This window comes from Marmota flaviventris, chromosome 9 (assembly GCF_047511675.1).
Source record: "Marmota flaviventris isolate mMarFla1 chromosome 9, mMarFla1.hap1, whole genome shotgun sequence".
In the NCBI taxonomy this organism is placed as follows: domain Eukaryota; kingdom Metazoa; phylum Chordata; class Mammalia; order Rodentia; family Sciuridae; genus Marmota; species Marmota flaviventris.
In genome coordinates, this window is record NC_092506.1 from 12,340,475 (window position 1) to 12,412,563 (window position 72,089).

At 38.6% G+C, this 72,089-nt stretch overlaps 2 protein-coding genes across 5 annotated transcripts in view; both read left to right on the forward strand.

Annotated features, from left to right (window-relative positions):
* The window catches only part of LOC114100082 (membrane-spanning 4-domains subfamily A member 4A-like), a 5,142-nt gene extending 1,423 nt beyond the window's left edge, over positions 1 to 3,719 (forward strand). For 2 of the 3 annotated variants that reach the window (XM_071616131.1, XM_027944708.2), the window contains 6 exons: positions 752 to 943; positions 1,480 to 1,617; positions 1,798 to 1,854; positions 2,172 to 2,297; positions 3,103 to 3,204; positions 3,509 to 3,719. In XM_071616131.1, the coding sequence (XP_071472232.1) occupies positions 824 to 943; positions 1,480 to 1,617; positions 1,798 to 1,854; positions 2,172 to 2,297; positions 3,103 to 3,204; positions 3,509 to 3,598 (633 nt within the window). In that variant the 5' untranslated portion in view covers positions 752 to 823 and the 3' untranslated portion in view covers positions 3,599 to 3,719. The remainder of the gene's footprint in view (positions 1 to 751; positions 944 to 1,479; positions 1,618 to 1,797; positions 1,855 to 2,171; positions 2,298 to 3,102; positions 3,205 to 3,508) is intronic. The other variant, XM_027944711.2, reaches the window with a different exon arrangement.
* A 26,894-nt stretch (positions 3,720 to 30,613) lies between these two features.
* On the forward strand, positions 30,614 to 47,054 carry LOC114099833 (membrane-spanning 4-domains subfamily A member 4A-like). Of its 2 annotated transcripts, none has more exons than XM_027944344.2 (7): positions 30,614 to 30,846; positions 32,741 to 32,897; positions 34,968 to 35,096; positions 38,972 to 39,028; positions 42,133 to 42,291; positions 44,787 to 44,888; positions 46,768 to 47,054. In XM_027944344.2, the coding sequence occupies exons 2-7, from the start codon at positions 32,757 to 32,759 to the stop codon at positions 46,828 to 46,830; spliced, it is 651 nt and encodes a 216-aa protein (XP_027800145.1). In that variant the 5' UTR covers positions 30,614 to 30,846; positions 32,741 to 32,756; the 3' UTR covers positions 46,831 to 47,054. The 2 variants fall into 2 exon arrangements, with proteins under 2 accessions (XP_027800145.1, XP_071473141.1); XM_071617040.1 differs by lacking the exon at positions 30,614 to 30,846 and adding an exon at positions 31,723 to 31,749.
* Positions 47,055 to 72,089: the final 25,035 nt, after the last annotated feature.

Below are 72,089 nucleotides of genomic sequence, written 5' to 3' on the forward strand. Positions count from 1 at the left end.
TAGTTAATTTCACTGGAAAACAGATACTGATATTTTTGTTCTTGGGAACACTCTTTAGAATAAAAGAAGCTCTCTTCCTTCTGTAAATAAAACAACAAATTTTGTATTAAATGAACATAGAAAAATGTTTACTTTAGCGGTCTTGCTTTAAAATAATTTCCTAATAAATTTGATTATATCCATATACCACACATCTGGAAATTTGTTATAATGGATCCTGGAAGTTAAATGAGGAACAGTTCATTTTCTACCAGGAATGGTTCAAGTTTCTAATAACGTCACCTCAGGAAAGAAATGCATGTGAGAAAGAATCTGTATCCATCAACATGAGGCTCTCCAAGGTGACAGTGGCCTATGTTTAAACTCAGGATGATCTAAGTTTTGAAATAAGAGTGAAGCTTTGCAACCAACCAGGAGGGAAAGCATTCCAAATACATTAGTATTTCCTGAAAATTTCTGTAGGTGGATCATGATGGCTGAACAGGTGTGATGCCACGCCTTGTATGTAGCAATTCTGGTTGAGGATCTAGGGCTGTGATTGAGCATCCTGTGTGTACTGGTAATTCAGAACCATCAAGAGAACCAGGCCTTTTATGTTACTATGAGCAACATGGTATCTAGAGCATGCATATTACTATGTGGCTCAATAAGGACAACATTTGGAATAATGCCTAAATTTACTGCAACATTTTTAGGGATGATAATGTTTGTGTGGAATGAAAGAGACTCACTCTTTCATCTCATTCTCCAGGCTAACACATTATCAGTCACTAGGGGATTCCCAGGTTGTGAAGAGCAACATCATCAACATCAAGACATAACTATGGACCTTCCAGGTAGGAACCCAGTCATCTGCCTGGATCACCCTGGGCCGGTGACTCTCCCTCAGGATGCACAGAGCAAGCTGCAGAATTTCATGAAAGGGGAGCCAGTTATTCTTGGGGTAAGTGTTTTTAAGGCCATTTAAGTATGAGGTGGCATCACATTCTCCAAAGTTTTCCCTGGGTCAAAGTTACTAGATGCCCCAAGAGTATGGCTAGCCCAAGGATATACCCCCATGAAGGAGATTCTATGGGCTTTTAAAAAATGACTTCCATGAGTCATTTACGTTACTTATCAAAGTTTCCTTCATATGGCTGTGCTATATATAAATTGCTGTTCTTTTTGTTTGTTTGGGTACCAGGGATTGAACCTAAGGGCATTTTGCCACTAATCCACATCCCTAACCCTTTTTATTTTGAGACAGGGTCTTGCTTAATTGCTTAAAGCCTGGCAAAGTTGCTGAGGTTGGCTTTGAACTTGTGATCTTCCTGCCTCTGCTTCCAAAGCTGCTGGAATTATAGGCATGAGCCAACATGAGCAGCCAGGCATTATTCTTTACAGAATCCCTTTTATTACAGAATCTCCTCACGTGAGGACACAAGTTTTCTAAGACCAATGCTTGTTCCACCTATCTCAAAATTGCTTCTCCTTCTCTAGGTGAGCCAAATCATGCTTGGTCTGATGAATATTTGCCTATGGATTATTTTAAAGGTCTCCCTTTCATCTGATCATCATCTTCCTCTAAACCTATGGGGCATTGAATTATTCAACCTTTTCTTTTTGGGACAAGTTTTTGTAAGTAAATTGGAATCACTTCACTTCTCTATTACTTTATACATATACGTGATCCTTCATGGTAATTTTATTATTATATTATTGATGGGACTAGAGTTGGGAAGAGTGTTTGAGAAACATTTGGTCATAGGAAAAAAGAGGTATTCCTCTAATAACTCATTTACCTTTATAATTATACAGTATATCATGTCTGGAACTCTGTCTGTTGTGTCTGGAAAGAAAATGACAAAACGAATGGTGAGTCTCCTTGTAATTTAAGAACCTTAAGATGCAAAGGGTAGGTCAACCTTGATTTCCATAGGATCAAATGCTGGCAGTTTCCCTAGGCCCTTATTTGAAGTCCCCAAATCATTCCTCTCCAGGCCCCACAGTTAACATTGTCTGCATTCCACTCCTGAGGGCAAATGTGCCAATACCTCATAGAAAATGTGCATAATACACTATGAACTTCCATTTTAGCTAATGTTAATGGAGTGAATACACATGTACAAAAGAACACATACATGTCCACAAAAGTGTTCCGATAGGGATTCAGTTTTCTGGTTCTCTTTCAGATTTGTGGCAGCCTAGGTGTGAACATCGTGAGCAGTGTCTTAGCAGGAGCCTCACTAGTAATACTTGCTTTAAGTTTGGAGGAATCCAGGTGGATATCAGAGACAGGAATTCTATGTCTCATTTATGTGAGTATTTCCAGAGCCATGGATAAGACTTCCTGACATGTGTCTGCATGTATAAAGTTCCTTGCAGATTTTATCCTCATCTCAAGCAGATGATAGGGGCACAGGTTAAAAGTGATGAATTTGTTGAAGAAAGATGGTCAGAGCCTTGACCTAAAATGAATACATTTCTCTGTGCTGTAAAATATTGGTGATGAGTTTTCAACACACCGCTTGAAGCTAAATGAAGCCTCTAAGATGAAAACACAAATGGCACGAATGAATGTATTTAGCGATTTTTATTCTAGCCTTGCTTAAGGTAAAAACAAGAGAATCTAATAGCTCTATTTGATTCAGAACAGTCATAGGGAAAATCCAGAATCCTCTCTAGGGACAACATTTTCACTCTAACATGTACTGAGACACTCAGTATATGATGAAGATGAGTGGCCAAAAGATAGGTATGGATTGCAAAATATTCTCATTTCAGATACTTGAAGAAAGTGCGCTTTTTGAGCTGTCTTCTCTGATGCTGGTTTTATATATATATATATATATATATATATATATATATATATATATATATATGAAACTAAGAGATGATTTAAGTTGCATGACTATGATAAGAAATTGTACATTTGAGAGTCTGTATATCATAGTGGTTAATTGTGTTGCATCTTACTAAGAGATGATCTGTATGGGAAACCAGGATGGGGTAGATGTTATAATGTTATATCTGTCACTTAGGGGTGACAGCAACAGTGTCTGTGGTGAGAACTGCCTCCTCTCAGTTCTCTAATTTCTTCTCCTATGTGGCTCTACTTGGCAGGGGATTCTGATCCTGAAGCTCACCATCACGGTGCTTGAGCTATTTGCCGCTCTGTCCCTGTCTGCTTCTGGATGCCAGACTGTCTGCTGCAGTGTGACCTCTGTAAGTGTTTCTGGTCTGGGGACCTTGGCATGCTCTCTGCTGTTTCCCTATGTTTAATTTAAGAGACAAAGAACATAAAACACTCAAACCCCTATTTCATGTACAAACCTGTGAGGACATCCTAGTATTCACTTTTGTCCCTGGAAGTAGCACATAAAATTAGACAGGACAAGAGCCTTCATGAGTGGGCACAATCAGAGAGAGGAAACTACACCCAAGGCAGAGCTGCAGGGCAGGAGGAGACCCAGGGCCAAGGGCAACAGAACTGCCCTGGCTCACCTGCTGTGTTCTGATGTCTCCACAGGTGGTGGTCGACTTGTCCTCCCAGGAGCTAGAACTTTCTTTTCCTGATCTATATCATGAATATGACGAGGTGACTTTCCTACCCAGTTAAGTTGCTTAATGAAACAGCTTAATCCGGGTCCTTTTCCATATTGTCATCCTGACATCAGTGTCCAGATAATGAAAAGGGCTTTGCATTCTCTCAGGAAAATAAATGTCATTGGTTTGTTGAAGTTGCCTTTGCTGTGGTCTCCCACTCCATCACTGATATGATGACCTCTGAACAAGGTAAATGAAGCATATTATGTATCTGCTTAGAACTGACAAAACCTCATAGCCTTTTCAACATGAAATAGAGACATTTCATGAAATGTGGAGCTATTTGGAGCCATTTTAGTATTCTGACTTGGCCTTGGGGGTGAATATTTCAGTAAAACAGTTCATACCATGTCTCAGAGAGCAGACACTACTTTTATTGTAAACATTCATGGTTTACCACATGATGTTTTGATGTTCACATAGGTAGCAAAGTGATTGCTACAATCAAGCAAGCTAATATATCCATCATCAGAAAGTTGCCCTTTTTCATTGTGAGATCGCCTCAATGCACTATTTTTCAATGTATGATAACTAATTTCCATATTCTTAATTATGTCTTCTTTCCAGAAATTTCTATCCAAGTCCTGTGCACATTTTATACATGAGTTTATTTTTCTTTTTCTTTGTACATTGACTTTTGTGAGTTCCTTATTTTTTTCTAATAAACTCTTAACAGATATATGGCATCCAATATTTTCTCACCATTTTTATTTCATTTTGTGGACTATTATTTTTGATGTGCATATGTGTTTTAGTATGATGTTGTCCCACTGGTTTATTTTTGCTCTTATTGTCTGAAGTTTAGATTTGACATTCAAAAACTGCATGGCACAGCCCAAGTGTATTCTCATGCTATTTCCTTCTATTTCCTTCTTAGGAGTTTTATGTTCCCAGGTCTTCGGTGTAGGTCACTAATTTCATTTTATGTTGGATTTTATGTATGGTATAAGATAAAAACCTAACTTCCCAATGACCCATGCAAAGTTGCTTTCACTTGTGCAAAGCAGTCAATGGGATGCAACCCATTAGCAGAATAGATGAAATCCCTCGTAGTCCTCTCCACAGGCTCAGCAAAAACATTGGAGTTCAACATCCTTTTATTAAAAAAAAAAAAAAACTCATATCAAATTGTGTATACAAAGCAATGTTCTCAATATAATAAAAGAATTGTATGAAATATCCACAGTTAACAATGAAATCCTTGGGAAACATGAAGCTTTTCCTCCACAATCTGGTACAAGGCAAGGCCAGTCCTCATCACTTCCACTCAACATAGTCTAGAACAACAAAGAAGAGCAACCAGAGAAGAAAAAACGACAAGCACCTAAATTGCAAAGAAGTAAAATTATCCCTGTGTGCACATCACATTATTCTGCACATGGAAAGCCTAAAAGATCCACAAAATCCTTTAAGATGTCATAAATGCATTCAGGAAAGCTGTAAGACTAAAATCAAAACACAACAAGTTCACTTTCTCCATATTAGTAAAACCTATCTGAAAAAGAAATGAAGGAAAAAAACACCATTATTATAGCATCTAAAAGAATAAAATAGATCAGAATAAATTAATCCAGGAGGTGAAAGATCTTCACATCAAACTCTAAACAATGCTGAAAAGAATTATACAAGAAATAATTGAATGAAATGGGATGTCATATTCATGAATTTGAATAATTAACATTATTAATATATATATATATATATATATATTTCTCACAGTGATGCACCATGCAACTCCTATCAAAATTTCAATGGTATTTTTCAGAGAAATAGAAAAACAGTGTCTTTTTTTTAAGGGGAGGGGGAAAACACACAGAAAAAGTTCTTTTCCTAGAAAGCAAAACCTATTACAAAGGGACCCTAAGACTCAGATTCTGTTCTCAGAAAATTACTGACCATCTCTCAGCTTAAGAAATCATGTTAAGTGGTAAGGACATAAAGTTATGGGAAATAAATATTTAAAAAGAATGTCTATGTAGGCCATTGAGGATTTGAAACCCAGAGTTAGCCTAGAATATTCCTCTGGGTAGGAGAGTAAATATGCCATTGATCTACTTGGATGAGAATAAACATTCATTGCATGAAATGCTGCAATAAGTCCTCTCCAGGCAGTGGGATCTGCTGAGCTGATGCAGAGCAGAATAAAGCAAATTTTCCATTACATCAAGGCACTGAAGTTTTAGAGTTTCACTACTGTAACACCCAACATTGACATTACTAATACAGATAACAGAGGATAATTATGAGTTCAGAAGGCTTAACATATGCAAAATGGCAGTAGGGCCATCACTTACTCCCTTAATTTCACACAAACATCAAGCAAAAATTAATACATATTATAAATTGATGTGTGTGTACATAGTTAAGACCGAAGTGAATTACTCACATCCATTCCATTTCTACAACTGTTCTTCTTCCCTGGGTGAGATGTAGAAACATTACAAGTAAACGGCACCCTGTGAATAATTTTTTAAAAAGTATTTCTAAATAAACAGAATTTAAGAGGAAACGAGAAGTCATTGAATAATTTTTTAAATGAATAACTGTGGAATTAAAATGTAATCACAAGTGTAATAAAATTTAAATAAGTTTTTAATATCAAAAAAGTGATTTAATTCTCCAGTGAGAATTAAATGAGCCTGATGGGGCTGGGGATGTGGCTCAAGCGGTAGTGCACTCGCCTGGCATGCGTGCGGCCCGGGTTCGATCCTCAGCACCACATACAAACAAAGATGTGTGTCCGCCAAATACTAAAAAATAAATATTAAAATTCTCTCTCTCTCTACCTCTCTCTCACTCTCTCTTAAAAAAAAAAAAAATGAGCCTGATGTCCATTGCCATTTCTCCTCCTTGGAGAACTCCAAACTCAAAATCCCAAATGCTAGCAACTCCCGTTGTTAATCATCTCTGCGTTTCTCAGGAAGCAATTTAGGTTTCCATAACATGTTTGTAACCAAGATTTTTATTAAAACGTCATCCCTGGAGATTCTGAGGTACCCCATGTTTTCCTACCACAAATATAAGGGACAGTCTCCTGCAGAGACTCTCCCTGGAGTGCAGCTCTGCCTTCTCTGGTGCTGAGGACCATGGCTCCCTAATTCTGCTCAGATTTACCTTCACAGTCTTGTGTTTTTCACGTTGCTTTTTGTCTTTTATTTCCTCCTTAGAACTGACTCTTAATGCTTTACCTATAATTTATTTTATGTCACTATGATTATATTAACAAACCATGTATTACAAACTTGGCCCATTGTGCAAGATTGTTTTGCCATGTGAAAATTAACCTAGGCATGGAGTCGACACCAGAAAGAAAGAAAAATACTATGTTCAAGAAAATAGGTGCTGAGAAACAATTGACAAGACTCAAAATGCTTTCATAGTAAAGCTACCCGCAAGTCAAGGATATACTGACATTTCCTCAAATTGGTAAAGTCCGACTACTCTTTTTTGAAATAGACATGTCAATGATAGAACAGGTCAGCCTCCTAGGATACAGTTGTACAACAGGATAGGATAAGAATATCTGTTTATTTTTAACCTACAAAGACTTCTTTCTAAAATTATTATGCCTGGTAGGAAGGAGGGAAAAAAGAGAGGAAAAAAAAAAAAGCATCTAACATCTCCATCACTTGCAAACTTGTGGTGTCCCATTTCTCCACAGGTGGTGGTTGACTTAACCTCCAAAGAGCTGGAACTTTCCATATGTGCTCTGTATCATGACTAGGATGAAGTGGCTTTCCCACCCCTTAAACTGTTTGAAAAATGGCTTAGTGTTATATTCCTGGTCTTTTTCCATTATCATCCAGTATATCAGGAAAATAAATATCATGGATTTGTTGATGTGAACATCAACAAATGCTGTGATTCTCCATTCCTCTTCCCTAATATGATCACCTTTGAACATAGGAAATGAAACATATTATTTGTGTTCACAAAATTGGCAGCATTCCTAGCCTTCTAAACATAAAAAGAAACATCTCAGGAAGTTTGTAGGTATTTGGGGATTCTGGTCCAGCCTTGAAGAGTTTGTGTCAAGAACAATGCATGACTTTCTTGGAGGCTGTTCACCATTTTCATTGTTAATATTTAAGAGAGACGGTGTGATGTTTTGATGTGAGCATGTATAATGAAATGATTAGTACAATCAAGTAGATTAACATCTCCATTATTACACGCCATTGCCCTTCATCCATTGTAAGACCCTCTGAAATCAATAATTCCAGCTAATTTCCAGTATGTAGAAGACTGTCACTCTTAACTGTAGTCATCATGCTGTACCTCAGCTCCTAGATGTTAGATGGTAAATGACAGACTTTGTAGCTTTTTATCTACGTCTCAGTGGCACCTCTCCCTACCCATCACACCCTTCTGTTCTCTATTTCTGTGTATTTGATTTTTTTAAAGATTCTAGATGTAAGTGAGATTGTGCAGTATTCTGTGTTTGCCTTATTTCACTTAATATAATGTCCTCTAGATTCATCTTCACTGTCATAAATGGTAGAATCTTCTTTTCCATGTCAAATAATATTCCAGAATACACTATATAATAAATATTAATATGATATATATTTATATGTTACATGCAATTATACACACACACACACACACACACACACACACACACACACATATATATATACTAATATTTTATTATTCTTTCATCCAGTATGTACATATATTTTTTCCCATGTCTTGAGTTTTTGGAACCAAGCAACAATGAACATAAGAGTAAACATATTTCTACAGGTTCTGATTTCATTTCCTTTTGGTTTATATCCAGAAGAAGGATCACTGAGTCTTATGATATCTGCATTTTTAATCTTTTCAAAAACTTTCACCCTGTTCTCCTTGATGGCTACACAATTTTAATCCCTATCAATGATGTGCAATTACTGGTTTCATTTTTTCTATATTCTTACTAACACTCATTATTTTGTCTTTTGATAATAGACATAGATAATAGTTGTGAGATGGTATCTCATTATAGGTGTAATTTGCATTTCCTAGTGATTAGCAAGGTTGAGTACTTTTTTGTATGCTTGTTGACAATTTCAGTGTCTTCCTTTGAGAAATTTCCATCTGTGTTTGAGCCATTTTTTAAGCATGTTTTATTTTTCTGTCAGTGTGTGGTTTCAGGTTCTCATATGTTTGGAAACTGATCCTGTATCAGATATATGATTTCCACATATTTTCTCACAATCTTCATTTCATTTAGTTGGTTGTTACCTTTTCTTTCCAAACTATTTTAGTTTTATCTAGTCTCATATGTTTATTTTTCCCTTCGTTGTCTAAATTTTATATTTATATCCAAAAAAGAAAAGAAAGAAACAGAAAAACAAGTCAAGATTAAAAAGAATATTCCTACATATGCTCTAAAGAGTTTTGTTTTTTCAGGTCTTATGTTTATGACATTAATCCATTTTGTTGACTTTTATATATGGTGTGAAACAAAAGTCCATTTTCTTAATAACTAAAAGTGAATTATCCATTCACATCCCGGTTGGTCTAATGTGTGCAAATCAATCAATGGGTAAACTGCATTCGCGGAATTAAAGAGAGAGAAAATCACATGATCATCAATCATGATGCAAAAGCATCAGGAAAAGTTTAATGTCCTGTCAAGATAAAAGCATATCACATTACGTACAGAAGACAATTTTTGCAGTATAAGAAATGACATCGTTAGCTAAACTATGGAACCAACCTAGATGCCCTTCAATAGATAAATGGATAAAAAACATGTGGCATATATACAAAATGGACTATTACTCAGCAATAAAAGAGAATAAAATCATGGCATTTGTAGGTAAATGGATGGAGTTAGAGAAGATAATACTAAGTGAAGTTAGCCAATCCCAACAAACCAAATGCTGAATGTTTTCTTTTATATAAGGAGGCTGATTGATAGTGGGATAGGGAGAGGGAACATGGGAGGTATAGACGAACTCTAGATAGGGCAGAGGGGTTGGAAGGGAAGGGAGGGGGCATGGGGTTATTAATGATGGTGGAATGTGATGATCATTATTATCCAAAGTATATGTGTGAAGACAAATAGTCTGGAAATACCAAAAAGAGCAATGCAGAGAAGACTATCAGCATGAGCAAATGACATAATCCTAGCTCTGGAAAACCCAATAAGAATCGCAAAATCCTTTCAAATCTACTAAGTGAACTCAATAAAGTTGCAGGGTATAAAAATCAAAGTCCTTGTCCCCCTTCCTTCATGGATCCTGACACAGGACAAAACAGACACAGCGTGAGACTTGGGAATACTTGTCACCATAACTAAACTTCCTCATACACTATCTACTTGTAACCCCAGTAACACATACATGTTGCCCCAGTGACAAAATGCTATTCCAAATTTCAAGAGGCTCCAGCTGGTAAATCAAGTTTGTCCTGGTTTCCATCATGTTCAGCAACTAAAAAGGCCCTGGAAATCCACTATGTGATCCTGACTGAACTTTTGCTGGGATTTTGTGCTATTTTAGTCAGAAATGCCATTTTCAGTGCAAGTATATGTCCTGGACACTGGATTAAGATCTTTCAAAACACACACAACAAAAAGAAGGAAAAATTTCACATGTGGCCTGAGAAGTAACCCCACATCTTCCCCCTTTTACAATTGCTGTTTTCCCAGCATGTTAAGTCTATTCCAGATGGCTCTAAGACTCAGATTCTGTTCCAGGAAGATTTACCAACCATTTCTCAGCTTCAGAAATAATGCTGAGTGCTAAGGAGATGAAGTTAAGAAAAAGAAGCATAAAACAGGAACATCTGGGTAGGCAAAACAGGTTTTGAAACTCAGAGTTAGCCTAAAATACTCTTCTAGGTAGAGGAGAGTAAATATGGTATTGATCTAGTAGGACAAGACTAAAAACATACGGCATAAAATGTTGCAGTGAGTTCTTCCTAGACAGCAGGCTCTGCTGAGCATAGGCAAACCATCTAAGGACAAAATATTCATGATACTAGGGCATTGAAGTTTCATTATTCTAACACCCAACATTAATATCATAAGCATGAATAATGGAATAAGAATTTACTAAAGGTCAGATGGCTTAGCCTGTAAAACATGGTGGTGCAGGTCAGTAGAAAACTTCTTAATTTCAGGCAGTAGGCCACCAAGCGAAAATTAAAACACTTTATAATTGGACCCATGTGCATGGGTAATGCCATCATGAATTACCCCACACCCAATTGTCACAACATCCTTCTTCACTGAGTGGTACTAGAGAAATATGACATGGAACCAGCACCCTCAGGATATATAACTCAGAAGAAATTGTCAACAGATGCAGAAATTCAGAAAAATGTGAAGGCATTTAATAACTTTGAAAAACTATGACTAAGTAAATCCACAATTAGAACGTAGTAAGATAACTGGAATAATATTTACATAAGTTTTTGAAAGTAATAATTTGGCACTAGGTTAAAAACAAATATGTGAATATGTCAAAAGGAATCAGTGTCATCCTAAAAATTATGAATAATTATACATGTGGGTTATAGAAAAGTTATAATAGTTGACTATTGAGTGTCTATGTAAGTTCTTTTATGAACGAGGCCCTGTTCTAAACCTTATGAACTGTCATCTCAATCTTCACAATTGCACGATTTTATCTGTTTCTTCCTTTTCTATTTTATTTACTTACTCCTTTAGGTTTATTACTTTCTGTTCAATTACATGGGCTTAAATTGCTATTTTTTTCCCAGATTCTTAATGTTGGAGTGTAAATGATTGATTTTAATAATTTATTCCTTAAATATAACACTGTCCTGCACCTGAGTAGTTCTTATATTTCTTGTTTTCATTTTCATTTGTTCAAGATATTTTGTAATTTCCCTCTGATCATTTCTCTTACAGGATGGGGGAAAATAAAGCATTGAAATCCCCCATTAATTGTGGTGGTAACCCTGGGTAAATACCATAGAGGAACTCAGGAGAGAGGACTCTGTATTTCCACTTCCTTTCTAAGTCGAGGTGTTATTTACCAAAGGCTGGAGGCTGTGTCAGTTTCCCTTATAACTTTGGAGGATATGATTTCAGAGACATGGAGAAATAGCAGATCAACACTTGTGCACTGGAATTTCCTGCCTTGGGCTCAGAAGCATTGTGCACTGTTTTTCTATAATTATTTTTCAGGTTGTAGAAATAGAAGAGAGAAGGCTAAAGGCATGGATGACTCTTGTGAGTGAAATAAATGAAGTTGAACGGAGGAGTAAAGATTGTGGACGCCCCATGTTTATGGGAATAGTCCAATTTGTTCTCTGTAAACAAAGGCATTGAAGAGCTAATAAAGCTTTCATTGATAAGTCAAAATATTCCTTAAGAGCTTGAGTTGTGGCTCAGTGGTAGAGCACCTACCTGGCAGATGTGAGGACCTGGGTTCAATCCTCAGTACCACATATAAATAAATAAAGCAAAAAATCCATTAACAACTAAAAAAATTTTTTTTAATATTCCCTTAAATGAAAAGTGTGTGTTTCAGTAGAAAGTTCTGTAAGGACTGGTGGACAATTTAAGGATTTTTTTCTTGGAATGAGAAGAGTGTGCAAGACCCGGGCAATCAAAACTGTAGCTGTTTGTTTCAGCAACAGACATGCATGATTATCAATGTCATCATCATGTGCCTTAAGCCATCACAGGTCCCCATCAAAGGAAACACAGAACTGAAAGAGGCCATTTAAAGTAATGCATCCTTATCTCTTCATGCAGAGGGACTTGGTCTGGTTGAGTAGATGCATTAAGAATGCAATTCCTGCTGTGCATAGTGTTTGGTTAAAGTGCTGGTCTTATGCTGTTTGGGGATAAAATCTTAGGAAAATTCTGATATGGACTCTTATGCAGTGAGGATTCCCAGTCCTAAGCAGCTACCTCCCTAAGTCTGAATGGTGCATTGGGGCAGAGGTACGTACTTCTCCTGCTTGTTTAAATACACGTGGTTATTTCCATGTACTGTAAGAAGACATGTTTCATTCATGCCAAAAACTGAGCCACATGTAAAATTTTCTGAAGTTATTTCCCAGGAAGAAACCATAGAATTAGATTAGTCTTATGCAAGCTCTTAATTATGGAAATTTTTGTTTGGGAAGGTCATCACCACCTATGAGGATATCTTTTTTTTTTTAAATTTTTTAACCTGACTTACTATTTGCCAACCCAATGTTACAATGTTATGGTCCAATACAACACTTATAATTTGTAGTTTGAAAAGATCTAAGTCATGGTAGCACTTACAGAAAGGCAGTAAATACTTTTCCTAAAATCATATTCTTTCCAAAAAACAAAATAGTTTTCTAACAGTCCCAAGGTCAAGCTATCCAGGTCTCTTGGTGATGCTTCACTCAAGTTTCCTAAAATATAGTTAGCTTATATTTTTCTCTGAATAAAAGCTCTAAATCCAAAAGGTTATTGTGCCCTTGATCTGGAATTATGTATTTTACATCTTTATTATTATTAAAAGTATGAATATCACCTTCAAAAAATTCCCTGTATCTGGAAAGAGTGCTTACAAATCAGAAATCAATAAAACATCATTTTAAAATACAGATTTCCATTATCATGAAGAATGAGTCACAATGTGTCCAGGCAGCCATGCTATTTTTGCTTTGGATGTGAATTGCTAAGGAGAAACTGGGTTATAAAAGATTCAAAAAACTATGAACTATGTTTTTTTTTGTGTGTGTGTGTGTGTTATTTGTGTGCTGCTCGCCACAGCTTTCAAAAGGAAGCAAACTCTGAATACAAGAGGATTCATTTTTAGCTGATTTTATTGTTATGAAGATAAGAAAAAATATATACTTAAAAAATAACTGTGGACTGGGGATATAGCTCAGTTGCTAGAGTGCTTACCTTGCATGCAAAAGTCCTGGGTTCAATCCCCAGCACCACACACACACACACACACACACAAGCTGCAATGTATGCTCTTTGGGGAAAGGAAATAGCAAAATTTTGAGGATGGGAAATCAGAGGGGAGAAATTTCCAGTGATAACAGTCCTAAGATTGAAGTCAGAATAACATGGGGCCATTCTATATGAAAAATTATTAGCCTTGCTCATAATCTTAGAATCTGAGTCAAATCTGGGTGATTCTCTTACTTTGGGGTCTATATGAAATCTCAGAATGTAAACACTAGCACAAATAGGTTGTATCTTTTCTTTCCTAACATATTGCTTACATCCAAAACAATTATAATGATAACTTCTTCATTGGGACTTTCCCTCAGAATAAAAGGCATTCATTTCTGTAAATGAGGCATCATATTTTATAGTACTAAATGGATGTAGAAACTATTCATTTTAACAGGACTACTTCAATATATTTTCCTAAGGAGTTAGATTTTATACACACACACACACACACACACACACACACACATCTAGCATTTGTTAAAATGAACTCTAAAAGTGAAATGAAGTTGAAGTGCCAGGGATTGTTTCAAATTTCTTATAACTTCATTTCAAAAGAGAGAGGTTTGTGAGATGGAGTCTGTTACCTCCTGGTGAGGATGGAAAATATGATACTAGTCTGTCTGAACGTGGGATGGCCTAGGTTCTTCAAGAAGACTTGCTATTGATGCAAAAGGAAATCATCCCTGGGTTTGATCTTCAGCACCACATAAGGACAGGATGACAAGGTCTCAGGGGCGTCACCCAAGGACATGTGGCTTCTTTGGAATTCTGAGTGACTCCTATGCATGCTGGTAAGTCAGAGCGAGGAAGAGTGTATCAGCTTGGAAGTTACTATGTGGACTATAAGGAAAACTTTGTCATTTCTTTAAATTCCTGAGAAGGGTGAACCCATGGAAAAACAAAAGTAACCATGCCAAGCCAGGCACACTGGCCCATGCCTGCAATCCCAGTGGCTTCGGAGAATCGTAAGTTCAAAGCCAGCCTCAGCAATTAGCGAAGCACTAAGCAACTCAGTGAAACCCTGTCTTTAAATAAAATACAAAAAAGGGCTGGGGTTGCAGCTCAGTGGTTATACCCCCCTGGATTCAATAAATAAGCAAATAAATAAATAACCCTGCACTTACACACAGCTTAGAACTGTGTGTAAATGGAAGAGCTCCTATGCAGCTCAGCTAGGACTAGGGCTTAGTGTTTGCTGGTATCCAGCTTCATTTTGGGAATATTCTACATCACATCAAGGCACTGTGTACGCGAGACTCTTCATTTAGGCTAGAGCCATTGGATTCCTTTCAAGGTAATTAGATTCCTTTCAGGGCACATTGACTTTCTTTTTATAAAACTTTTTTTTTTTTATAGTTTGACAATAGAATGTATTTTTGGCATATTATACCTAAATGGTGTATAACTTCCCATCTTACATTGACTTTCTGACACATAATTTAACAGGGGTTTTACTGTTGTTAACTGATCATAACACAATCTTAATTGCTTGGAAAGTGTCCGATTTCCCATATTCAGTCATTGAAAGTATATAGCGCAGTCTTTTTAATTTGCTTTATGCCTGAATTTACTTTGACATTTTCAGGGATGGTAGTGTTTGTGCAGAGTCAAAGTGACTCATCTGAATTCTCCAGGCCACCACATCCTCAGTCATTAGAGGAGCCCCAGGTGGTGAAGAGCAAGATCACCAAGAAATAAAATCATGGACCTTCAAGGCAAGAACTCAGTCATCCACCTGGACCACCTTGGGCCAGTGACCGTCCCTCAGGATGCTCAGAGAAAGCCTGCAGAATTTCAAAAAAGGAGAGCCAGTTCTTCTTGGGGCCAGTGTTTTAAAGGCCACATAAGTTTGAGACCTAAATTTTCTCTGGATTACTAAAAAAATTCCCTATGGGCATAGTGTCACCCCCAAAATACCACCATGATGGAGACAATACGGAATTTAAGTAAAGAGCCTGTGTGTCATTTTATGCAAACTATCCAAGTATCCTGGCTATGGCATGCTAGAGGTAAATTTAGGCATCAAGCTGTACAGAATCCTCGTTATTGAGGGAGTCCTGAGCTGCTTCAAACCTCTTACTGTGGGCAAATTATTGGCATTTTCTCCTTCTCTAGGTGACTCAAGTCATGTTTGGCCTGATGAGCATGGGCCTATGGATTGTGCTTAAGTTCTTGATTCGTGATTATTAGCCTCCAGTACTAATAGAACAACCCGTAATACCCTAGTTTTCTTTGTGGGGCCAATCTTGGTAAGTAAATTGGAGTCCCTTTAGGTTTTCTATTGTTAGAGCATGCATACAATAGTGAACAGTTATTGTCTCACAATATTTACGAACCCAGAGCTTTGGGAACAGTGCTGAGAAGCATTGGGTCTTAGGAAAAATAACTACAGCTGATACATTCCTAGACTAACTCCTTAACCTCTGTTGTACAGAATGTCATGTTTGGAACACTGTTTATTGTGCAGAGTCAAAGTGACTCATCTGAATTCTCCAGGCCACCACATCCTCAGTCATTAGAGGAGCCCCAGGCGGTGAAGAGCAAGATCACCAAGAAATAAAATCATGGACCTTCAAGGCAAGAACTCAGTCATCCACCTGGACCACCTTGGGCCAGTGACCGTCCCTCAGGATGTTCAGAGAAAGCTGCTGAATTTCAAAAAAGGAGAGCCAGTTCTTCTTGGGGCCAGTGTTTTAAAGGCCACATAGTTTAAGACCTAAAGAAAATGACAAAAAAATATGCTGAGTTTCCTTGTACTTTCAGAAAATTAAGAAAAAGTAAACAAGATCAACCTTGATTTCCAAAATGATCAAGCCCTTTTAGTTTCCCTTTGCCATGGTTTTGTGTTTTGCCATGATTCCTTTTCCCAGTCTCACTGTTAATTTTGCCTGCATCTGGCTCACATGGGTAAATTTACAAAGAGTTCATAGAAAATTGTTGCATATTTTGTTACGAATTTTCATCCTGGTTATATTTTAATAGGATCCACATCCATATACAGATGTGCTGATAACTTACCAGGTCAGGAGTGTTGGAAGAGGGGCTCAGTTTTTTGGTTCCCTTTCAGATTTGTGGCAGCCCAGGACTGAACACAGGGAGCATGGTATTGGCAGGAGCTTCACAGATAATATCTGTCATGAGTTTGGTTGAAAACACGTGACAATCAAACACAGACATTTAAAATCTCATATATGTAAGTATTTCCAGAGCCACAGATAAGATTTCCTGGAATGCATCAAAATTTTTGGCATAGTTCATAATTTCAGGAAGAAAATAGAGCACAGGTTAAAGTGCTGAACCACTTGAAGAATCACAATGGCAACAATGAATTTAATGCATTTTTAGTCTTCTGGAAGGTTACAAAGGAATCCAAGGGGTCTATATCAGTGATGGAGGAAATCAAGAATCATATCTGGAGGCAGTGTTTTACCCCAAGTGGGTCTGATACATCAGAGACATGATAAAGAATAATGACTATGAAATACACATGAATTCTAAGGTATTCACCATTTCAGACACTCCAAGAAAGCAGACTCTTCAAATGAACAGATTTCTGTGATGTTGGTTACATTTAAAAAAAAAAAAACAAAAAACTGGATGACAAGAACTCATTTCATTTTCCTGAAGATTATGAGAAGTGAACTGCATATTCCAGGATCTATAAATTATAGTGTGCAATTGTATTGCATCTTACTAAGAGAGGATCTGTGTGGGAAGCCAGAATGGTATTAGTTAGGCGTGACATAAGCAGTGGATGGCCAGACCTGCTGCTTCTCAGGTCTCCAATTCCCCCGCCTGAGTGGCTTCACTCTGCAGGGCATTCTGACCGTGAAGCTCATCTTCACAGTGCTTGAGCTCTTCACTGCTCTGTCTGTTCGCATTTGAGTGTAATGTCGTCTGCTGTGAGGAGACCTCAGTTAGTATTTCCGGTCCAGAAGGCAGGGATTTTTCTCTGCAATTGTTGCATGCTGGGAGCCATTAGCCAAGTAGGTATGACAATTTCCTTGCCAGCGTACCCCATGTTGCTGACATTTTGCAGTGACATTGAATGTAGGTGACCTTGCTCAAGGACCAGGGCGGATTAGGGTGTTCCCGGTTTAAGATAATCGGGTTTAGGGCGTTCCCAGTTTAGGTTCCAGGTTTAAGGTTTAAGGTTATTCCTGCTGGGAATAGGGCGTATCCTGCTGCCTGAGTTCCCCTTGAGTTCTCACGGGATTCAGACAGTATATTTTTGGGAGATAGAAGCCCAGTGGAGGTGGATTTGGGCAGAGAACGTGGATTTCCCCAGAACGTGATTGTAGACGGCTGGGGTGAGTTCGGGAATAAAGAGTTGCTGTTTGAATCTACAAGCTGTGTGGTGGCTCGTGATTGTGTACCCAGCCAGACTGCGGCAGTTGCAGAGAAAAATTGACCTTTATATGTTTGATTTATGAGACACATAACACACACTCAACCCTTTGTTCATGTTACACACCTGTGTAAGGAGCCTGTAGCATTTCCATTTTGCCCCTGGGAGAAACATGGATAAGATTAGACTGGATGCCAGATGAGAGGGTCATGGATGGGGGTGAAGTTTACGTCAGAGGGAGAGAGAGAAAACTGGATCCCAGGCAGAGCTGCAGGGCAGGAGGAGACCCAGGGCCATGGACACCGTGGCTCACCTGCTGTGTGTCTTACTTCTCCTTAGGCGGTGGTCGATTTATCTCCAAAGATCTGGAAAACTTTTTGTACATGCTCCATATTGTGACTATGATGATGTGGTTTTCCCACCCACTTAAATTGCTTGATTTTACTGCTTAGTGTATTATTCCTGCTCTTTATCCATTTTATCATCCAGTATATCAGTCTAACAGATCAAGAGGGTCTTAGTGCTCTCAGGAAAATAAATATCATTGGTTTGTTGATGGTGACTTTACTGAGGTCTCCTATCCCCCCATGAATGCCTTTAGATGTGGAAAATGAAGCATATTATCCATCTGCATAGAGCTGGCAACGTCCCATTGCCTTCTTAACATCAAAAAGAGACATATCAGAAACTGCAGATATTTTAGAACTCTGGTCTGCCCTTGAAAAACATAGGAGTAAAGATATTTCTCCTAAGTGCTAATTTCATTTCCTTTTGGTTTATGTCCAGAGGAGGCATTGCTGAGTGATGTGATACCACCATTTGTAATTTTTTGATGAATTTTTATACTGTTCTTTTTGATGGCTGAGCCAATTTAATCCACCTCAATAATGTAAAAGAGTTCATTTTTTCTCCACATCCTCCCCAACAATTCTCTCTTGTGTTTTGATCACAGACATCCTAATAGGTGACCGTAATGTTACAGAGCTGGACCCTCCAAGAAGCTGAGGCAGCACGAAGATCCCAATTATTGTGATCAAGTCAGAAAGATTTCAGACATGTCGCTCAGATTAACAGGAATGACTTTATTGAAGGGAATGGGGACACTCTCAATGAAGAAGGTGATTCCTCTCAGGAGAAGGACAACATGCCTCTCTTGTACTCCAGTTTATTGGGGATCCCAGAGAATTTCCGGAAAGTCCTGTTCAAGTCCACCTCTTGACTTTTGACTGACAGTAGGATGATATTAGACTTTCAAGTCCCCACTGCCTAGACAACTCTAGGTCACCTTGACCTACCTACGCTGATCGGTTCTAATTGGATTCTTAACCACATGTTTTTCCAGATTTTATGGTTAGGAGGAATTATCCTTATCTCCCTGAGTTTCTGGATTTGGTCTGTGAAAAGGGTCACACACATCTCCCCCTTCAGGATTACTTGGGATTACCTGGGATTATAGATGTGTGCCACCACACCTGGCATTCACTAACATAATGAATCTTTATTTCATTATGTTATTACTTTGCTGTTCATTTTCCCCTTTGCTGCCTGAACTTTAGATTTGACATCCATGAGAGGGTCCTTCTGCTAAGGCAGACGATGGTGTTGTAGACAGCAGTGTCCATGAGATACACCCTCTGTGATTGCTGCTCTAGTTTTTCTAACCCTTCTAAAAAGAATGAGATGGACCTATTGAGGTTGAGGCCCCTCATAGGTGAGGCACCCACAGTCGTTTTGCTATATTTCTCTTTATGTGGAGTAGCAGATATCCAAGAGCAGTTCTTCATTTCCCCAACCATTCCTACTTGTGGTCTGGCTTTTGGCTTGAGGTTTTTGTCTCCCGTTATTTTGTTAAATTATTGCTGAACTTTGAGTGGGATTTGAGTTGTGCTTGGAGCAAGGTGCAGTCTCTCTAGGTTGGGTTGGGAGGGAGCCCAGCAGCCAAGCATCTATCCCCACATTCAGAGTGTCACAGTAAATTCCCAATTCCTTACAGAAAGGGAGAAATAAACCAGGATAGCAGCAATGAACAAGATACAGCATTGAAGTAATTGCAGGATGCCAACGAAGGTGGTTGAAACTAAGGGAGAATGGATGTTCATACCTACGCTGGGCTGGACTTCTTTACATTTCTTCATGGGCTGTGGACCCCTTAGAAAGCATGGGCCAGGGCTTTTGAATTCTTTCCTCCTTTGGTGTTGCTTGCCAGACTGTCAGCTGGAGTGGCCAAGGACCCAGGCCGGTTGAAATGGCTCAGTGACACAGTTTTAGAGAGAATTCCCCCCATGTTTAATCCCAGGAGTATTACGATTTTAGATTTTGTGTTTAGGTTGTTAATCCATTTTGTATTGATTTCTTGTGTATGATTTAAAATAAAAGCCCAATTTTACAAAGACTTAGTAGGATTTATCAATTCAGTTCAAGGTTGATGGAACATACACATATCAGTCAGTGGGATACACCACATTTGCAGAATGAAAGTTTAAAAAAAAACCCACAAGACCACCTTATATATGCAGCAAAGCATTTAGCAAAGTTTAACATCCTTTCAGGATAAATACTCTTCCCAAATGAGGCAGAGGGAACAATTTTGTCAAATAATAAAGGCCATTACCTAACAAAAGCCCTTAGCTACCATCATAATGAGGAGTAGGAGATTTTCCTCTTTGATCTGGTACAAGGTCAGAGCCATTCTTACCACTCCTTGTGAATATGGTCTGAAAGTACTGACAAGCACTATCAGAGAAGAAAAAAAAAAGAAAGGGGGGAAAAAAGGTATCCACCCTGGAAAGAAAGAAGAAAAATTATCCCCATCAGTAGATGACATGATCCTGCCTGTGGAAAACCCAAAAGAACAAGCAAAATCTTTTCAAAACTAATAACCAATTTTTTTTTTTACTAAAGTTGAGGGCCAAAATCAAAATACAAAAATCAGTTGTATTTCTTTTTTTTTATAGCTTTATTTATATATGACAGCAAAACGCATTACAATTCTTATTACACATATAGAGCACAATTTTTCATATCTCTGGTTGTACACATAGTATATTCATACCATTCATGTCTTCACACCTGTACTTTGGATAATAATGATCATCATATTCCACCATCATTAATCACCCCACACTCCCACCCTTCCCCTCCAACCCCTCTGCCCTATCTAGAGTTCATCTACTCCTCCCATGTTCCCACATTTCTTTATATCAGTCGTGCTATGTTTTGGGTATGTGGTGTCCCCCCAAAGTGCATGTGTGAAACAATTAAAAATGGTCAGAGATGAAATGATTAGATTATGAGAGTAATGAACCAATAAGTGAATTAATCCTGATATGGAATAACTGGGTGATAACTTTAGGCAGGTAGGGTGTGGCTGGAGGAGATAGGTCACTGGGGACGTGCCTTTAAGATATGGATTTTGTCCCTGGTGAGCAGAGCTGTCTCTGTTTCCTAGCTATCGTATCCTGAGCTGCTTTCTTCTGCCATATCCTTCTATCATAATGTTCTGTATCACCTGGGGCCCAGAGCTATGGAGTTGGCCAACCATGGATTGAACCTCTGAAACCATGACCCAAAATAAACTTTCTTTTAAGATATACATGACAGTGGGGTATATTTTTTACATATTATACATACATGGAGTATATCGTATTCTAATTACAATCCCAGTCTTGTGGCTGTATATGTTGCTTGTGTTTTTGATTGCTGCTATTCTAACTAGAGTGAGATGAAATCTCAATGTAGTTTAAATTTGCATTTTTCTAGTTGCTAGAGATGTTGAACATTTTTAAAATATATTTCTTGACCATTCTGCTTCTGTGAAGTGCTCATTCAGTTCCTTTGCCCAGTTATTGATTGGGTCTATCTATCTATCTATCTATTTATTATTTATTTTTGGTGCTAAGTTTTTGAGTTCTTATATATCCTGGAGACTAATAATACTCTATTTGAGGTTCAGGTGGTAAAGATTTTTTTCCCATTCTGTAGGCTCTCCCTTCATGCTGCTGATTGTTTCCTTTGCTATGAAGAAGCTTTTTAGTTTGTTACCATCCCATTTATTGATTCTTGATTTTACTTGTTGAGCTTTAAGAGTTTTGTTGAGGAAATCATATGTGCCTCTGCTGGAATAAAAGCTATAATTTAAAACAGAATGATGTGTGGAATGATTGTTGAGTTATGGTAACAAATATGGTAACTGTATCAAGGTATCTGGAGTAGAAAATAAATACAGAAAATGCTAAAAGAAAAAGTTACTCAAGTCGTTGAATGAGACAGTTCTTCAGTTTTCACCGTCTCTGAGCTTGGATAACCACTGCCATTTCTCCCCCTTAGAGAACTCCAAACTCAAGATCCTAAATGCTAATAACTTCCATTGTTAATCTTCTCTGTGTTTCTCAATAAGTGCATTTGGTTTCCATAAAATGTTTGTAACCAAGCTCGTTATTAAAATGTCATCATTGGAAAATCTGTGCTGTGCTATGTTCTCCTGCCACAAATATAACTAGGAGATGCTCTCTGGTGCTGATGACCTTCCTTTCTTCCTACTTCTGCTCATATTTACCTTTACAGTTGTGTGTTTTCCTGGTGCCTTTTGTCTTTTGTTTTCTCCTTAGTACTTATTCTTAATTATTTAAGTTCAAATTCATTTCATTTCAATATGTTTATATTTGTTAAATTAAACATGTATTACAAACCTGGCCCATTGTGCAAGATTGTTTTGCTATGTGAAAATTAACTTAGGCACTGTGTCAATACCAGAAAGAAGAAAAATATTATGTTCAGGAAAATAGATTCAGAGAAACAATTGACACTGTTCACAATTATGTCATAGAAAAGCTACCAGCTAGACTGAAATTTCCCCAACATTGATAAAGACAGGTTATTCCCTTTAATAGTTTAGAAATAGACATGACAAGACAGCACAGGTTACCCTTCTAGGATACAGTTGTAGATAGACAAATTATTATGCCTGGCAGGAAGGAGAATAAAAGCATCGAAGTTCTCCATCACTTGTAGTGGTGAGCATGGTAAGTCCTAGGGAAGTAGAGAGTTGTTTACCAAAGGCTGTGGAGTGTGTCAGATTCCCTTATAACTTTGCAGGACATTTCAGAGATGTGAGCAAATAGTAGGTCACTTGTAGGCTTGGAATTTCTTGCATCAGGCCCAGAAATAGAATTATTTTTTCAAATAGAAAGGGGACTGCCAGTGTGAGAGGTATTGAAGACTATCCCTGTGACCAAACTATACAAAGAAGAATTGAGGAGCAAAGAGTGCATGAGCTCCATATTTGTGGGGAAAATCCAATTTAGTCTGTTAGTACATAGAAATCATGCTTGCTATGAACAAATAAAACTTTCATTTATAAGTCAAAATAGTTAACAAATGAAAAGCATGTGTTTCGTTAGCATGGTCTGTAGGGACAGGACAAGGAGGTATTAAGATTTACAGTGAGAAAGGCTATGCAAGGGTTTGTCACACAAAACTGTGTGCATCTGAGCAATAGACACAATTATCTCTGTCAGCATCACATGCTTCACCTTCACTTCCATATTTATTTCCATATTTATTGTATCATCATTCTCAAAAGCCAAGATATGCAATAAACCTAAACATCCATCTATGGATGAATGGTGTTATGATTTGGATATGAGGTGTCTTCCAAAAGCTCATGTATGAGAATATTAGAATACTCAGAAGAAAAATGATTAGATTATGAGAGCTATGACCTCATCAGTATATTAATCTATTTGATTGATTAATAATTCCAAAGGATTACTTACTAGGTGGTAACTGTATGGTGGGGTGTGGCTGGAGGAAGTACTTCAAGGAGGGTATGACCTTGGGCTATATCTTGTCCCTGAATCAATATGGATCTCTCTCTCTCTTTCACTGCGTCTAGGAACTAAGTGGCTTTTCCTCTAACACACCCTTCTGCCATGATGTTCTGTCTTATGTTGGGCTCAGAGTGATGGAGTCTGCCTAATGTGAATTGAGACTCAGAGACAATGAGCCCAAAATAAACTTTTCTTCCTCTAAGTTGTTCTTATCAGGTATTTTGGTCACAGTATAAAATGCTGACTAACACAAATGGGGAATGAACATATGGTATACACATGCAGCAGAATACTAATTAACTTTTGAAGAGAAGAAAATTTTATCCACTGCAACAATGTAGGTGAACTTGAAGAACATTATACTAAGTGAAATGAGGTAAAAATGGAAAGACACGTATTATACCATCTCACCATGAAGAGGATCTGAAAAGAGTTGAACTCACGTATAAGTGGAAAAATGGAATGGTGATTAGTTTGGCTAAGTGTCTATCCTTTCCAAAAATCAAATTTTTAAAAATTGATCTTTTGTAATTTTTAAAATTTTGAATTGCATTGATTTTGGCTTTGATTTAATTATTTCTGCCTTCTGATGTGGTTTGTTCTTTTTCTAGGGTTTTGGTGTGTCATGTGAGATTATTTATGTTGTATATTTATATTTTTTAATGTTTGGATTTAGTGCTATAACCTTTCCTCTTAGAACTGCCTTCATAATATCTCAGATATTTTGATATTGTTGTTTCACTATTCTCATTTGTTTCTAAGAATTATTAAATTTATTCCCTGATTTCTTCTGCTATCCTTTCAACAATGAGAAGTGTATTACTTATTCTTCACGTGTTATAGTGGTTACTGTTTTTATCCATGAAATACAAATAACTGCTCTTTGGTCAAGATTCTAACTAAAAGCAGCTTATTTCACACTTAAGAGATTATAATGAAAAATCTAATTGCAGAACTTATGTGGAAATAAAAATATGTTGTTGCGAAACCTAGAACAAAGAAACAAAAGAAGTTGTAAGCTTTGAGCATCTTCCTTGAGCCTGATATTCCTCAGGAATAAAAATAGCAATGAACATGCACACTTGCAAGTCTTAAGAGTAAAATAAGCTCTAAACGGTAACTCACTTGAATTTTATTTTCTTACACTTTAAATTTGCTATACATCTACACATTTTTAAAAATATGTTCTAATTAGTTATACATGACAGCATTTTGACACATTGTACACAATTGGAGCACAACTTCTCCTTCCTCTAGCTGAATATGGTGCAGAGTCACATTGATAGTATAATCATACATGTATATAGGATAATAATGTCCATAGCATTCCTCCATCTTTACCATCCCCATACCTCCTCCCCTCCCCTTAGTCCCTTCTGCACAATCCAAAGTTTCTTAATTCTTCCCTACCCCCCCCCCCCGCATTATGGATCAGCATCCACTTATTAGAGAAAATATTCGGCCTTTGGTTTTGGGAGGTTGGGCTTATTTCGCTTAACATCATGTTCTCCAGTTCCATGCATTTACCTGCAAATGTCATAATTCTGTTCTTCTTTAAGGCTGAGTAATATTCTGCTGTGTATATGTACCACATTTTCTTTATCTATTCTTCTGTTGAAGGGCATCTAGGTTGGTTCCATAGTTTAGCTATTGTGACTTGAGCTGTTATAAACATTGATGTGGCTTCATCATTGTAGTAGGCTGATTTTAAATCCTTTGGGTATAGACCAAGGAGTGGGATAACTGGGTGAAATGGTGGTTCCAACCCAAGTTTTCTAAGGAATCTCCATACTGCTCTCCAGAATGTTTGCACCAATTTGCAGTGTCACCAGTGATGATGTATTAATGTACCTTTCCCCCCACATCCTGGCCAACACTTATTGTTGCTTGTATTCTTCATGAAACTAGAAAAAGCAATCATGAAATTCATTTGGAAAAATGAGAGACCTGGAATAGCTGAAGCAACCCTTAGCAAGAAGAGTGAAGTAGAAGGCATCACAATACCAGAACTTAAATTATATTACAGAGGAACAGTAACAAAAATGGCATGGTATTGGCACCCAAATAGACATATAAACCAATGGTAGACACACAGATGAACCCACATAAATACAGTTATCTCATACTAGACAAAAGCACCAAAAACATACATTGGGGAAAAGATAGACTCTTCAACAAATGGTGCTGGGAAAACTGGAAATCCATATGCAACAAAACGAAATTAAACCATTATCTCTCACCCTGCACAAAAATAAACTCAAAATGGATCAAAGACTTAGGCACTAGAACAGAGATCCTGCACCTAATAGAAGAAAAAGTAGGTTCAATCTCCACAATGTTGGCTTAGAAACTGACTTCCTTAACCAGGCTTCTAAAGCACATGAAGTAAAATCAAGAATCAATAAATGGATGGATTTAAAGCTAAAAAGCTTCTTCTCAGCAAAGGAATTACAATCAGTAACACAAAGAGAGAGCCTAGAGAATGGGTGAAAAATCTTTGCCACCCACACCTCAGGTAGAGCACTCAAGGATGTATAAAGAACTCAAAAAAATTTAACACCAAAAGACCCAATAACCCAATCAATAAGTGGGCTAAGAAACTGAACAGACACTTCACAAAAGAAGAAACACAATTAATAAACAAACATATGAAAAAACATTTATCAACTCTAGTGATTAGAGAAATGTACATCAAAACAACTCTAAGGTTTCTTCTCAGTCCAGTCAGAATATCAATTATTGAGAATACAAGCAAGCTATATATTTAGTGATGTTTAATTCTTAATTCATTAATATATCATGTTAGTGATGCAACTTATCCAAATTCAATCAATAATTATACTAACTGAAGTAGTAGTTCATTCTCTGAATGGAGATTTACATAATAATTGAGAAAATATAAAAGGAAGTTGTAGGTACTCACTGTAGATTTTGAATGTTTATTAAATGGGGTATTTTTTTATTATACCCCATATAATAAACTAAATAAATTTGTCTCTATATATTTTAAACTCATGAGCATTACAGAATATAGGTTCCGGATACAATGAAGTAAAATACATGTCAACAGGAGAAACTTTTGAGAAATTTGGAATTACATGCAAATTAATTTTTAAAAATTCATCTTATTTGGATTGAATATGATTGGAGACCTTTTGCCTTCTTGTTCCTACACATTTCTATCTATATATTTTGGTATTTTATGTTATTATTTCTTTAAATTAACTTTCTAGCCATTTTTGTCTTTCTCTTCTCCTTCACAAATTAATTAATGTAAATCAAACATTTGCTCTTTGAGGGTATCCCATAAATACTGTTAAGAAGTAATTTTTAGGGAAACCCAAATAAAATAGGGGTATTCAAAGCAAGGACACATGTAAATTTTAACCTTTAATGGAAAAAAGTATAGCAAACAATAAATGCAACTTCTATCTCTACAAAGGTAATAACTCACAGAAAAGTCCTATCTATTTCAATTTCTTTTATGTAGCACATCATGTCCAATACTCATAAAAATTATGCTGTATATTAAAGCAAAACAATATTAAAAAGATTAAGAAAGGAACAGAAGAGGACTTGAATACAGTAGAAATTTTAGAATAATCAAGTCAGGAATTTAAAATAATTTTGATTAATATTGTATTATAATGGGAAAAGTATAAAATATGTAGAATAAATGAATAATGTAAACCAAGATATGGACTCTTTAAGAAAGTATGAAAAACAAATGCTAGAAATCAAAAACTCTGTAATAGAAATGAAGAATGTGTTTCAGTTACATATCAGTAACTTGAATAGAATCAGTGAGCTTGAGGATATGTCAAATAATAGGCCAAAAGAAAAAAAAATGTATATATCAGGGTATTAAAAAATTGTGGGACAAATACAAAAATTGTAACAGAAAATGGGAATACCAGACAAAGAAGCAAGAAAAGAACAGATGAAACATTGGAAGACAAATAATGACTGATATTTCTCCAAAATCAGTGACAGATATCAAGCCACAGACCCTGAAAGCTCAGAGCATAACATGCACAATAATTTACAGTACTCCTATGCCTCAGATATTTTGTATTCAAACTGCAGAGAATCAAAGATAAAGAAAATATCTTCAAAGTATCCAGAAGAAGTGTGTTAGTCAGTTTTGTATCACTGAGACCAAAATAACTGACAAGAACAACTCAGAGGAGGAAAAGTTTGTTTGGGGCTCACGGTTTCAGAGATTCCATCCACGGTTGGCTCAGTCCATTGCTGTGTCCTGTAATGAGGCAAAAATCATGTCAGAAGGGCATAGTGGAGGAAAGCTGCTGAGGTCTTGGTAGCCAGGAAGCAGAGACAAATGAAGAGATAGAGAGAGATAGGGGAATGGGGGAGAAGATAAACCTCAGTATGTGTCCCTAGACATTACTTCCTCTGATTAGGTCCCATCTCCCTGTGGTCCATTTGGTTTTCTGTCTACTGGATGAGGTCAGAGCCTGTATGAGCCAATCATTGTGTAAAAGCCCCACCTCTACTCACATGAGACTTTTGGAGACATTCCAGATCAAAACCGTCACAGGTATCTACCTCAGAGCTTGGTTGTGAAATCCAAAGTGTCTACATCTAAAGAATATAGGCTGGGACAGAGTAAGCATAAATCACTGTCAAATGTATACATTATTGAATTCACTAAGTTGAAGGACTTTAAGAACTCTTTAAGAATCCCTACTAATCACAGAACAAAGTTCAAAGACTTTGCTATGGACCGAATGCTTGTATCCTCCCCAAATTCACCTGTTGAACTCCCAACCTCCACTGCAATGATATTAGGAGGTGGGGACTTCAGTATGTGAATATGACATTAGGATGGTGTTCTTTTTTAATATTTATTTTTCAGTTTTTGATGGACACAACATCTTTATTTTATTTTATTTTTTTTGTGATGCTGAGGATCGAACCCAGCGCCCCGCGCATGCCAGGCGAGCGCACTACCGCTTGAGCCACATCCCCAGCCCGGGATGGTGTTCTTGTAGAGGAAATTAGTGCCTTCAAAAGGAGAAACACAATAGCTTTCCTTATATCTCTGATCTCTGTGATGTGGGGATACAATGAGAAGATGGGCTCCTCCAACTAGGAAGACAGACTTCACCAGAACTACCATACATTCGAGATACATAGATACCCGTGTTTATCACAGTATGATTCACAATAGCCAGGCTGTGGTCCAAAAGGAGATGAATGGATAAAGAAAATATAACTAACACACACACACACACACACACACAGGAGGTTTATTCGGTCATAAAGAAGAATGAAAGTATGCTATTTGCAGAAAAGTGGATGGAACTGAAAACCATAGTTTTCAAGTCACACGTGAAAAAGTACTATATGTTTTCCCTCATATGTGGGGACTAGAGAGAAGAAACAGGGAAGGTGGAATTCCATGAATGCAGATGGGGGTGACTGTTATGGCAGAGGGAGAAGACTGTGAGTAGGGAGGAGAAGATGGGGAAGGTACTGGGCGTGAAATTGATCAAATTGTGTGTTTATGTACATGCAAATATGCCATAATGGAACCTACCATTCTTTATAATTAATTTGCACCAATAAAAAAGAAGAAAGACCTGGCCAGGCTATCTCATGCACTTCTCGCCTCCAGAACTGCAAGGAATAAAGTTCTTTCCCATAAGCCACCTAGACCCTGAGACTCTGTTACAGCAGCACAGACTCACTGAGACAGTCCCAAAGGTGCCTAGATGATCTCACTCTTCTCGTTCTCTCCCCCTGTTCTGGTCTGATTTTGAAGCTCTTTCTATTTCTTGGCTGCACGGTGATCTCCCTTGTCCTGTGGCTTTTCTTCATTTTACCGGCTTGTCTGGAAACCCTCTGTCCCTTCATTCTCCTTCCAGTTGGTGTCTCCTGCTCCGGCCTCCAGTTAGAGATCCCCACCTCCAAAGGATCCTCTGCATCCCCAAGGTTGAGTAATTGGATCTCCTAGGAGGTCTCAGGGTGCTTTACCTTGCAGAGAAATGAGTCTTGTGATACATTCGCTTGTCTCTATTTCCCAGTACTCCATAAACTCTGAGAGAAGAGATTATTACTATCATTTCTCACCATTGTATCTGCAGCACATGGCAATTTTTCTCTAATAAAAATCTTAAATTAATAAAAAATGAACACCATTTCACTTTCCTCCTCCATGTACAATGAGCATTGTTTTCATTTTGAAGATGAGAATCTTAGGTTCAGGAGAATAACAAGGTCATGCAATATCAGATGGTTCTTAGGAAGGTGTTGTGTTAATTATTGCTGTGTGACCAATTTGTGGCTGTTTTGGGAACATTAATGACGAATCTCCAGCAGCATAATTTCATTTTAATTATAAATTTAACTTATGTATAAAATAGTAACACATAGTTATCTAGGAAGACAAAGGTAACCTAGAAATGTGTGAAATTGCAAAAAATGGGCTTTCCAAAAGGGTTCTAAACTGCATTTAAATTAGTTTTGTGTATATTTTGGTCAGTTCTCCATTTCTTTAACAAAATACCTGAAATAATCAACTTAAAAGATGGAAAGGGCCAGGCACAGTGGCGCACACCTGTAACCCCAGTGGCTCAGGAGGCTGAGACAGGAGGATCACGAGTTCAAAGGCAGCCTCAACAATAGCTAAGCAAACCTTGTGTCTAAAGAAAATACAAAATAGGGCTGGGGATGTGGCTCAGTGGTTGAGTTCCCCTGAGTGTAAACCCTGGTACCTCTCCAACCCCCCACACACAAAAAATAAAGACAGAAAGGTATATTTTTGGCTCATAGTTTCAGAAGTTTCAGTCCATGATCAGTTGATGAGGCAGCCAATTCAGCAGATTTCACACAATAGATGCACACACCCTTGTACAGACCCCAAATCATTGTGCATTTCCGACATAAAAAAGGAACTATGCATAGGGACTTAGATTAGATCCCCAACACTGTAGAAGGAAAAAAAAAGGAACTAGTTGTGTTTCTGAGAAATTCACAGCACAGCCTTTAGGATTTAGAAAAGCTACTAGAAGAAGAAGAATGAAGATTTAAATTGAGTGAAGTGTGGAGCGTGGGGAACTGATTCTATCTGCACCAAGAACCTGAGGTGCTCTCCCAGAGCCTGGGCCCCATCAGACACAGCAGACTCCGCAGGCTGGAAGAAGGTAGATGTCCTTCCTTGACTTTGGGGATGACGGATTTCAGTTATTGGTTCTAGAATTCCCGGGTGTAGGAGGATTAAAAAAAAAAAATAAGGTCACCTGTCATGGCATAAGCTGGTATTCTGGATTGGGGTGGGTTGGGTGCTCCCTGAAATGCACATTTAGAGCATTTGAGAAGCAGTCCTTGCTGTAGAGGATGGGGGCGAGGAAAGGTCTAAGGTTTCCTCAAGGCTAAAGTTGAGTGCTGTGTGAGGTTGATTATTTTGTTCTTCAAATGCGTGGCCATTGGAAAACCGTAAGTATTATGTTAAACGTTTGGCTAAATATCTTATGTGTTCTCAATGTCTCTTCTTCTATGTCCTTTATTCTCTCTGAATTGTTGTTTTTATAATTCGACAGTTAAGGTCTGCTGCACGCAGAATCTGGGAGAGGCAAGGGTTAAGTGAGAGTTCCCAGTCAATGCACTTCGCCCGGTCCTGTGACAGACTGTGGTCTAACCTGGTCCTCCAACAATCTGTGGCCATATTCATGGGACACCCACCCACCACCTGAAGCTTCTGGGGAGGAGATGTGCTAAAGGAAGACACCTTGAAGATGATCAGCATTGTGGAGATCCGAAATAGACTCAGGGGAAAGTGGGCCCAGGACACCCTCCTCTGATGAGGGATAAGACACCCAGAGAAACATTTTACCCAGAAACAAGTGGTCTTTGTGGTCATATAACCAAATGACCTTAATTCGTGGGATTTCTCCCTTCTTCGTGGACTCTAGTGTATTACAAAACAGATTGCTGTCTCAGCAAATGTGTTTTGGGTTTGATTTCTCCTTTATTCCTGTTTTCTGTGTTTCCTAGAATGATATTTCTCTAGGGTAGTTCCAGCTGTCAACTGATACATTCAGTTACAGGTTTATAAACAATAGTTTATGTTTTAGACCTCTGTGGGCACATGTCCAGTTTCTTTGAAACTCTAAAATTCCCCACAAATTCATCCTTATACGATTTTTATTAGTAATCATTCCCCCTGATTTATAGGGATGTTAGTTGTTTCTCGGTTTTATTTTTTAAATGAAATTTTAATTCTGTCTCCAAATTATTTTTTGAAATCTTCTACAAGAAAAGAGAACAAACATTGTTTTGTTTTGTTTTATGGTTACATTCAATTCCTGTTCTTAACTCTTTTAAATTCATTCATATTATGCATTCCTTGTTTACTACTCTTTTTGTTTTAATTTTTATAGTATTACTTTTTATTATTTATGATGTATCCTTTTGTACTTTCCTTTTATTGCTTTCTATAAATTTGAGAGTATGCTACTAAAACTAATGGTTTAAATTATTAAATTAAATTATTTTATTTTTTATAAATTTTATGTCTTTAAATTTTATAGTTTTATATTTCTCATTATCTGAGCTTCCTCCTACTGATTTCCATCAACTTATTTCTAGATAGTAATGGAGTTCTCTTGATCTGTCAATGATAAATTTAGGTCGATAATTCTTTCCATCTAAATCTGGATCAGTTACCTGAATATAGTATGTTTAGACATCACAACATCTTTTGCATGTTGTGCTACCAGTAAGAGAGAATACACCTTCAAACTTTATTCTTTCATGGGGTCTGAGTGAAGCAGAAGTGATGTCAGAATCTACTGTGCCTTGAAGAACCTCAGTAAGCTTCCACTCAACATGTGAAGATATTGTGCATCTGAATACAGGGGTTTCTCTCTCTTTCTCTCTCTCCACCTCCCCTCCTTAATCGGTTGCTTCTTCCACTTTCCTGGCTCAAACAGCTATCATCTATAATGGGTCCACAGTCCAGAGTTTGCAGATAGGAAGAAATCTGCCTCAGAGTGCCGTGTCCCCCTCTGGTCACAGAAATGTCATTTCTTATTCTAGCACTGTTTCTGTTGCCATGGCAACCGTGCAAGGAACAGAACAGACCACCCTGGAGGCTGGCCCTGCTGTGCATCTGGGACAGTCAAGTGCTCTACGCTCCCAGCTGTGGAAAGAGATGCAAGAGAAGTTCTTGAGGGGAGAACCCAAAGTCCTTGGGGTAAGTCAGTGGTGGATCTGAGAGAAACTCACACCTGATCAACCAAATACCAAATACTCTGTTTCACTGCCTGGTAATACATCAACCAGACCTAGAATCATGAGTGCTTGATTTGGGTCTTCAGGCCTTACCATTTGAAAAATGTTAAAATGTTCCATCACATCATGATTTCAATACATTTGAAGTATGGTGACGTTAGATCCACTCCAGGTTGTGGGTCATCCAGAAGAGTTATACTTCACCCCGGTGGAGAGCAGCCAAAGAGGCTCTGGATGGTAGCTGAGGTCCCTGTCATAGGTCTGTCTGGTAACAGATGGACCTTATTGTCCCTATATCTGTCTCTCTGCTTTCTTTTCTTATCCTGCTCCTCAGAAAATGAAAATAATCTATCCTCCAAGCCCTTGGATCTGGACTCTTAGGTGGATATACCTGAAAGAAATGGAGAGTTAAAGAACAGATTAGGGCAGATGAAAGGACATTGAGAATAGAGGTTATTTCCACTCCAAACTTCAAGCCACTGGGAAAAAAAAAAGCCATTGTGGACAGTTTGGATTTTTTTTGTATTCCACCATTTTATTTTTTGTCTTGGAAAAATACAGGGTTTTTTTGGTGAAATATGTTATATGTTGACATACACGAGGGCTCATTTTTAACATATTAATATGTATTTTAAATGGACTTTTTAAGAGTGGTTTTAAGTTCACAGCAAAATTTTCTAATATGTACCTACAGATATATCCTGCTCCAACACATGCATAACTTCCCCTTAATTAACCTCCCTCATGAGTGGTGCATTTGTTACAATTGATGAACCTAGATGAACACAACATTGTTAGCAAAGTTTCCTAATGGACGTGAGGTTTCATTCAAGGTTTTGTACATTTTGTGGCTTTGGGCAAACGTACAGTAACATGTATCCACCACTAGCATAGAGACAAACTATTCACACTTCCTTAAAATTCCTCTGTGCTCTACATATTCTTCTTTTCCTTCCCGCAACCCTTAGCAACCACTGATCTTTTACTGGAGCCATGATTTGCTTTTCCAGAGTCACACAGTTGGACTTAAAAAGCATGTTATCCTTTATGAGTTTTGGTACATTCTGTGTTCAAACATGATTCCTTCTACCTGGGTCATCACACGTGTGGGCATGGGCTTGCTCCCAGTATTCCTTTAGTATCTTTGAATGCCCCATGGTATCTGTAGTGATGCCGCCCCTTCATTTCTGGTATCAGTACTTTGTGTCTTGGGTCTTGTTTCCTCCTCAGTTTGCCTGGCTAAATGCTTATTAATTTCATGTATCTTTTAAAAACAGATTTTGGGTTTGTTGATTTTATCTATTGATTTCCCATTTCCATTCCGCTGACCTCTGATCTAATTTTTTAATTATTTTTTCTTCTGTTTACTTTGGAATTAATTGGCTCTCTTTTTTCTTGTTTCCTAAAGTGAAAGCTTAGGTGACAGATTTTAAATCTCCTAATTTGTACACTCAGTGCTATGAATTTCCCTCAAAGCACTGGTTTTGCTCCATCCCAAAAATTTTGATAATTTTTTTAAAAAAATGTTTGGATCCATTGTAATGCATGAGGGTGATTGTGCTCCCACTCCCCTGGTTTTAGAACCCTGTATTCATACATATGTTCTCAGGTCCCAGACCCCCACTAAGTGTTGTAATCAGTTTTCATTTTTTCTTCCCCTGTACATACTCTCCTTTCTTCAGGTTACTTCTCCTTGCTGGAATAATTGCTTCCAAATTCCTGGGTGACCCCTGTCTGAGTGTGTGGCAAAGGAGAGCAACCACTGTGGTAGAAGTGGCATCATGGATATCAGAAAAGCAGCTCAATGCCCCTTCTAACCTTGAAATCACTGGGACAATGGTCAATATTCTGAGGGATAATTTGTGGAAAGTTAGCAGAGTTCTTTATGTGAAGAAAGGTGACAAGAGGTCATCTGGGTATTTGAAAAGGCAGAGAATGAGGGTGACTTAGTGGTTGGAAAGGGGATGTCATGGGCACCCTTTTTATGGTGAATGATCAGTTTTTGCTTTTTTTTTTTTTTAATAATTTCTAGGTTGTGCAGATTCTGATTGCCCTGATAAACTTCAGCTTGGGAATAATAATGATGAGTGTAATAGTGCCATTTTATGAACCGCACCCCATTTCATTTAACACAGCATACCCAGTTTGGGGGTCAGTGATGGTGAGTACTTTCTGATATAATTAGAGATAATGTCAATGTTAATATTGTTAATATCCCAAGTTCTGGAATCCTCTCTTGACTCTATCCTGTATCTCTTTAATTTTTTTTTTTTTTGGTGGGGGAATGCTGGGGATTTAATACAGAGGTGCTTTACCACTGAGCTACATCCCCTACCCTTTTGACTGATTGATTGAAACAGGGTCTCACTAAGTTACTTAGGGCCTCACTAAATTGCTGAGGCTGGACTTGAACTTGTGGTCCTCCTATCTCAGCTTCCTGAGACACTAAAATTATAGGTGTGCACCATCCAAACCAGCTATTTCTTAATTTTTTTAAAGTTCTGGGGATTGAACCTAGAGCTTTGTGCATGCTAGGCAAGTGCTGTATTAGAAAACTACATTCCCTGACTTGCATTTTTTAAGTTTGAGAAAGATATCTAAATTTTTTTTAGCTCAGTTTTCTCATATTTAAAATGATAATAATAATATGCAACTCAGGAAGTTGACAGATTAAATGTTCTATAAACATGAATTAAAATATATGATAGCAGAAAGAAGCAAAATACCAAACTAGAATAAGGACCGTAGTGGCTAATCATTTCCAGGGTTAGTAAGGACTTCATCAAGGATTGTTGGCAGAATGTATCAAACTTTAAATTACTTGTTCTCAAATGAAAGAATAATGGACTTGCCATTATTTGCTTGAACTAATCAAGATTCACCTCTAAGGCTGGGAAGGGTTCACATTTCCTTGAAATTCATGAGAAACTGAGCAAAATGAGGGGCTCCTCCTTTTGCAAGGAAGAAGAGACTCTTGCCTGATATATAGGCCATGTAGTGTGTCTCACCCATCAACTATCAAATCTTAGGAAATTGTTCCCTTAGAAAATAGAACAGCTGTTACATGAACTTTTATTTTTCTATGTTTAGTAATACCTACAAGTAAAACGGAATGAAACTAGAACTTTAAAATGTTTAAAAATCTTTTCCCCCAGATAAAACACAACAGAGTGATTCCTAAGAATTGAAGGTGAAAATTAAGTATAAAATATCAAGTTTCATCTACTGAGGAGGAAAAAAAATGAAATTTATAAACTGGATCAATGTTAGAATAAGGGAGACCATTTGAATGTTGTGGGGTTTCCACTGACCTGTAAATCTGAGCCTGAGAGAGTTCAAAGTTTTATTATATACCTGGTTTCTGTCCTCCCTCTTCAGTTTCCTGCAGTGTTGCAAAATTGGAAGAATTTTAAGAGCTGATCTACTTCTGGGTTGTTGCACAACACTAAAGGTCAAATACTACTATTGCCAAGCCAAACTTTTATTAAAATCTTACCATGATCTCGGCACTCTACTTAATATTTTATATGTGTAATTCCACTTCAAACCATCACTACAAACTTTGGAGGGAGCATTGTCAGTAAGCTCTTGTATGGATAAAGAAACTGGAACCTGGAGAGGTTACGTAACTTGCCCAACATTATGCCACTATTTGGTATAGGAATTGGGCTTCAGTAGCGTCAATGTAATCCCATAATTGCACACATATAACGTCGAGTGTTCTGACTCCTTTTTCCTTTCCTTACCAAGCCCATTTTGGTAACGAATCTATGTAGTTTAGGCTGCCTATGCGTGGGGCAGGTTCAGGAGCTGCGTTGGTTCACTGAGGTATCACTAGAGTATTGTAGGTGTGCCCACCAGATGAGCTTTTGCTTAACTGGTCGATTATCTCTTGCTGCCACCTTCCATTACTTTTTCGATTTTATTTTCAGGCTCCACCTGTACAACACCTCCTTTTCCCTTACACTGTACAAGTACCAACACCAAGAAACAATTATAAATATTTATTATTTTGACCTCTTTAGTTACCCATCCACCTACATGTCCTGGAGTAGAATTCCATAAGCATAAAAATATCTCCTCATCGGTTTATCCAAGTGCTCTTTTGCATTCTTTTGGAATACTGTAGTTTTACTCATATGCATTTTCACATTTTCTGTTAAGATTTTCCCCATGAGATACCTTTGAACACAGAGTGCACATGTATATACAGTTCATCCCTCAATAGCCGTAGTGGGAGGGATCCAGGACTCCTATAGCTGTCAAAAGGAGAATCTGGGACTGCTCAAGTATCTTAAGTCATCCCTCAGCCCTGCTTATCTGTGGATATAGGCCTGTGGATCTGGAGGGCCAACTGTGTATATTTTGGCTATGGTAAATGATATACTTTTATACAATTCTATCTTCAAAAACACCAACACACATATTGATTATGTGTGTGTGTGTGAGTGTGTGTGTGTGTATGATGCTTTCCCTGTGCCATACTAAATGTTCTTATCCTTTATAGTACCTCTTAATTGTGAATCTTGGATATTTGCCGTTCCACGGATATTCATAAATAATACTACTTTAGCTGTTTGTTCCAAATATTTTTCTTATTTTTAATTATTTTAGTTAATGTATCCAGAGTGATATTGCATAATAGTCCATATTCTCATCTTGATTTTGACTTTAATGTGATGGTACTAGTCTTTCCCTATTAAACATGAAAAAACTTTTAGGCTTCCAAAAATGTTCTATCATGTTATGGAAGATAAAATTATTTATATTTTACAATTATTTATACTTATTATATACATTTTACAAATAATTATTTGTAAAATGTAAATAATTATATTTGTTAACAACAATGTTATTTATATATAACAGTATTTATAATTTGATCTTTATTAACAGCAATGGTGAATCTTATTGTCTTATCAATATGGCAAATACAAAGAGCAATTACAAAGTTAATTTTCTTCTTAAATTCATTAATGCCATAAATTATGATAATATTTCAATGTTAAAAATGCATTTGAAAAAAATCACACATATTCATGTTTTATTTCATGTAATGAAACAGCTGATTCTTTGTGCTACTTTTTGGCCCAAGGGTGATTAAGTTTACATGAATTATTCTGTCTTGGTATTAGAAGTTTGTTGAGGAGGTTAATCAAACTATTTCACTAAGCCCATCAGTTTTGGTATTAATATGAAATTTTGAGACATCTAAAATTGAACTTGAAAAGTATATACAGACACAAACCACTGAATAGTTGAAGTAAAAGACTTTGAGTTGACCTTGGACATTTCAGCTAAATGGAAGATAATTTCCCAACTGATGGAACCAAATGAACTAATATATTCTAGTCATCATTTAATAAGAAATTTGAATTTTTCTTTGCTAAATTAATTTACTCTTATTAATTTATTTCTTTGCTATTCATTTACAACTTTTAAAAGATATTTCAAATTAGAATAATTTTCTATTTCTTTGTGTTTTTAATATCTTGTTCAATTTTGGTACCATATTAGGGTTACTTCATATCTGGAATTTGGAATCTATTTTTCAATGCCTTCAAGCAATTTTTATGTGGGGGGTTGCAGAGTACTAGAGATTGAACCCAGGGGCACTTAACCACTGAGCCACATTCCCAGCCCTGTCTTATTTTTTGTTTAGAGACAGGGTCTTGCTAAGTTGCTTAGGGCCTCGCTTCATTGCTGAGGCTGACCTTGAACTTGCAAGAGCCACTGGGATTACAGGGATGTGCCACCATGCCCAGCTTCGAGCGATTTTGATATCATTGCACTTAGATATTTTTTGAAAAGTTTGGTAAATCCCTGTAAGAATACACCTGGTAGAATTCCTCTGTTGTTTATGGGGAAAAAACAGTTATTTGTAAACTTGTTTCTTCTATAATGATTGATCTGCTTAACATGTCTAATTTATGGATAATGTTTAGTAATTTATGATTTTATATATTTGTTTAAATTTTTCTCCCCCCTTCTTCTTCATCACCTCCTTCTTTTTCCTCTTCCTCTTCTTCTTCCTAGTTTATTATTTCAGGATCTTTTTCAATTGCAGCTGCAACCAGAACTACCAAAGGTCTGGTGAGTAATAGTTCCTCTTTTTTTTCCTGTTCAAAGAGGATGAAATGATGATCCTCTTTGTCACATGTCAATGGCAGAAAACAGATTTTTAGGTGTAACTTTATTTTATTTTTAAACATGATTTTTAATTAAAATGTATACATTCAAGATACTCTTGTTGTGTGTGTGCGTATGTTTGGGTACACACACACACACAAATAACTGATTGCCACCACAAACAGGCTAATTAATATATTATTCTCCTCCTATAGTTACCTTTTTTTTTTCTGAATGTGATGAGAAAACTTAAGATCTACTCTTTTGTCCAATTTTAAGTATTCATTACTATTGATTATAAACACCACCCTGTGTATTATCTCTCTAGAACATCATCATTCTTTGTGACTAAAATCTTATGCCCTTTGATCATCATCTACCATGTTTCCTCGCCCCTTTGCCCCTAGTAACCACCATTCTACTCTCTGTGTCTATGAATGCAATGTTTTTGTGTTCCACATTCAAGTGTTTGAATCATTGGACCCTGGTTTATTCCTGTCATTCTAAATGGCAGGATATCCTACACCTAAAAGTCTGAATAATACTCCATCGTACCTATACATACATGTTGCGATAGGTGTCCGACAGGTGTGTAGATATTTAGAGATGAGTATCACACTCTCTTTTTCCTTCATCCACCAACTGACACTTCAGTGGTTTCCGTGGCTTGGCTATTCTTAATGACACTGAGATGAGCACAGAAGGGCAGCTTTCTATGAAATCCTGTTTCCATTTCCTTTGAGTATATGTCCAGAGAAGTGATTTCTGGGTCATATGATGGTTCTATTTTTAGTTTTTTTAGGAACTTCCTAGTATTTTCCATTATGGCTATATCCATACATTCAGTGAAGAAGGATTTATTTTCTCTATATCCTCATGGTTACGTACTATCTTTTGTCTTTTTAATGATCACCATCCCCAAAGGTAGGAGGGGATACATGATTGTGGTTTTGATTTGAATTTTACTCATAATTAGTGATATTAAGCACCTTGTCTTGTATTTGTTGGTCATTTGTGCATCTTCTTTGGAAACAGGTCTATTTTAAATTTACATTTTTATTTGTCTTTGGCATTGATTTGTAGGAATTCCTTATATATTTTGAAAATATATATATCTTGTCAGTTATACAGTTTGCACATAGTATTTACATTAGAGACCCAAACAGGGCAATTAGGTAAGAAATAGCAAAAAAAGATGAACAGAAAGGAAAGAGATGAAACTATAGTTATTTATGGGTGACCTTATTATGGTCATAGTTTATCTAAATGAACCTATAGAAAAATAATGAGGATTTAAACTCAATGGCACTATTCCCCATGTATATGGCCGAAATACAAAAGTCAAATGTATGTGTGTGTATAACACATGTGCATGCATACACACACACACATACACACTCAAACACATGCTAATGAACAGCTGAATTTTTTAATGTTAAAATTATAATAACAAAATATAACCAAGCAATCATATTCAATATGTGTAAAAAGACGTTTATAATGTCTATGTAGGAGCTATGTAAAACAAATGAAGGGATAAACTATGAAGAGGTAAAGGAAACTCAATGTTGCAATGATGTCCTTTTTTCCAAATTAATTTCTGGATCCAAAAATGACCACCATTAAGTGTAGGTAACTTGTTTTATGGCAACTAGTTAGTCGAGTCTATTTTATATAAAAATCCAAAGGGAGACATATATTCTTGTATAGAATTAAGGCCTGAAACCATAAAACTCCTTAAAAAATAGGGACAAAACCCCTGGAAATTGGTTTAACTATGATTTTATGGCTGTAAAACCAGAAGCATGGGCATAAAGGCAAAAATAAACAAGTGGAATAACATCAAACTAAAAAGTTCCTGCTTAGCAAAGGGAACAATAACTAAAGTGAATAGGCAGCCGACGGATTCAGAGATATTTGCAAATCAGACTTTGTCTAAAAACTTCAGGAGAAATAATGAGTTGGAGTTGTCTTTCAAAAGCTATAGTCAAATAATTGGCTGATAATGGAATTACTGACATAAGACCAACTAGTTTGGCAAGGTGAGGGTTTTTCATGAAGATACAGAGGAGTCCTGAGAAGGAATGTCAAGTGGGTTCAAATCTTGAAGCTTGAGACCCAGCCCCTGACAACATTAGTACCAAATATTGATGTGGCCAAAGACTTATTGACTTATTGATGAGTATATTTCAACTACATCCAGAAAGTGTTTTGAGTTTGCAAAAAAATTCAGAATAAGATTATTATATAAAAATCATTTAACACATAATGTTCATGCCAATATGTCTTTCTCAAAGCAAAAAAAAAAGAAGAAGAAGAAGAAGAAAGAAAGAAAGAAAGAAAGAAGCCCAGATCTCAACAAATGTTTTCCTTGGCTAACGGCCATATTTGAATTATTATTGCTCAACAGATAAATAAACTCTAGAGCATGATCAGAGATATTTGCAAATTATGACCTGTCCAAACCTGACCTTGGTCTATCTCCCTCATGTTTACTGACTTAACTATTGAAATGTGTCAGGTGCTGTAACCCAGTAAATCTTTCACACTTTTCTAAGCAATTTTAGTTCTTATAAGAAGTCTCTGTTCTTCCACTGTGAGAAGAGAATATGGAAAAAGGAATACATAGTACAGTGAGAGAATATACAAAAGGCATAGAGGCATGACACACTGACAGAATTTAGAAAATGAGCGGTCAGGTTCCTGTGGCAGGCACCTGGATGCAAGACAGGGCTTTCTAGCTAAAATATAAAGGTCTTTGAAATCCCTATTAATTCTGTTCAGAGTTTATGTGCACATGGGAGTCATTGGAAATTTTATCCTGGAAATAACTGGATGATATTTGTGTTTTGACAAGAGAATAAAGTTTCAACTACTATAAAGAAAAAACAACAACATTGAAATCATGGCTACTATATATATGCACAGATACAATCTCTACTATAATGACTACTGAAATGATCAAGATAGGATAATTCTGGGAAAGAGGCGGAGGGCTCGAAGTGATTGATGGAGATACAGCTAATGACATTATTGGGTAGCTTAACTGATTTTCATTCCTTTTGCAGGTCCAAGCCAGTCTAGGATTGAACATAGCCAGCTCTGTGCTGGCTGCATCGGGCATCATGCTCAGTATATCCAGCTTGAGCATCTTGTCATTTGAATACCATCAGTGTATCCATGATATGATGGTAGAGGACTGTTCCCTGATCATGTCCATTTTAACTGTGAGTACTTCCTTTTTTCTTGGGACCCTATGGTTCAAGCCTGTTGGGGAGGTAGGAGGCTACTGGCTCCAAAAATGAAGCAATAAACTTTTTTCACTTTGTGAAGTTTCTTTCCTTTCCTTAGCTTCTAGAGACCACGGCAAGGTCCCTTGCCGTGTCATTCCCTCTTTTAATTTGTTCTTTTTAGTTATAGATGACAGTAGAGTATATTTTGAGATATTTATACAAACATGAAATATATCTTATTCTAATTAGGACTCCCAGTCTTGTGTATGCATAGGATGTGAAGATTCACTGTGGTATATCCATATATGTACATAGGAAAGTTATGTTAGATTCATTCCACTTTCTTTCCTATTTCTACCCTCCATTCCTTCCCTCCCCTTTGTTTAATCCACTGAACTATTGTACTTCCCTTGTTGTGTGATAGCATCTGCATATCAGAGAGAACATTTGACCTTTGGTTTTGGGAGATTGGCTTATTTCACTTAGAATGATAGTCTCCAGTTCCATTCATTTACTAGCAAATGCCATAATTTCATTTTTATTTATGAATGAGTAATGGTCCATTGTGTATATGTACCACATTGTCTTTATCCATTCATCTGTTGAAGGGCACCTAGGTTGGTTCCGTACCTTAGCTACTGTGAATAAACATAGATGTGGCTACATCATTAGAGTATTCTGATTTTAACACCTTTGGGTATATGCTAAGGAGTGGAATAACTGAGTCAGATGGTGGTTCTATTCCAAGCTTTCTGAAGAATCTCCATACTGCTTTCCAGAATGGTTGCACCAATTTGCAGTCCCACAGGGTACCATTCCCCCCACATCCTTGCCAACATTCATTGTTATTGTATTAGTAATTGCCGTTCTGACTGGAATAAAATGAAATATCAGTGTAGTTTTAATTTGCATATCTCTAATTGCTAGAGATGTTGAACATTTAAAAAATATATTTGCTGATGATTTGTATTTCTTTTTCAGTTTCTTTGTTCATTTATTGATTGAGTTATTTTTTTTTTAGTTCTTTATATATCCTAGAGAGTAATGCAGTATCTTAGGTGCAGGTGGCAAGATTTTCTCCTATTCTGCAGGCTCTCTCTTCATGCTCTTGATTACTTCCTTCATTGTGAAGAAGCTTTTTAGTTTGAGACCATCCCATTTATTGATTCTTGATTTTACTTCTTGAGCTTTAGGAGTCTTGTTGAGGAAGTCTGTTCCTAAGCCAACATGGTGGAGCGTTGGGCCTACTTTTTCTTCTAGTAGGTGGAGGGTTTCTGGTCTAATGTTTAAGTCTTTGATTCATTTGGGGTTAAGTTTTGTGCAGACTGAGAGATAGGGGTTCAGTTTCATTCTACTACATATGGATTTTCAGTTTTCCCAGTACCATTTGTTGAAGAGGACATCTTTTCTCCAATGTATGTATGTGGCATCTTTGTCTAGTATGAGATAACTATGTTCATGTGGGTTTGTCTCAGAGTCTTCTCTTCTGTCCCATTGGTCTTCGTGTCTGTTTTTGTGCCGATACCGTGTTGTTTTTGTTATTATAGCTCTGTAGTATAATTTAAGGTCTGATATTATTATGCCTCCTGCTTAACTTTTCTCACTAATGATTGCTTTGGCTGTTATGAGCCTCTTATTTTTCCAAATGATTTTCATGACTGCTTTTCCTATTTTTATGAAGAATGTCCTTGGAATTTAACTAGGAACTGCATTCAATCTGTAAAGTACTCTTGGAAGTCTGGCCATTTTGACAATGTTAATCTGCCTATCCAAGAACATGGGAGATCTTTCCACCTTCTAAGGTCTTCTTCAATTTCTTTCTTTAGTGTTCTGTAGTTTTCATTGTAGAGGTCTTTCACCTCTTTTGTTAGATTGCTTCTATCTTCCAGTGGTGCCATATTTTAAAGTGACTTTGACTTTTGTGTCTTCTGCCTCCTGCTTCCACTTAGCAGGATGCTGTGATTCATTTGGGTTTACTTGAACAGTGCAGGATAATTCTCCCATTTCAGCTAATGAACAACTTTTCCTCCATCTGAAAGCTTAATTCCCTTTGCCATTTAATCTAACACATCCACAAGTTCTAAGAATGAGGATGTGGACTGTTTTGGTGAATTTTCATTCTTCTTAGAATATTTAAGATGTGAGATTTGATTACTGCATTAACTATATGGAGTTACTTGTGTTTGAAAAATCTTTACAATTCCCTGCCACCACCTTTTTCAAAGCTCTTTCATATTCTGTGTCCACAATAGCATTGAGATGTAGAGAACGAGGGGTAGAGGGGGGGATGATTATTTCATCAGCCAAAAAAAGTGAGAGAATAGGTGACATACAGTGTTCCAAGAATTGGCCAATGGTTGTTCATAATTAGGAGCCAGAATTCTATACTCCTGGCCCATACTTTTTCTCTTTTGGCATTCTATTAATTTTAAATGTAAGAACATATTGTCTGGATTCCTCATGTTTCTTTGGTATGAATTTATTTTTAGGGTGTAGATGCTGTGATGTTCATTTTTAGTGTGCTGGAATTCTGCATTGCTGTGTTCGTCGCTGCCTTTGGATGCAAAGTGACCTGCTGCAACCCTGGTGGGGTGAGTATATTGGCCTTCATTGAAGACATCTCTACCAGTTTTCTATTGCTGTGTGGTCGACTTCATAGACCTGGAGGCTTAGGACAGCACAGGCTGATTATCTCAGTTTCAAGGCTCAAGAGTCTAAACACAGATTAGCTGCATTCACAGAGATGGGTTGAGCCCATGATCTCATATGAAGTTTCTAGCCCTCTTCCATGCTCATGTGGCATATTCCATTCTTGAACTCACAAGACATACTTCTCTGAGGACAGTGGGACAGCATATGTCTCAAGTTCTTTCAGTCTTTTTTATTTGTGTGTGGTGCTGGGGACTGAACCCAGGGCCTTGTGCATGCGAGGCAAGCACTCTACCAACTGAGCTATATCCCAGCCCTCTTTCAGTCTTTTGTAAAGGGCTCACATGATTAGGTCAGGTTCATCCAGAATAATGATATACTCAAAGCCAAACTGATCAGTAAACTACTCACAGGAGTGATATCCCATCATACTGACGTCATATTACAAGAATATGAGTCACTGAGTGTGATCTTAGAATTCCGCCTGTCACAGTGGCTGAAGAAAGGCTAGGTTTCCCCATCCTTACCTTCTTAAAAGGCATCTTTTAAAATCCAAGGAAGAGAAACACTTCACAAGGACGAGGTTCCCAGAGAATGCAGGACTTCACTCCGTTATTCTACTACAAAACCTCCCCTGGCCTAATGAAGAAAAATGAGGCATCTGACTTCTTCATCAGTTGGTGCACACCTGGCCATTGTGTTACCTGAGGCCTGCAGCAGACCCGCCAGGTTGCTAAGTGGAAAGAAAATCATCCAAAGAGAGGAAAGTGGGAAATGGACAGAGAAGAAACCAAGAAAGAAATTATAGGAATAACAGGGCAGGAGGAGCCTCCACACATTGAGGGTTCCAGAGAAGTGGCTAGTAAAACCTCAACAGCTGCTCATTAGCTTCATTACCCAAAGGCCCTGGGGCAGCAAAACTCACAGACAAATATAGAACAACAGTTTAATGAGATTGCTCTTGTGGTTCTCATTTCTGTTCTTTGTGCCTCTTTGCCTTCTTTTGAGGCTCCCAGGCCACACCACAACAAACTCCCCCACAAAAGAGACAGGAGCTAAATCACCTGAAGTGTCATAGTGGGTTTTGCATTATTAAGGCCCTAGAAGTGTGAGTTTCTCAGAAATTAACGATTTTGTAATTTAATTGAATGAGGCTTCTCACTGAGAGAAGCACTTGGGCATAGAGGCAGATTTTAGGAATCTTAAAATCTCAACATGTAAGTGTGATCCCTTCTGCTCTGGAGCCGTTGGAGAGCCAGTAGCTGCTGCTCCCTCTTCTCTCCTGAGTGAATCCAGAAGAGCAGTGGCTTCAGGACATTGGATGTTTAGTCTCCATGTCTTCCTGCTTTAGCTACTGTCCCCCCAAAACTTCGTTTCCTGATGAGTTTGTGGAAGAATATTCCTTAGTTTCCTGATAATTCCTGCCACCCTGGCCAGTGTGGGTTTGGTGGGGCTTTATTGTGGCAGCAGATCCTGATTTGGATGTGCACTGTCATCAGCACGAGTAACCTGGTTTGGAGGAGCAGCCCTGCATTTCCCATAGCACCTTGGTGAGGGGTAACTCCTCAGGGACCATCATCCACGCATAAGATGGATCCACTCTAAGACTCAGCCCCAGCCACCACATCTCAGGCCCAGCGCCATCCCTGGGTGAGGCTCCTGGATCTAGCCTGGTCTGAGGAACGCCTGAGAGTCCACCAGGCTGCTCTGGTTGGAATTCAGAGAAGGTGGCGTGGATGCTGCTGATGACATAAGTGGGTGGGGAAGGGAGACCTGAGGTGGTTTGATCTCTCACCTGTGGCATTCTCATGTATTTCACAGGTCGTGTTGATTCTGCCACCAAACCCTCCTGTGACAGAAACAGCATCTGGTGCACCCTTTTAAGGAAGTTTGATGTCACATCAAGAGAAAAATGTTCCAGAAAAATCTATTCTGAATTTTAAGCAAGAACCCCATTTGGGAAAGTGCCAGAATCCAACTCTAGTCTGTCTCTCTATCTCTGTCTATAAAAGCTCAGGATCATGTTCCCATTTCCCCTCTGGAACTCAACGATGCATTCCAATGGAATTTTAGCAGAATATTGGAAGCTGAGTAAATAAATCATGCCTTTGGTGGTCAACAGGACTCGAGTGTCATTCATCCATCTTCAGGGCAGTACAATGGCAAAGAAGCCTTACCTGTGAGGGGCTGGAGGATATTACTGAAGTGGGCACCATGAGTCCTTGATGCAGACCACATATCCCTGCTTCCCTGTCCAGTGCTGTTCCTCCCATTTGCTTGATTGTTTTCATTTTTTTGTTTGTTAAACCCACCTTAAGGGACACAACTCTTTTTTTTTTTTCTTCTGGAAGTTGAGCTACATGGATATCTCCCTTCTTTGCCTTCTGCTTCTTCACCTATGCCACGTAAAAGACCATGGTATACAGGACAGTCAGTCCTTGTATGGGCAAAAGCCATTGATAGACATACACTTGGGTGAGATTCAACCTTTACATTCTCACTCTCTCTCCCCCACCTCAATAGGTTTATATCTTAATCAAGTTTACATCCAGTTCTCTATCTCTATCATAGACACTTTATAAATATGTATTGATTCAAAGGATGAATTGACCTATATATATGTGTGTGTGTGTGTGTGTGTGTGTGTGTGTGTGTATAGATATACATATGTGTGTGTGTGTGTGTGTATCTATTGTCCACTTTCTCCAGCTTTGTATGTGGACAATAATTAGAAAAAGTCACTTAAGAACTAAGGGCTTTCCATTTTCCTGGTTGAAGATTAGATGGTAATCTGGAAGTTCCATGGGGTGAATCTGAAAACTGGTGCTTTTATGTTAACACAGGTGTTCAACATCTCTTACTGAACATCAGTGAGAATACAGGTGACCTGCTTTATCACTGGCAGATGTGTATGTCTCCAAGTGAACTAGATTTAAAATGAAATAAAATAAGCAGAAACAGCAAACCATGGAGCTGATATGGGTCCTTGATTCCATGTTGAGAAGCTGGATCTTAAAACATGTTTCAGTTGTTAGTTAACGATTTTTATGGATGAAGTAATAATAATTGAGTGTTTTCCTTTATACATTGAAGTAAGTTTATTGTCATTTCTCTTCTTTTGTGAGATAACGGTTCATATTCTTAGCTTATTTATCTTTTTACTTATTATATATTGATATTTTCATATGAGTGATACTAACTCACCATCTGTGTCCTGTGATGCAATTATAATTTTTTTTCAGTGAGCTATTTTTCTTCTACATTTATTTTTGGTGTATCTTGTTATAAAAATATGTTTATAATGTAAAGAGTTTTATCATTTCTTTTACAAGAATGTTTATTTATTACCCCATAATATTTATTCATTAATGGTTTCAATTGCTTGGAAAATTTTTTCTCATCCCAAATTTATTGCATATCTTTTTATATTTCCTCTAATTTATATATAGTTTTGACCCTGACATTTATTTTTATTAGTATTGTTTAATTTTATAAATTATCTAGTATGGTGGCCCTTCAGGAGACTGAGGCAGAAGGATCACAGATTCAAGGCCAGCCTCAGCATATAGACCCTGAGCATATAGAGAGACCCTGTCTCAAAATAAAAACAAAAAGAACTGGGGATGTAGCTCAGTGGTAGGACTCCCCGGAACCCCAAAACATAAATTCAATGTGCTTTTCACAATGCTAGGCCATTATGACAATAATACTGATGACATAATTAATATTAAGTAAAAATATTTTACTATATAGTAAAGACATGTTTATCTATTTTTGTAACTAATTACCGTCTTTTGATTACTTTGTATTCGTTGCTATCCTTCCCTCACTTTTCTTTTTCTTCAAAACTTCATTAATATTTTGAAGCTTCTGTCACCAGAATGTTTTTCTATTTGTTCTGAGAATCATGAACCTGAATTTGAGAGATAATTTAAACCCCTCTTGAAGAAGTCATCTACACCCCTAGCCACAAAACATTTTATTTACAAAATGTTTATACTGAATACTATACATGTGGGCCCTGTAACCACGGAAACGACTCCAAATCCCTCCTGGGGGTTTGTGCCAAGTCACAATTCAGGCAGATTAGAGAAAGCAAAGCTGTTCCCAGCCACCATACCCCCAAAATAAGACCTGTCAGTGCCTGGGGGTAGGTGGGGGGGCTCAGCCCACAAAGAACTGAGGGTCTAAAGGGATCAAGATGATGGGGCAGTTGTGGGGGGGAGAGGTGAAGACCCAACTTAGCTTCTCCAAAGGTAGAGAAGATTCTGCCCCAGCACAAGGAGTCCACTTTTTCCTGGATTTAGACAATGGAAGAATCACACTAACCCAACTTAAGTGACGTTCTTGGGTAGCATTGTGACAGGAATCATCAATTGTATGAATGACATGCTGCCAATCAAATCTAATCCCACTGTTGCTTCACCAACAAGGAAATCATTTCCTTTTCCTGTTGGGCTTGGAGCTGTGAGGATGTGAATCTGCTGCTCTCAGCAGACATTGTGTTTCTCTAAGAATCCTGTGACAGAACAATCCCTACAGAGGGGAGCAGAATTGAGTGGTGAAAGATTAAACCCTGACAGTAGCGTTGGAGTTGCTGAGCCAAGGTATAACTGGAAATAGGACAAATCTCATGTTTTAAATATCTGAAGAAATGGAAAATAGAACCAATAAGAGAGTATACTACCCAGGCAAAACCCTTAAATGGATTTTTCTGTAATTTCAGAAAAAAAGAAGAAAAATAATGCAAACCTCATGCTAAACCTTCTAAGTTCTTCATTACCTGATTCTTTTCTCCACCTTGGCTTTTGAAAAGCATCCTACCCTTGTATTTCCTGATTTTCCTCTTTGAGTTTAAAGAACCAGAGAATGCCTTCTTTTGCTGAGAACTATGGTATGCCCAGATATTTTAAAAGAGTAGTTCATTTTTAGTTGTAAAAAAGTTCATATACACATTCTGGGCTATTAGGATCAGATATTAAGATCTTAAATTTTAGAGAAGACTCCCTGCATTCATTTCACATCATGTCATTTCAAACTTACTCTTCATCTGGTTGTTCTAGGTCTTATCTAAAAGTGATTAGAATGTATAGCAATGGAGGAGGGGCTGGAGTTGTAGCTCAGTGGTAGAGAGCTTGCCTGGCATGTGTGAGGCCCTGGGTTTGATACCCAGCACTGCATATAAAAAATAAATAAAAGATCCATTGACAACTAAAAAAATTTTTTTAAAAGAATAGCAATAGGAAAATATCCATGAGTCTTTGACTATTTTTTTACATTTCTAATAAATATAATTGCTTTTCAAATACCTAATTACATGCTTCAAAACTTATGAAATGGGTGATCATGGGCAACTTATTGCGATGCTTCAGCTTCTTCTTGTATAAAAATTCCAGTGACTTTCATATTAGGTTTTTGTAAACACTACCATTATTAAATTGGTATGTGACTCTGGTAGGTTGTATATAAAGATTCTTTAAAACTTAACATGAAAACAAGTAGCAACATAAAAATGAGTACTAACTTTGACTAGGATTAAGTCTTCATTTGAGCATATTAGCAGTTACCTCTATTTTATTTATTTTATTTTTTCACAGATTCATGGGGTACCCCATAAGATTTCAACACCATTATACATTTTATAATGATCAAATCTGGGTTTAATATGTATCTTCTCAAACATTTATTATTTCTTTATAGTGAAAATCTTCCTTTTTTTGAAATGCATAGTACTTTATTATAATGTGTAGTCTCCCTACTGTGTGGTAGAACACCTTTCTGATTCTGTACACTGATCTTATAGATTTGCCATACTCAGTGGAAAGGGTATGAAGAGAGATGAAGAGACATATATATGTTCATATCCTTAATAAGAACACAAATAAACCTGAAGGGAAGAAATAAAGAGTGGAAGTCCACTGCTTTGGTTGTAGGACCAACTCGTGCATTTTATTTTAGGACTTGAATAATAATTTCCTGTTCCTTTATTTTGTATCTTGCTATTAATTTTTATCACTGAAATATAGCTTTGGGGTCGGTCTCGAAATCGGGTAGCATGTATCTTACACGTTTTCCTACAGTTAACAACATCCATTAGTCCATTCCAGGTCTTCAATTATCCCAGGTAAAATTTAAAATAAGCTTATCAACTTATTTAAAAGGGCCTTCTGGGGCATCATTAGTAGTATGTTGAATCTACAAGTCACTTGGAGAAGTATTGCCAGTTGAGAGCAATATCATATATTTTCCAATGCCTTAATGCCATACGCCTCTTCATTTATGTAGGTCTTCTTTAATATCTTTCAGCAATAATTTGTAATTTGTGTTTTAGTGCCTTGCACATATTTTATTAAGTTTGTCTATATGTATATTATTGGGTATTTTGATGCTTTGGAAATAGCATTTTATTTATATTATGTGTGTATACATATACACATATAAAATAATGGTATTACATATATTTATATATGTACATAAATATGATCTTGAAATTATTTCTAGTTTTCAGAAATGCAATTGACCTTAATATTTTGAGCTTCTATAGTGCACCTTGTTAGGTTAATTCATCATGGTTTTCTTCATTACTTAGTGTGTACACAGGTTTTCATCTGATACCATCTTCCTTCAGCCTAAAGAGTTTCCTCTAATGTATTTTCTCATATTTTTTTCTCTCATTTTTGTTGTCTGAATACATATATATTTTAACTTGATTGTTTTGACTGCTTTATTTTTATAATTTTATTGGTGCATTCTAATTATGCATACTAGTGAGATATGACCTTTTCCAGTGGATATTTTCACAGGCTGGATCCTAGGTCCAGAGTTTCTGTCTTTGCTTTAATGGTGCCTTTTGCCTGACATGATGTTTGATGGGAAGTCTACAAATATTCTTGACTTTGTTTTTCCATGTTTTTCTTTTCTCTGCTTTCAACATTCTCTCCTGGTCACTTGTTTTTAGCAACTTAATGATGAATGCCATGGTGTTTTATGTTTATTTATTCCACTTGAGGTCAGCTGAGCTGGTTTGATTTGTGGACTTATATATTTTATCAAATTGGGAAATACCAATCCTTTCTTTCAATAATCTTCCACTCTGCACTCTCCCTCATTTTCTTGGACTCTGCTTACACATCAGACTATTTTGTATTGTTCCACTGACACTGGATTAATTTTTCATCCTTTGCCCCTCTCAACTCAGAAGAGTTGACTTTTCATTTTAAAGGATTCCAATAGATACAGAAATTTGCATTTTTATTTCATTTTTTCAACATTTAAAATACATTTACAAATGTCCAGATATGAAATGTAATAAATTCAATAGTCATCTAATAACTTAAAATCTTTAAGTATAACATTGAAATGTAACAACTTCTACTTGCTGGCTTTTTAAGCCACATTAAGTTCTAGAAGAACCAACTCATAAAATACACCAGCACATTTCAGCTAGCATTTTCTATTTAAATTGAGTAATTTTAATTTTAATCCATGCTCAAAAGTTGTTTCTACACAAAATAAATAAAGAAGACACAATGAAATAAAACTATACAAATTTCAGGGAAAATTGTGAATTAGCTACAGTATGTACTTTGGTATGAATTTTGAGTTTGCTGCATGGTAGACATGGAAAAGATACATAAAGATGTTTCTTCGTATTGCCTTAATGGATAAGGAAAATTAAAAACAGGACCTAAATTCAGAAACGGTTTGAACAACGCTGACAGCGCATCTGCCTTCCTCTTTGATCCTCTTTGAGGTCAGCAAATCTCTTTTTACTGACTGAAGTTTGTTGGAATTGCTACTCCTCATGTGATTTCCATGAACTTAACTATTTTGATGACCCGGGTGATACTGATAACACCAGGTTTTTTAAATTGTTGTGTCCAGTATGTACATAGAAGCAGCCAGAGGAAGTCCTAAAGGCTCCTTGGGGTTTCTTTCCCTTCTGTACATTTTTTTTATTGTCAATTTCAGCCCAGAGTGGTATTTTCCACCAGTGAAAAAGATCAGGACAGCTTCTAATCCTTCTTAGACTCCAGATATAGCCCCAGCAGATCCCATCTCTAACTTGCTGTCATCTCTGGGATGAATGTGTTCAGCTTGGCCAGGAAGGCTGGACACCATGCAGGGAGAGCCATTTGTTTGGGCTCAGCACCTCGAGGTGCACTGACACTAGCTCTCACCTAGGACAGCTCTTGTGTGTTGCTACTTAAGCTCTTACTGAGTACCTGTGACAACATATAGATCATATGTGTAAATAATGTAAAATCAAATGCAATTCACATATATACGTAAATTACCCACGTAAATATATAATGTAGCAATATATGGACATGTACACATATATGCAAAAATATTTATAATTTTTAAATTATACCAGTACAGAGAGGAAACAGTCGAAAGAGGGAGGTTTTGCTAGGGTGGGCAGATTCAACTGGTTTATTGATGAATTTCCTGGAAGGGAAGTGGCTGTGGTTGTCCCTTAAGAGGCCCACCCCCTTCTTGGTCAAGCTCAGGAGGAAAGCTGCACCCCACTAACCCACTGGATTGTTCCATAGCAATAAGGGGGCAGGATGTGATGGGGAAATGACAGCGGGCACCTGAGGAAGTGGAAGGGGCACCAGGAGACCAGGAGGGTGAGGGTGGACAGGAGAGTGAGGGTGGAGGCTGTTCTGCCCCTGCCACAGACTTCTGGGAGAATCCATCCTCTCTCTCAGACCCATCTCCAGGGCTTAAGATGAGGAGACTCTGTTTAGTAACCTCTTGTCCTTCTGGCCCTGAAGGCAAAGCCAAGCTTCTAAAAGGGGTTCCTTCTAAAAGCAGCCCACTGCTCCCTGGGGACAGCGGTGGCTCATGCTGTGTTCCTGGGTTCCTTCTGGCAATAGCCCCCCTTCCCACCCCAAGGAAAGCAGGAAGGAAGTTTGTGGCAGGGGGTGTGTCTGCAGCTGGCTTGGGTTCCCTTGCCCAGTGCATCAAAGTCAGCTCCAAAGAAGAGCTACCCAAGGGCTCCAAGGGCTCAGGGACCTCTGCCCTCTATAGACCACGCCAAGCATGAGTTTGCTGAATGAATTATCCCCATCTGTACCTCCTGCAGTTTCACTACTCCCTGCAAGTCAAGAAGTGCCCAAACCTTCCTGAGGGCAAATGCCTATTGTGTGTGTGTGTGTGTGTGTGTGTGTGTGTGTGAGAGAGAGAGAGAGAGAGAGAGAGAGAGAGAGAGAGAGAGAAGGGGGTCCTGAGGAGAAAGGTAGTGTTAGAGCAGAGAGCAATTAGCCAATGAGTGCTTTCAGCCTGAGTAGGTCTTGAGGAACTGGAAAAAGAGAGGGTATACGTACCTATATAAATAAACAAGTATATGAAATATGGCAAAAAGTGCTTTTCCTATGTTCACTTATGACTGTTATCAGCTATATATCATTGAGTGCTCCTTGGAAACAGCATAGACGCTGTTTCTTGACTACTGATATAATTACCATAGTTAACTATATTTAAATAATATTATTTCTCACTATTACTGCAACTAGTAATTTTACTATTAATTACTTACTGTTGAATATTTCTTAGAAGTGGTGTAGGCCTTTTATAAATATTTTCTTTCATCTGTATAATAATACTGTGTTGGCATTCTTCTATTTAGCAGAGTAGGAACCTGAGGTTACAAGAACCCAGGCTTCTCTAGTAACAGGAAGCTTGTTAGGTATTAGGTGGTCAATTCACATGGGACTCCATGCCTTCTATCATTACTAGGTTCTATTTGTGATTAATCTTGAAGATGCTAAGAGTTTATAGAAATGGAATGCAGGAACATTTCAGAAATGTAAGACCTATAGGTTTCTTATCCTGGAGGCTGTACAAAATCCACTAAGGAGTGGCTTGTGCCTTTCAGAAGACAAAGTCTCATAGGAACTATTGTTACTTTGAATTTAGGAATGTCCCCGCTAAAGCTCATGAGTTAGGCAATGCTGCAGTGTTCACAGGTGAAACACTGTGATTGGATTATGAGAGATGTAACTTCATCAGTGGATTAATTCATTTGATGGATTAATAATTTGAATATTCTACTGGGTGGTAATTGTAGGCAGGTAGGTGTGGCTGGAGAAGGTAGGTCACTGGGGGTATGCCCTTGAGCACTGTATCTCATATCTTATCCCTGCCTTCTCTCTCTCTCTTTCTCCCTCCCCATTGCCCCCCCCCCCAACTCACTTGCCAATAACACCAAGATGGAAACTAAACATTTTTAACACACTGGTTTTGGGGGAGACATTACAAATCTAGACTATACCCTATATTTAATTCAAAAATTCATTATGCTTTTTTTTCCCCTTAAACACAGAGTTAGTCAACAATGGTAGATATTCTAAATTTGAAGACTACTTTTCTCCACCACAAATATTTAAACAAAACAGAAGATCACACAATAGCTAACTGCAATACTTATCTGTTATTAAGGGACAACCACAAACCACTCATCTCCTTTTCTGATTTTAATACATAATTTGTTATGTGTAAATGTTCAACTTCAACACACACAATCATACACATACATACACACCCTCAATTTTGTGAGCTTTATTTCCTTCAAATATCTTGTCATGTTTCCTTGCTCATACGTAATATGGCAGGCTCACACTTACTTCATCAGGTCTCCTGTTGCTCAGACAATTTCCCTTCTCTCTCTCTCTCTCTCTCTCTCTCTCTCTCTCTCTCTCTCTCTCTCTCTCACACACACACACACACACACACACACACAATTTCTCTTATTTATTTGTCTGTTATGGACATTGGACATTTATTGACACTTACTGAGTACAAGTCACTATGCTTGATGCCAAAGTTTCCAAAGTGAATACTACATATTCCTTGCCTTCAAGGAATCTACATCAAATCAGAAACATGGAGATGACAATAAAATTTGAAATACTGTACAGGGCACAAGTGCGATTACAGATGCCCAAGACAGTGAGTACTTTTTCTGTCTAAAAATGTAAAAAGTAACATGTATGTGTATGTGTTTGAGAGAGAGAGAGAAAGGGAGGGAAGGAGCGACGGGGGGAGAGAGAGAGAGAGAGAGAGAGAGAGAGAGAGAGAGAGAGAGAGAGAGGAGAGAGAGAGAGAGAGAGAAAGAAGAGAGAAGAGAGAAGAGAGAGAAGAGAGGAAGGAGGAGGGAGAGAAAAGAGAATCTTTATTTTGAGAACTTCACCTGTGTGCATCAGGCACCTGGCACACCAGAACACTTGTGGGATGTATCTGCCCTCCAGTTCCTTCCTCACACTCCTTGTCACCATATTTTCACCATGGCCACACCACCATCTAATAGAAGGTCTGGTACCTAGGGATCTCCTTGGGATTCTCTTCTGCTTTGCTGTTGTTATCAGGGAAGAAACCCAATCCATTTGACAACAATCAAAGCCACGTTTCATCCTAGGCTCCCCCTACCTGCTGAGTCAGACATCCATGTCTTTTGCTCTCTAGCAGACATGACCCTCTAGCCTGAGGAACGTGAGAATGGTCCCTACCTTGCCATATGATGATTACTGAACTGACCTTTTGAAGCACATACCATGAAGTCTGACACCTAGAATAAGCTCAGTTGTCTTGATTTTTATTTTCTATTTTCCCCTCCCCTCTGACTCCCCGACTCCTCCCCGACTCCAACTTGATCCCCTGCGACCAAAATTCTAAATCCGTCTTATTCTCATGAAATTTCTTGTTTCTTCAAGAAAATCTACAGAGTGTTGTAAACAGGGAGTCCTGGAGCTGTGTAGTAAACTTGTTTTTCCTTTTTGCTGTAGAGAAAGATTTCAGACGCAGGGACTTTTCCATGGCTTCTGCAGCAGTGTCTGTACTGACACCTCCCGGTGGTAATGGGGACCATCTCTTCCTCCCAGAAAAACAGAAAAGGCAAGCACAGCCATGATCTGCCTCCCTGGAGGGAGGACCCCAGGAAAGTCCACTTGCAAACTCTGTCCTTGGCAATGTCCCCACATGTCATCCAGAAACTCTTACATCTTTTAAAATAAAATATCATAAAACCATAATCATAAGAGAACTGAGATGGCTCTGACTATATCAAATAAAATGAATTTTTAAGAAATATTATGAAAGATAAATAGGGAAATTTTATAGCGATAAAAGGGTCCCTTGAGCAGAGAGCTAATGATGGTAAATGAACATGCACCGAACAGCAAAACCTCAAAAAATATAAACCGAAATGAAAAAAAAAATGAGAGGAGATTAGAAACTCACCTATAAAAGTTGAATTTAAAAAATCTATTCTCTAATATTGAGATATCTATCACTAATCATTAAAAATTGCTTATATACATGTTTCTCCCTAATATTTGGTTGCTGAGAAGGGGATAAAAATATTATTCTCATCTTGTAAAAGTATATTTCTGCAAAAAAAAAAAAAAAAAGATCAGTTTTGACACAGAAAAAGGAGCAGGGTTTGGAGTTTTCTTTGGTTGATAGGGACACTTGAATTTCTGTCTAAACAAAAGAATAAAGAGAAAACAAATATCATCAGAGTAGCTCAGAACACTGTTACAAATATCTGTATTTCTATGCATTAACAACTGTTATCTCCTGATAATATCATGAAATCTAGAGTGATGATCCTTTTCCTGGGGACAGTGACTCAGTGAAAATTATGTAAAGAAGGTTGCAAATAAGGTCAGCCTGAGCAGCTTTGGGTAAACAGCAAGGTAAGCACAGCTCTTTGGGGGATTATTTATTCTGGTAGAACTTTGTGGCAACTCTGCCGGAATCTGGTCTGGGATGTGCAAGAGCCCTGGCTGGGAGCAGATCCAGGCTGCAGGGATGAGGACCTGGGGTGCGGCAGGGATGAGGACCTGGGGTGCGGCAGAGACTTCTCTGCTTTCTATTACTGTTACCTGTTTAGTAATGATGTGTGTGCAGACAGTATTGGAACAGATACTTCTTTACTTACTAGCCAGGGTCAACATATTTATCTTTTTGCCCGATTTGTTTCAATGTTACATTATAAAGTGAATAAATCTTTATAAGTAGAATTTTTTGAAGGCCAGCCCAGAGCCTCCATTTCATTTTTCACCATTTTTAAGCTCAAAGACAATAATTATTTTGAGTTTTATTTATCTTCTCATGCACATAATTTTGTCTAACCACATATGTCTTTGTATGCATGATAGTATTTTTATTTTAGAATTCAATCATTTTGGAAAATACGATGATTTTCTTCAGCAGAAGCTCAAAATCCCATTTTTATTTTATCCCCTATTTTTGTTTGCATAATATTTTGTACATAATTTGTTGTTATATATTTGTACATGCACACAATGTAACAATATCATTTGATCAATGTCATTCCTAGTATTTCCCCTTTCCCTTCCCTCCTCCCTCCCCCAGGTCCCTTTCCTCTGTTCTACTGTTCACCCTTCAATCTTCATGAGATCTGCCTCCACCTTATTTCCCTTTTTCCTCTCTAGCTTCCACATATGAGAGAAAACATATGACCTTTGACCTTCTGACTTTGGCGTATTTCACTTCACATAATGGTCTCAAGTTCTATGCATTTTCCTTCAATGACACAATTTTATTCTTCTTTATGCCTGAGTAAAACTCTATTTCTTTGTCCACTCATCTGTTGATGGACACCTAGGCTGATTCCATAGTTTGGCTACTGTGAATTGTGCTGCTATTAGCATGGGTCTGCGTGGATCTCTGTAGCATGATGACTTTTTTTTTTTTTTGCCTTTCTTTCTTTCTTTCTTTCTTCCTTTCTTTCTCTTTCTATCTTTCTTTCTTTTATTAGCTACACATGACATTACAATGATCTTGGCAATTCATACATTTAAATCTATTGGGGTATAATTTCTCATTTTTCTAATTGTACAGATTGCAGAATCACACTGGTCATAGAGTCACCTATATACATACAGCAATCATAATTTCTATTCTATTCTGCTGCCCTTCCTATCCCCCCTTCCCCTCCCCTCCCCTCCCATCACTTCTCTCTATCCAATATAATGTGACACACTTTTTTTTTTCTTTTTCTCCTCACAACATCATACATGTATTCTGTATAATGATGAGAGTCTCCTTCCATCTTCCGTGAAACTCCGCATGATGACTTTAATTCTTTAGGCTAAATACCTAGGAGAGGTAGAGCTGGTGATATGGTGGTTCCACGCATATAGTCTTCTGAGGAACCTCCATACTGATTTCCACAGTGGTTGTACTAATTTACAATCCCACCAAGACTGCACAAATTTAAAATACCATGTGTTCTTAGTCTCTGAAATCGACACAGTGGTTTGTCGTGTGTGTGTGTGTGTGTGTGTGTGTGTGTGTGTATTCAGCAGCAATTGAGGAAATTTCTATAGCAACATATGTCACTATAAATTCCATCTTTTGCATAAAATCCTTAACTTACCTATAAACATGTTGATTATTTTGTTTTAGAATGTTAGCAATAGGCTCATGTGATTTTTATTTTTAAATATTTTAACTCATTTGGTAAGGAAAGATTGATCTACTATCACATGCCAAGTGTTGTTCTAAATATTAAAGAAACAGAGAGGAAAAGTCTTAATTTACTAGTACATCCCAGAGAAAAAGTTTGCAAAAATATTTTTATTTACTTTAATATGTTTTATAATTATCCCACTTAATCCTTTGAAATTTTAGCAAGGATGTCATAACCCAGTAAGCCCAAACATTTCTAGTGATGGCATAAATAGATAAAAACTTTGGTGTGCAATTTGCAATGTCCAATGCACAGTGTAATATGATCCTGATAAATTTATCCAGTAAGACCACAAGTAGAAATATATAAACAAACGTTAAATGAACATTTATTTATAATAACAAAAATTTCATTTAAACACAAGTCATCTTGATAATGGTAAATCCGTTATATTCTGTATAATTTATTCCGGTAAATAAATTTTATCTTCTATAACAGATACCGGTACAGATATAAAGTGAAAATTAGAAAGAGACCTAGAAAGATTTTCTTATATAACACTAGCAGTGTTCATCTGTCAGAATTTTACCAAATGTTTTAAAAATATCTCCCATAAGATGTTTAGCCCAAAAAGCCTTTACTTATCCACTCTTATTTCAATAGTCAAAGGGTCATTTTAGAAGGCTGAAGTGTGTGTGTGTGTGTGTGTGTGTGTGTGTGTGTGTGTGTGTTCTTTTAATCCAGGGTGCAGAGTGGACATATTAAAGATCACTTTTACCAACAATTTGAAACAAATTAGAACCTTTGCCTTGTTGCCCCTGCCCATGGCATTTCATTTGTGTAGGATCAGTTATTTCCTTCTCTCCAGTGATCTATGAAGTACCAGCAAACTGTCGGAAAAAACAAGAAAAGAACTGAACAGCTTATGAATCCTCTGCAGTAGCCAATGTAGCCAGTATCTCTAAGACCCTGTGGGACACCTCTCCACCCTGGAAAGTGTTCATGTTTGATAATAAAGAGTTCTAGGTGCTTTCAATTAATGTGTTAGTCTCTTTCGGATTGGAATCAATATTGGAGTTCATATTATCAGCACAGTACTTGCGTTCATTGGGATAATTCTTCTCTCAATGAATTTAATTGAAATATTATCATTTGATTGCTCCAAGCACTTTGAGGGCTTATTGGCTAAAACTTCCACAGCTGTAAGTATTTCGTTGTTGGATGATGGTTTCACACTTATGTGGTGTTAATTTTCAACTACATTCGTCTTCCGTGAGTGAAGCTTAGAGATGAAATATCTAAAAGTTAAAAAAAGATTTTTAAAAAAGGAAATCAGACATTGCTAAAACTCAAAACAACACAAAGGTTTCTTGCACATAATTTCAGAATCATGTGCATATTGTGTGTGTCTGATTTCTAAAAAAAAGACAATTATTATTTTGAATTTCCTGTAATGAACATGTATTGTTATACAGAAATAATAGAATAATAATAATAGAATCCAATCATTGATCAATGTGTTTAGAAAAGGAGGAACTGGGTTTGTAACACAATCAAGAATTAGACTGTGAGTTTCTGGAAATTAAAATTATACAGAATTGAGGAGCTGGTCTGGGTCCTTTCTTTTTTTATTTTATTGGTTCTTTTTAGTTATAAAGGACAGTAGAATCCATTTTGATATGATTACACAAGCCTGGAGTATACTGATTCTAATTAGGACCCCAGTCTTGTGGATGTTCATGATGGTGAGGTTCACTGTGGTGTACTCATATGTACACAGGAAAATTCTGTCAGATTCATTCCACTGTCTTTCCATTTCCTGTTCTCCTTTCCCCTTTCTCTTCATTTCCCTTTGTCTACTCCACTGAACTTCTATTCTTTCCACCCCCTATAATTGTGGATTGGCTTCCACATATCAGAGAAAACTTTCCACTCTTGTTTTTTGGGAATTGACTTATTCCACTTAGCATAATAGTCTCCAGTTTCGTCCATTCCATTCTTCTTTAGGACTGAGTAATATTTCACGGTATATATATATGCCACATTTTCTTTATCTATTCATCTGTTGAAGGGCACCTAGGTGGGCACCTTGCTCAGCTATTATGAATTATTCTACTATAAACAGTGATGTGGCTGTGTCACTATAGTAAAGTGATTTTAAATTCTTTGAATATATACTGAGGAGTGGGAAGCCTGGGTTAAATGGTGATTCCATTCCTATCTATGCTTATTTAAGTTACCATATATGAAATGTTGGAAAATACATCCTTTCCATGGGTCAAATTTAGTCTTGTGACATTTTTGTGTTTCTGTATTTGTTTCAAATCTCAGTGTGTTCCTAGTGTTTTACTAATACATGAGGAGAAATATTTAAAATTAACTAACTCTAAATTTTCAAGAATCTCTTAGTGGAAGGTTTGTCATTTAGAATTCCCATGACCATATTTATTTCTGCAAGAATCTATTTATGGGTGATCACTGGAAGAAGGTTTGTGTTACATCCTGAAACTTTCCCTGGGGCATCAGGTTGAGAGTACTGCAGGCTAAAACTGGGTGAAGAAACCTCAACCTTGCACTTTTCTTCTCTTGGATAGAGCATTGTGATCCTCCAAACCATGGTGACTTTTGTACAGCTCACCATTTCATTCTCACTCTCTGGACTCACTTATGATATGAACAGCAGTGATATCAGCTAGGTAAGTAGCTCTGTTTAGTGGAAGAGGAGGGAGGCATTTGAAGTATTTTCCAGAATCATGTACACTCATTATGAACTTCAGTCTCTACTTATTTAGAAATTGACCAAAACAAATTCTTAGTGATAAGATAGGAAATGGTGGTTAACAAAACAACAATTATGTGATATATTCCCCAGCCACTCCACTTTCTAAATAAATTTCTCCATATGTACTTTCATTCATAGTGAAAAAGACACCATTCCTTTCATTCTCCCATGCATTCATTTTTACTAATTAATCTAAAATACATTGAACACATATTGTTTACTTTGTTCTAAGTTAACCTTTTGTCACTATGACAAAATACCTGAGAAAATCAAGTTAAAGAGGAAAGAATTATTTTGGTTCATGGTTTCAGAAGTTTCAGTCCATGGTTGGCTGGTTCCATTGCTGTGGGTCTGTACTGAGTCAGAGTACAGAGTAGCAGGGCATAGAAGGCATGATGGATCTGAGCTGCTCACCTCATGGTGGCCAGGAAGGAGAGAGAGAGAGAGAGAGAGAGAGAACACAAAGGCCAAGAGCACTGTACCAAGGATCCATTCCCTTCTATTAGGTCCCACCTCCTATAATTTCCACCACCTACTGAGAGTCCATTCAAATTGTGAATCCATCCATGGATTGTCTACTGATGGGATTAGAGTCTTCATGATTCAGTCACTTCCCAAAAGCCTCATCTCTGAACATTTTTTAATTGGGGACCAAGTCTTCGCCACATCTGTCTTTGGGGGATATTCCAGATCTTAATTATAACAATGAGAAAACAACACTCACTTCCTCAAGAAACTCATGTCATATAAAAAGAAAAGTACTTATGTGGAAAAATTATAAAAGTTGATTAACAGATAAAAATTGCTCTAAGGACACTAGTGTGATCTTGATATTAATTTAACACATCATGAAATTTCATGAAATCCTCATTAGCCATATGCACAAACATGTATTCATGAGCTCAAGCATATATATAGTCTCCCAGAGAGCTATACGTGTATTCCACCATAGAGTCTTTATAAGTGGTAGTCTCAAAGCCACCATGTTGATATTTGTGTTTCCATGACTCTAGGGCAAAATAGGAATGTTTCTCACTGTTTTCATGGATTCATTTTTGTTTTGTTTTATTTTTGTTTTGGGGGAGGTTGTTTTTTATTTTATTTTATTTTATTTTTTATAAATATGTGTTATCTATCACCTTGATCGGCTTGACACACGGTTCACATGATCTCCACTGTTGGGGCAGGAGTAGGGCAGAGTCCCCTAAGAGTATCAAAGGAAACCCAACTGAGTGATAGACCAACATTTTGGATTGCATAGGTTAAAGGGTATAAGTTAACAAAGCCAAACTAATAACACCAAATAAACCCTAGAAATCCCATATAAGCAAGGTAAAAAAGTATAAATGAAGTTTTGTTACCAAAAGTCCAGTCAGTGGGAGTTACTATCATCAAACCAATAGCAAAAAACAAGCAGAGAACTATGTATACACCTAGAAGCAAGGGGTAGCAATGCATTACAGTATAAGAAGTATCTTAGAGGCTGAAAGAGTCCATTTGTCCTGGTGGTAAGTCTATCTTCCGCCGTGCGTTGATCAGCCAGCCCCCCGAGTGGCTGGAGCAGGGCTGTTGTCCTTCTGATCCTCAAACTTCTCCAGTGTTTCCTTCCTCTGGATGGTCAGCTGCAAGGTTGTAGCAGGGTCTGGAGTGCACTCCCAGTCCACAGCTGCAGGCTTGAGTCTGGTGTAATGGATCCAGGGACCAATCTCTGCAACCACAGTTGGGGTAGACAAAATGACAGTGAAAGGACCCTTCCAAAGAGGTTTCAGGCGCTGAATATCCTATTCTTTGACCCAGACTGAACCTCAGGGCTTGAAGGAGTGTGCATCTGTGGTCAAAATTACTGGCAACCTTTCTCTAGCTCATTGGTAGAGGACCTGTAAAGTTTCCCCTAAGGCCTGAAGCTCTTGCCTCAGTGTTAATTCTCCTATTTCTCTCGAGTCTCTCTGGGTTATCCTCTGATAAGTGGGGGAGGTCTCCCATACATAGCTCACAGGGAGAGAACTTTGTCGTCTTAATGGCCGTGATCTTATCCTCAATAGTGCAATAGGGAGGAGTTCACCCTAAAGTAGGTGAGTATCCTGGCATAGTTTACCCAGTTGAGCCTTCAAAGTTCTATTCATTCTTTCAACTTTACCAGAACTCTGTGGCCTATAGGCCGTATGTGATTTTCATCTAATATTTAAACTCTTGGCCAATGATTATGTCACCTCTGCCACAAATGCTGGCCCATTATCTGAGCCAATAGTTATTGGGATAACAAATCTGGGAATAATTTCTCAGAGGAGCCTCTTGGCTCTCTCCCTAGCCTTCTCAGTGTGGGTTGGAAAGGCCTCCACCCAAACGGAGTAAGAGCACACAAAAACCAAAAGATATTTATAGTCCTGTGGGTGTGGTAGTTCAGTGAAGTCTACTTCCAAGTCTTCAAAGGGTATCTCTCCTATTGCTTGGGTTCCTGACGGAAGTCCTGGCCCTTGGTGAGGATTATCATAGGCACAGACCCCACATTGTTTACAGATCACCCTGGAGGTGCTTGTGAGCTTGGGGGACATAAAAATGCTGACTCAGAACTGTCTCAAGTGCTTTTCGGCCAATATGTGTTCCCTGTGGAACTGTCTGATAAAATCAGGGGCTAGTCCCTCAGGGTTGGCTACGCAGCCATCAGAAAATCTCCACCATCCACTTGGGAGATTCTTTCTTTCTCAGTATTAAACCAATCACTTTCATGAAGGGAATGGTTTGGCTCCCACTCTCTTAGAGGGTCAGGCAGAAGGGCAGCATTTAAGCCTGGGACTGGATCTCTTTCCTGCTTCTTGCAAGTAGCTAACCTGGCCTCTCTGTCAGCTCTCTGGTTGCCCTGAGCAACCATGGTACTTCCTCTTTGGTGGCCTCAGCAGTGCATAACTGCCGCAGTCTGGCTGGGCACAATTCAAGAGCCACTTATCAAGCAGAAACGAACTTTATTTTTAGAACACACAGGCAGCACCCCAGGATCTCTTCAGGAATTCCCTCAGAGCCCAACTGCCACCACCGGCTTCCAGCGAGCCTCTCAACCCCCCCCCCCCCCAACACACACACACACACACACACTCCTCCTGCTCTTGAGGCCAATTGGCTGGGTTGCGTGGGCGGAGCCAAAAAAAGTCCCCCAATGAGCAGCTCCGTGGTCTGAAAGGGCGGGGAAACAGCCCAATGAGCATCACCAAAGGAGCCAATCAGCTGGCAGCTGGAAGTTTGCTGGGGCTCCTACGGCTGTGGCTCTCAACACATAACTGCCACTTTCCTGGGATCCCACACTGCATCTAGAAGGTTAAGAATTTTCTGCCCAAATTTTATGCCTTTTTTTCCTGAAGTAACTACCCCCCCCCTCCTTTTTATATATATAAGGCCCCCATGAACATGAAGGGTGGTGAGAGCATATTTTGAGTCTGTGTACTTACATAGATTTCTGTTGCCAACTGAAGTGCTCAGGTCAGAGCCATAAGTTCTGTCATTTCCCTGAGGTAGAGGCTTTGCCTCAATAGTGGAGTCCAGAGTGACCACTTCATATCCAGCAAAACATACCCCATCTTTTATAAAACCACTTCCATCTGTGAAGTACTCTGCATCAGGGTTCCTGAGAGGCTGGCCTGTCAGGTCCAGTTTACTGGAGAACACTTTATCCATGACTTCAATCCAGTTGTGATCAGGCTTCCAGGTCCAATGGGCAGCAAAGTTGCTGGGTTTAAAGTCCCCACAACTTCAACCTGGATACGTGGACTTTCCCATAACCTGCCCTGGTCTCCGACCACCCTCTCATTAGTCAATCAGTATTGCCCTTTGTGTCCTAGTAATGTCAACATTGAATGAGAAACTCTGACAACCAATTCTGGTCCCATAGCCAGTTTGTCAGCTTCCAGCACCAGAAGGGACAAGGCCACAAGGACCTGTAAATAAGGTGGACAGCCTTGGGCTACAGAGTCCAACTGTTTGGACAAGCAGGCCACTGGATGGTGCCATGTCACCAGCATTTGAGTCCAGGACTCCCATAGCTACTCCAGACCAGTCATGGACGTACAGAGAGTAAGTAAGGCTTTGTGAGGTTCGGGGGTCCTGGTCCTGATGCACTGGGAGTGCTTGTTTAATATCTTCAAAGGCTCTTACCGTGTTGGTCCCCATGCTAGGGGATCATGTTCTTCTCCCTTTGTGAATTCATAGAAGGGTTTTGCCATAACTGAGAAGTTGGGGATCCATAGGCAGCAGAACCCAGCAGCTCCCAGAAACTCTCTAATCTGATGGCAGGCTGAAGGGACTGGAATTGACCATATGTCTTGTTTCCTGTCAGGGCCCAATCACTGTTGTCCCTGAGAAACCAAGGTAGTTGACTTTTTCTTGAGGTATCTGGGCTTTCTTCTTTGAAAATTTGTAACCAACCTTACATAGGAGAGTCAGAAGCAGCTGTGTCCCTTTTATGCCGTGCCCTCTGGTTGTTCCTGCCATATTGGAGCAATGTGCACCCACATTATTTTGCAGGAAAAGCTTGTAAGTCAGAGGCCAGCGCTGTCCCAAAGATGGTTGGTGAGTTTTTGAAACCCTGTGGTAGCCTTGTCCAGGCCAACTGGACTTTGTTCTCATTAGAATCTTCCCATTGGAAAGCAAAGATTGGCTGACTCCGTGGTGCCAGTTGAATGCAAAGAAAGGCATCTTTAAGGTCCAAGAATGTGAAATAGGCTGCTTCAGCTGGGAACAGACTTGACTTAGGAAAAGTGTATTAACTGGGGACCACAGGACGTAAGGTGACTGTGGCTTGATTTATTGCATGTAGATCTTGGACTGGCAGGTTATCATTGTTCCTGGTTTCCGGACAGGCAAAAGAGGTGTATTCCATGGTGATTGGCAAGGCCTGAGAATCCCATGTTGCAAAAGTGTGTCCAAATGGTTTTGAATTCCAAGTTGTGCTTTTTGAGGAATATGCTATTGTCTCATGCATACCAGTATGGCTCCTGGTTTTAGTTCCACCATCACCGGGGGAATGTTTGGGGCTGGTCCCGGTGGATTGTCCTTTGCCCAAACTCCTGGCACTTGGAAAGGGAGCTTTGGCCCCTGTTGTGCTGTCATCTCTGAGGCTGAAGAGATGCCATTCCTCTTCCCAGGGAATTGTGAGGGCTAAAATTTTTGCTTCCAGTTTTCCCAATGATAAGACTGCCTGGCCCTTTCACTAAAAATGATTTGGGCCCAGTTTTCCCAGCAGGTTTTGACCCATCAATGGCACTGGGCAATCTGGAACATTCAGGAACTCATGGGTCACTCCACGTCCTGCTAAATTGCAACTCCGGAACAACAGGAAAGGATGGCAGCTACCTGTGGCTCCTACAATTGTGGTCTGTTTCTTTGAAAGTGGGCCCACAGTTTGGGTCACCACCTAGTGGTGAGCTCCAGTGTCCACCATAACATCCATAGGTTGGCCCCCTACAAACATTTGGACCAGAGGCTCCTGGGGACCAAAGGGATGGAGCTGGCCAGTCCTAGTCCTCATCATAATTTTTCATGGCTGCCACGCCCACAGAATCTTTCTCAGGGGTACCAGATGGGTGTTCGAGGCATTGAGTTTCCTGTGGGATCCATTTGTAAGGCTGGTATCACCCTTGAATGACTTTGCCTCTCTTATCCTGGTAAGGAGTAGCAGCAGCCTGATTATTTTCCTTTAGTTGGGGACATTCATTTTTCGAGCATCCCTCTAGATGGCAGTAGATGCATTGGTTTGGTCTCAGCTGAGTCCCCGGGTAAGGTGTTCCTTCCAGCTAGACCCTCTGTTGGCTTTGCATTTCACCTTGAGTTTGATATTCGTTTTGGCTTTGTCCTGGCGGACCATTTTGGCTGACCTCTGGGTTTGTGGTGAGGGCAGTTGCAAGGAGATCCATCCCCTATGTTGGAGTACCACCCCGGTCTTTGTTGGGGAATTGGGCCTGGGCATTGGCTTGGATATTGCCTTGTGCATCTGCAACATGTTTCTCTAGCCATTTTAAAGCTGCTTGGGTCACCCATCTGTGTTCTTCAGTTGAGTAGAGTTAGGAGGAGCTGGCGGCAGTTCGCTCAGGTAGGCTGGGGAGTCTGGATAATGGATTGCCTCAAATCATCATGGCCTGGGCCTTCTCCATGTAGGAGGGAGTATGATTTTCCAACTTAAAAGATCAGTGGAGGTGAAAGGCTGATACATAAAAAGCCATCGTCCCCTTCAAACATTTCCCTCTTGGTAAACGTAGGCAAGTCCTCTAGCCTCTCACAGAGGAATCTGGAGAGCTCTCATCTGGGTGGTGGCTCTGGTCTTAAGATGGGTTTCCATCCTGGTCTTGGGGGGTAGAGGAGAAGTCTTTTGTTCTGGGGAAGACTCTGGGTCTGAGGACACCATGGAGGAAGGAGTACCTGGTGTCGAAGGGACACCCTCTGCTCCTGCCTGTTGTTCCAGAGGTCTTGGCAAGGTTGGATAGAGTACCACGTAGGGTGGTAAGTTCTCTTTGGCTCACTGGGCAAAACATGGCTTTTTTTCTGCCTTTTTCTTTTTCTGTCAGGTTCTCTTGGTCTAGCTACCTTCCATTGAGTCTTAGAAGCTGCTATGCTCCAGCTAACATCAGCTTGGACTGTCCATCTAGACAGGCTCTCTACCAAGGGGATGCTTTGTACTATCTCTTTCCAGCAATCAATTCAAGGGAACTGGCCAAGGTGTTCAGAGGTCCAACTCCTATTAAAAGGACCTCAGCAATGACTCTTTTGTCTAAAGATCCTTCTGGTGGCCAGCCCATACTTAAGGTGGGTCATTCTAATTCACAGAGAGCACTTAACCTTTGTGGAGTGAGTTTCACCCCAGAGTTTCCCTTAAAACCCTTTTAAATTTTTTCAACATACATTCCAAGAGGTTCAAGGAACTCTGTCTACTTTGTGTGTGTGCCTCCCAGCTTCCACCCTATGTCACTGTCACACACTTAGGACAAGACTCGCTTCATTCATCTCTGCCCATTCCCCTTGCGGGGACTTAGGATCCTCTTAGCCTTGTGGGTCTGTATCAACCCCTGACCTGGAGTCCCACCTAGACGGTGGCATTCCGCCACAGACTGTATGCGGCACCACTCAGAACCTTGGATCAGGATTCTGCACTGGCTTGGGCCCTTGGGTTGGGTCAGAACCCTTCCCTTTGTCCATCTCATTCACACACTTTCACACAGATGTGTTCAGAGCAAAATTTCTGTACTATCCAATTCCCCAAAATCTCACAAATTCCAAACCCAAAAGGGAGTCACGGTTTTCCTTCTGGTCACTGACTCTGAGCAGAGACTACTCGGGGGACTCCCTGGGTCATTTGGGCTCCAACTCCTTCTAGTGGGTACTCAGGACCCACAGAGGTTGATCAAGCCTCTCTTCCACCTGCTTAGCCTCTGAGGGGAAGTCAGGTGGCTGCCACAGGTGGACCCGGGTCCTACCTGTTCAGCTGGGTGGTGCTCCAAAGTCCCAGCTCTGCCTCCTGCTCCTCAGTGTGTTCCCTTGTGCTCGGGGGGGGGGGGGGGGGCAGCAGCTCCAGGGCGCCAGGTGAGTTGCCCCCCTTCAGGCAAAGAGCAGCCTGTGCGTGCTAAGGGGAAGTTTGAGAACTTTATACCCAGGGTACAGGGGGAGGGCTCCGAGGTCCACAATCTGCAGAAGTTCACAGAACAGTAGGGTTTGGGGTTGTTTTTTTTTTTTTTTTCCCCCTTCTCTTTGCTCCCAGCTCAGGCCAGGTTTTCCAAAAATAAACCCAAGGACATTCTCTCTCCTCTCTCTTCTCTCTGAAAAATCAGTGCCTGGTGGGGCTGAGGATAGAGCTCAGTTAGTAGAGTGCTTGCCTCACTTGCACAAGGCCCTGGGTTCAATCCTCAGCATCACCAAAAAAATAAAAAAAAATAAAAAATCAGTGCCTGGAAAAGAGAGCTTTTGTTTTGTTTTGTTTTTTCCCCTCTAACCAGCTGGCCTTCAAGAGGGGACCTAACTCACAAACACCTCTGTGAAGGCCTTGGGTTAGGCTCTTATCATACTTTGCCTCTGCAGACATATCTCCCACCTGAAAATTCTTTTGCAGAAGTTTTACTGAGAGTCTGAGAACAAATTATGGTGGGGGGTCTCTGGAGAAGCTCAGTTAAGATTTTCTGTGGAGAAGTGGGGTGCCACTACATGAATATTTGTACTCCATACACGAATGGACTTCTTTTCACTTTGATTATCTGTTACCCCTTGTAGATAATTTTTTTTGGTGGGGGGAAGGGGTACCAGGGATTGGACCCAGGGGCACTTAACCACTGAGTTACATCCCCAGCCCTTTTTTTTATATTTTATTTTTATTTAGAGACAGCATCTCACTGGGTTGCTTTGGGCCTCACTCAATTACTGAAGCTAGCTTTGAACTCCATGATCCTTGAGCCTCAGCCTCCAGAGTCGCTGGGATTTCAGGCTTGCACCACCGTGCCCAGCTGATAGATTCTAATTCTTAGCTCTCACAGAGGTGTTTACCCTTTCTTAGAACATGTGTTCCCTTTCTGGTTGACAGTTTACTCAAGTTACAAGTCTTTATAGAAATAGTTTGGATGAGCATTGACACACCATCTGACACCCAGTTCAATCCAAGTTCCTTCAACTTTTGAATGTTCCAGCTCTTTTCTGCTTTTGTCAAGATGAACTTGAAAAAGGAGCATGGGATACAAAATGTATATTAACAAATTGTAGCATAAGACATGCAATAAAAATCTAAGGAAGCATCATTATTATTAGAGTGATAACATGTTTACCATGCCAGTGCCACCTAGCTGGGTCACACACACACATACAAAATGTTGCTTTATCCTTGGTAATTTTGCATCATAGACACTAAGGTGTTGGTTCCTCGGGATCAGGTTTTAAGATGAGGATCTGAGTGGGCATATTTTGCTTTAAAGAGTTAAGAAAAAATCTCAGTATAGAATAGTGCTGAGTGAGGGAAGACAGGCAAAACAAGAATATGCCACATGATTTCGTTGACATAAAATTTGAAAATGGCAAACTACTACATAACCATGGAAGGCAGTCAATGATTTCCTGGGAAAGGAGATGGAAAGCGGGGAGGACGGGTACTTTGGGTCAGTGACGACAGTGTTCTTTTTCTTGATCATGATGATGTTTATGGTTGCATACAGAAGCCAACTTTTCCAATTATCGCCTTCAAATAACTGCAGTTTGTTATATGTCAATCATACCTAAATAAAGAGGTTTTCTGGGTTGTTGTTTGTTTGTTTGTTTTTCAAAGACTGTTTCTTCAAAAGCAGAAGCTGGAGAATGCCTACAGGGCCCCACTGAAGGAGGCCCAGCTCTTCTGATGACCCTGCTCGGCTTTACTTGCGAGAATCAGCTTTTTCTTCACAGAATTTAGGAGTTACCTCTTGCCACTCCCCAAACTGAGAACCTACTCTCTCCTGGTACACGGGGCAGCATTGCAGTCTGGTTGGGCATTCTCTAAAGGGAATAGTAGGCTCAGGCTGCACTCCTCATACCACCAGGCTCAGACTGGACTCCCTGAGGTTTGCAGCTCTCAGTGGTGCAGGCTGAGTCTTCTGGTCTCTGCACCCCACATCCCCAGTTCTGAGGTGGAGATTTTGTCACAGCCTCATCTACCTGAACTCCCACTCCTGCTTGAGGTAGAGCAGACCCTCTGCAAACCCCGAGACTCTGTGCTGCAAGGCTTGATCACTGGTGTGCGTCTTTGCTGAGAATGTTATTGACTTTCTTGGGGGACAGAACTGATTCGATTGTCTCCTCAGCCCTGCAGTGCATAGATAAGAGACATTATTGTTTATATATTCTATGTTCCTTAGTGAAGAGGAGGTGCACTGGAAGCTTCCTCTTTTGGAGCCTAATCTGATTGGTAACATCAGAGGGATATACAAG

Bases quoted from the DNA above. Each gene is read 5' to 3' on its own strand.
- LOC114099833 (XM_027944344.2), top strand. From the start codon at position 32,757: ATGGCAACCGTGCAAGGAACAGAACAGACCACCCTGGAGGCTGGCCCT. The intron at 32,898-34,967 runs GTAAGTCAGTGG...AATAATTTCTAG, and splicing joins GAGAACCCAAAGTCCTTGGG to GTTGTGCAGATTCTGATTGC. The intron at 35,097-38,971 runs GTGAGTACTTTC...TCTTCTTCCTAG, and splicing joins CAGTTTGGGGGTCAGTGATG to TTTATTATTTCAGGATCTTT.